The sequence below is a fragment of the Mytilus californianus genome, unplaced genomic scaffold, assembly GCF_021869535.1.
Source record: "Mytilus californianus isolate M0D057914Y unplaced genomic scaffold, xbMytCali1.0.p SCAF_12, whole genome shotgun sequence".
NCBI classification, from domain to species: domain Eukaryota; kingdom Metazoa; phylum Mollusca; class Bivalvia; order Mytilida; family Mytilidae; genus Mytilus; species Mytilus californianus.
Window position 1 is genome coordinate 33,245,432 of NW_026262604.1, and position 66,100 is coordinate 33,311,531.

Genomic DNA, 66,100 nt, shown 5'->3' on the forward strand with positions numbered 1-66,100 from the left:
GTGTACATGTACAACAAAGGTATCAAAAACAAACCTTATTTCCATTTTTAAAATTAATTGCATTGTTCATGCAGTTTTACTTTATACTTCGACAGACCAAAGTTGACATTTAATATCAATTTGATAAGTTGCTTAATGTGCATGTAAATGATTGTAGTTGTAACGTTGCAGAAAGTAACCTAATTGGTAAGTAAATAGAGATTCAAGTCTTTCTTAATATTATGCATGGGAGTTTTTTTGCCCCACCTAGGGGCATAATGTTTTTTCGGTTTGTGCGTCCGTTCGTTCGTCCGTCCGTTCGACCGTCTGTCCCGCTTCAGGTTAAAGTTTTTGGTCAATGTAGTTTTTGATGAAGTTGACTTCTAATCAACTTGAAAGTTAGTACACATGTTCCCTATGATATGATATGATCTTTTTAATTCTAATTCCAAATTAGAGTTTTGACCCCAATGTCACGGTCCACTGAACATAGAAATGATAGTGCGAGTGGGGCATCCGTGTACTATGGACACATTCTTGTTTATGTATACTTGCATCTTCAATGTTGACAGCATACTTATCGGCTGTAAAATTTGATATTACAATATGCGATGTCTAAATTTTTTTAAACACAATCTATTTATTTATAAAAAAAATCCCTCGCCGTCTTACTGTTAATTTACGCTGAAAAAGTGTCATTTCACTTTAATGACTTACTGTTTTTTCTAAAATTTCATCTTAAGAAATGACGTTATTTACGAATATCCTAAGATTACACAAATATAATATAATTTAAGAGGACGAAAACTAATTTTAATGAATTTTTGAACTGGTCAGTTTAGATATTCCTATTTTGAATCAATCACATGGTTAATCGCATACGCATTATAAGAGTCAATTTTTAAACCACAAGTATTTTTACACGGGTGAAACATATATATCTATATTCTCAATAAACCATATACATAAGTATAGAGAAGATATACGTATTAAGTTACTGTATAATCATCTTCATTTAATTCATTATACTTCACCTTTTTTGTAAAATCTATATAGTTTTACAATTATTCGTTAATAAGTATTGTCAATTTACTTGTATGCAAAATTCTAACTTTTTGAGGAGTCCTTATGTGACATGTTTTAAGGGATAAAATATTTCTGCACCTATCCAACATTGTTATATTTTTCAATGGCAGTTCATATTTCTTACTCTTCATCCCGGTCGACGCACTTTGCAAAGCATACTAAGTCATACTAAGTTGAATTATTGTATATTTGTTTTTCTCGTTTGTGTACGCGTTGAGAGCTAGTAGACCAAGGTGACATTCAAAACTCATTATTCGAAGAGAAACTTACAAAATCATTGGAAATTAAAGGAAAATGACAAAAAGAAATATCAGTCTACAAAACATTACGTAGAAAAACTAATTACTGACAACACGAACCGCACCAAACATCAGGGTGATCTCAAATACTGAGGAAAACCGTCGAATATCACAATCAATAAAGACTTACTGCGATTGTCTGTGCCAGCTCGAACGTATCATCACATTGATTTATTTCGTAATTCAAAAATGCATGCAAATTCTCGATGACTCCATATTGATACACCAAATTCTATTACTGACATTACAAGTAGGTCAAATATTTTTTGAATAAAACATATACCAAATTATATTACTGACATTAAAAGTAGGTCAAATATTTTTTGAATAAAACATATACCAAATTATATTACTGACATTACAAGTAGGCCAAATATTTATTGAATAAAACATATACCAAATTATATTACTGACATTACAAGTAGGCCAAATATTTGTGGAATAAAACATATACCAAATTATATTACTGACATTGCAAGTAGGCCAAATATTTGTGGAATAAAACATATACCAAATTATATTACTGACATTACAAGTAGGTCAAATATTTATTGAATACAACATATACCAATTATATTACTGACATTACAAGTAGGCCAAATATTTATTGAATAAAACATATACCAAATTATATTACTGACATTACAAGTAGGTCAAATATTTATTGAATAAAACATATACCAAATTATATTACTGACATTACAAGTAGGTCAAATATTTATTGAATAAAACATATACCAAATTATATTACTGACATTACAAGTAGGTCAAATATTTATTGAATAAAACATATACCAAATTATATTACTGACATTACAAGTAGGCCAAATATTTTTTGAATAAAACATATACCAAATTATATTACTGACATTACAAGTAGGTCAAATATTTTTTGAATAAAACATATACCAAATTATATTACTGACATTACAAGTAGGTCAAATATTTTTTGAATAAAACATATACCAAATTATATTACTGACATTACAAGTAGGTCAAATATTTTTTGAATAAAACATATACCAAATTATATTACTGACATTACAAGTAGGTCAAATATTTATTGAATAAAACATATACCAAATTATATTACTGACATTACAAGTAGGTCAAATATTTATTGAATAAAACATATACCAAATTATATTACTGACATTACAAGTAGGTCAAATATTTATTGAATAAAACATATACCAAATTATATTACTGACATTAAAAGTAGGCCAAATATTTTTTGAATAAAACATATACCAAATTATATTACTGACATTAAAAGTAGGTCAAATATTTATTGAATAAAACATATACCAAATTATATTACTGACATTACAAGTAGGTCAAATATTTTTTGAATAAAACATATACCAAATTATATTACTGACATTAAAAGTAGGTCAAATATTTTTTGAATAAAACATATACCAAATTATATTACTGACATTACAAGTAGGCCAAATATTTATTGAATAAAACATATACCAAATTATATTACTGACATTACAAGTAGGCCAAATATTTATTGAATAAAACATATACCAAATTATATTACTGACATTACAAGTAGGTCAAATATTTATTGAATAAAACATATACCAAATTATATTACTGACATTACAAGTAGGCCAAATATTTATTGAATAAAACATATACCAAATTATATTACTGACATTACAAGTAGGCCAAATATTTATTGAATAAAACATATACCAAATTATATTACTGACATTACAAGCAGGCCAAATATTTATTGAATAAAACATATACCAAATTATATTACTGACATTACAAGTAGGCCAAATATTTATTGAATAAAACATATACCAAATTATATTACTGACATTACAAGTAGGCCAAATATTTATTGAATAAAACATATACCAAATTATATTACTGACATTGAAAATAGGTGAAAAACTTTTGAAAAAAAATGAGTATTAAAACAATTCACCAAAGATACAAAGCCAACTTTTGGAGCTACCATTTGATTTTTATGGGGGGGGGGGGGGGGGGGGGGCTAGGATGAAAAATTTTGTCCTGCCTTTTTATTTTTCCCTCTTTTCGGTCCTGCCTTTTTATTTTTCACTCTATTCGGTCCTGCCTTTTTTTTTTTAGTTTATCCTGACTTTTTTATTTACATTAATTGTCATCCTGCCTTTTTTTTTGCAAATAATCTCATCCTGCCTTTTTTTTACTCAAAACTCCTGTCCTGCCTATTTTTTTTCAAATTTCATCCTAGCCCCCCCCCCCCCCATAAAAATCAAATGGTAGTTCCTTAGCTTGACATTTGTATATTTTGATGTCAACAATTCAAGCGATCTATATACTGGCAGATTTTTGCCACAGCCTTTACCGTATCATTGTAACTCAGAATTGTATTTGATACTAATCCACCATATATAATTATATCTTTTTACCATACCGATACTATTGCCATTGAACATAGACATTCTTATGGGCACATCTTGTGCCCCTTTAACGTTATACGCATCACAGTTTATAGTCAAACGCGACATTTAGGAGTAATATTGACTGGCCAGAAGTCAGCATAACGTGTCAGAGTAGGGTGACATGTATTCCCTGTGGATTGTTATTATGTGAACTAGCACGTTATAAAAAGCGTTTCAGTCTTGTTCGGCAGGTTTTATATTCATCTGACATGTAACATTATGATTGTAAATGTTTTTTTGTTGTTTTTTTTTTCAAATTAGCCTCCAAACCTTTCAGTCTAAGTTGTCATAAAAACGGAAAAAAAAGAAAAAGAAGAATTGCGTACAATTGTTTAAATTAAAAATAACGACTTTAGAAGAAAACAAAATATTTCCCTGATAGTGGTAGTCTCTTCTCATCTCAGTATTTGTTGATAAATAAGCATTACGTGGTAGATACCTTTTATAATCTATATATTATACTATTTAAAGTGCATTTTAACTGATGATTTATTCGATTTCGACAGTTCAAATTGAAATTAATTTATAAAAATTGACATCAACTACCAGTATGCTCATGCTATAATTAATTAAATAATATTAATAATTAAAGAAAACCAACATTGTTAATTTAAGGACTTTTAACATAATAAAATAATATGGAAAAGTCAGAACGTTCTATGTGGACCATCCCAACTTTTGCTGTGGGACCATCCCAACTTTTGATGTGGGACAATCAGAACTTTTAAAAAGTGGGGAAAAAATATAAATAACACATACAATGTAGCTTAGAGGGTGATATAGTAAATTGTTATCCCGAGAAAACATTATTAACCGAGGCGAAGCCAAAGGTTGACAATATTTTCCAACGGGTACATTATAACTATCAGCTCTATCATCCTCCATGTTATGTGTTATTTAATTGATTATACTGAATGTTCTGTCATTATTATTTTTTAAATTGTAAATTGAAAGTAATCAAATATGACTTTAGGTACATTACAGTAATTAGAAGAAAAAAAACAACAAAAGTGTACCTGCTTCAAAAGAACGATTTATTCTTGTATGTGTATAACAGTCCATGAAAAAGGCCTGGGGCCGCAACGTTAGAACTTATGCGTGGTCTTTAAAATTATTGATACAAATTCAATTTGTTGTTTTATAAATGTTCGACTTTGGTCTGCACGAGAAGGTGACATTCAAAAAATTGTCTCCCGCTGAGCCATGGGAAAGAGTAAATTGTCTGTGTTGTATTAACCAATCAAAATCTGGCATTTTAATGGAAGTATAATAATCAGGAATAAACCATCAGAAAAAATACATTGATTACGGTTTGAAATAGACTGAAACGTTATTCGAGTGTGTTCTTATTTGTCAGTATATATTATGAAATGTGGTATTTGTTTATTGCGTAATCGACAATAATGACTGTATGCTTCTTGAATCCGTAAAAAAGTTGGTCATCTGACTAAAATTATCAAGTACTGTGTGAAATCTGAAAGGTATTGTGATATGAACCAGTATTAAAAAGGATAGATTGATTTTCACCCGATTCATTTGTCACAAAGGCATTTTTAAAAGTGTTTTAATTAGTTTCACAGTTTTCTGTGTATTCGTTTAAACGTATCATATTCAGATCACTTGTTGGAAGATAAATAAGAAGGGCAGTCGTAAACAAAATATTATTCAATCCAAATCTTTATAGAAACTAGTCAATGTATTATCTTTCATAAACCACAAAATCATGTACAATATAAATCATTCTTTTGATGCAAATTTTAACAAAATAATAATTCATAAAACAACCTGATATATTATTAAAAGTCATCGAAGATATCATTGTTTTCCGTCTAAAACACTTATGGAACGTATGTTGCTGAATGACATTAGATTTAATATGTATGTATCTTTCTGTGTTGTGATGTTGCACTGTTGTTTCGGGTGGGTGAGGGTTGGCGCCTGTTGAAGCGTTTGGGCCCGCTGCGTTTGTTTGCGCCTGTCCTAAGTCAGGAACCTGATGTTCTGTGGTTGTCGTTTGTTGATGTGGTTCATAAGTGTTTCTCGTTTCTCGTTTTTTATATAGATTAGACCGTTGGTTTTCCCGTTTGAATGGTTTTACACTAGTAATTTTTGGGGCCCTTTATAGCTTGCTGTGCGGTGTGAGCCAAGGCTCCGTGTTGAAGACCGTACTTTGACCTATAATGGTTTACTTTTATAAATTGTGACTTGGATAGAGAATTGTCTCATTGACACTCATACCATATCTTCTTATATCTATGTATTTTACATTGTTGTTTAAGTAAATAAAGTACATTTGGGTGTTTTCCCATTATGTATCTTTGGGTTGCTCACCAAATTGTGTTACGGAATTATAAACTATCAACTGTCATACAAGTGGGAGGTTTAGCTATTTTCGTCATTAAATGCCTGTACCAAAACAGGAATATGACAGTTGTTTTAAATTCGTTCTGTTGGTTGATATAGTATAACGTTTGATTATTTCAGGTTTTATGAACTTCCCCCCTTTAAATTTACCTTTGAGTTCGATATTTTTGTTAATAATGTTTCCCTTGGAAATTGGTCATACTTCTTTAGAAATGTCGCACTGCATGCGTATATACCTTTCTAAACAAATTGTACACTCTGAAGCAATGCAAAAAGATAGCATATATTAAATACCCTTTAACATTTGCCTGTATCTAAATACATTAAGGAGCTTTCATCTGCTTCGTATTAGTTATGCAGACCCCTAAGTGACCGTTTAAATATTTTTCTTCATAATTTGTAATTAGCAAGAAAAAAATCTATATATTTTTAAAAGATTATTTTGTATCATTGAAAATATGTATGATGAATATTTTTCAAAAGAAATTGCCAAATATACAAAATTCTAAAATTTGAAGCTCAAACACGAATCTCACTGAGCAAATGCTGGGTCATTTAAATACTTAAAACATATATAATATCTACATAATAAAGTGTGATATTAGTTCGTACATCTCTTTTTTTTGTCGGACAATTCATAACTAAGTTTTTGCAATTTGATTTTAATTGCACTGTTCGTACGTTTGTAATTTCTATTTAAAATGAATATACTATTAAAGTGCACATTTCACACTGCGCACAGGATTTTATCTCAGCTTATAATGTCTCTCAGGTCAAGTTTTAAATAAGCCAGCAGAGTTGTGAAAATATCTAACACCAATACTACATTCGCTTTCAACCAAAAAAAAAAAAAAAAAAAACAAACAGCTACTGATTTAATTTTTGAAATGAAAAGGTCCATCTGAATTCCACACATAAGGATAATGATAAAGATAGATGTATATTTCTTTAGGAAAATATGGATAAGGAAACAAAACATGAAAACAAACATATGACTTCTAGAGTTCTATTTATTTACTGTCCATTTAGATCGAGTCTGAATAGTTTGAATATCAAATGTTATCGAATTTTCAATTGCTTTAAACTGTTTTTTAACTATCGTACATGATCAAGCATTTGAAAGAGTATTACAGAATAATTATAAAAGATTGGCTTACCAAGTGATTGTTGTCCATTGTCATAGACCCCAGGGTAGCCGTTAAATTTCTTTTTTAAAATACAAATTCATATTGATACTGGAGGGGTGGACAGGGAGGTACCCTTCTCCCACCTCCCGACGCTATCTCCCACCTCCCACTTTTAGAATCTTTTTTTCTCTCCCACCTATTTTTTGTAAGTTTTGGCAATGAAATTAAAGAAAGGATATTGTAAGAAAAGGAGGAATCAGGCCTCCTCACTTAACATTGTTAATGATGAGGAAGTAACTAAGTTGAAATTACACTTGAAATCAAACAACAAGTGAGAATTGTAATTTCAAAACAAAGCAACCATTTATTTTAAAATATTTAGGTAATTTTATTTTGAACACTGATAAACTGTTAAATGCGTAGATAAAGTATTGTATTTACGAAAATAACCGGCTCGGTAAGTAAGTTTTTTAATTAAATCGGTGAAAATATTGTGAATCTTTAAAATGATATGTTATAGTATACATGCGATTACATTGATGACCATTAAAATATTAAAGTAAAAATTTAAATTACAAGATGGTATGCATCTTTAATATTTTACAATAAAGTAATATAAATTAATTTAACGTGATACTTTTATCTTCTTTCCATATGTATTGATAACGACGGTTGTCATGTGGAAGAAAAAGTGTTTACCCTTCCGATGCACATGTGTAGCTCTTTTTTATCATTTTTATAGGGGATCGTGTTGCTCCATTCTTAGTTATATTTTGTTTTAGCTGTAAATCTTTTTGTCGTTTGCATGTTTTTTTGTCGTGGTTTTGTATGTTTTTATTAAACCTTGGACTTTTATTACCAGCCTGATACCTTCACTCTCTCTTCTCTGTCCAATTCATCAACCAAAAATAGACTGATTTCTATTTAAAAAAAAAATCATTTGAGACTATTTCGTTACCAAAAGTTATCTGCCATCTGTAAAACTAAAAGATACAAGATTTATTATGTAATGCACCAGACTATCTAATTAAAATAGTTGTTAGACAGCCAAATTAGTTACGAAATGAAAGAGCGTTAAAAACCAGAAATCTCCCCAAAACGTGTGAAAACTTTAGCTATGGTTATATATGACTGAGGTTGAAAAACGTAATATTTTGAATGATATTTTTAGTTTTAATAATAGTAAATTTACAAAATTGTATGACAGTTGTAAAATGTGTAAGATCAGTGTTAGACTTTTAAGATTAGTATAACTTAATATATACTGGCGGACTTTAGAAACGCAACACACATTTTGGTGATTTTTTTACCAAATCATGATTGATTCTCATATAACTACTATTCATGCTTACCATACTTCTTTTTGTTTAGAAAAAATCAATATCTGACTTACCTGAGGTTATTGAACATACCGGATTATTGAAGTTGCACGAATTTCTTGAAGCGAAATTTGAAACCCATAATTGATTTTCTTAAGGTTTTCTTTTCGTGAAACAATTCTTTCAATTCATACCCACACTTTAATCATTAAAAAAAATGTTGCATCTCCATAATGCCGAGATTAAGCAATGAATATCTAAATAAAGCCAGAAGAATATTGCAGGCAGGAATACGTGAACGTGCTGTTTCTAGACAATTTCACGTCAGAAACTCCTCTTACTGTCCTAACAACAACGGTACATGCAGACGAGTATTTGTTGATGACCGCCAATGACCAGATCAACATGTAGTGACAACGCAACTTCAATAAAATTTGATTATTAAACGTCATTTGCGAGACTATGTTTACGGCTGTAACGTCAACTGCTTATCTAGTCATCGAATGACATGGCAGACAGATTCATGCCAAAAATGTTTCCCATATACTGAAATGCCTTAGAATCGACTGCAGAAAAATATTTAAAGCCCTGAAGTTTAAGCCGCTTTATTGCCAAAACTCACTGTAATGCATGGGACAGAGGCAAAGTCAGAAGGTACAAAACAGAACTCAAAACATGCTCCAAACAACAAACGTTTAAACCCGCTAAAATTGTTTGCACCTGTCCTAAGTCAGGAATCTAATTTTCATTAGTTGTCGTTTGTTGATGTGGTTCATAAGTGTTTCTCGTTTTTTATATAGATTAGACAGTTGGTTTTCCCGTTTGAATGGTTTTGGTTTGGTAATTTTTGGAGCCCTTTATAGCTTGCTGTTCGGTGTGAGCCAAGGCTCCGTGTTGAAGACCGTACTTTGACCTATAATGGTTTACTTTTATAAATTTTGACTTGGATGAAGAGTTGTCTCATTGGCACTCTTACCACATCTTCTTATATCTACAAACAGAATTGGTTGACCTTTCTGACAATCATTTTGGCGTTGGTTACAGGCAGTCATTGCCTTCGACGGTGACACATCCTTTGAAAAGAGAAAAACCAGGGTGTCGGTGCATACCACATGATTTGAACATTCAAAATGACGTCATCAATTCATCTGTCTGTGACCAAGCTAAAAGTCGCTTCTCATATTATTTTGGACTTATACTAAAAATTTACAATTCTGACATTTTGGACTTAAATTCATTGCGTTTAATTATTCATTTGATATTTTGGTTACTTTTTACATTTCTTATCCATACCTTTTAATTGATAAGTTTTGTTGATTAATTTGAAATTCTCAGTTTGGACATTGAGAATAATTCAGCATGGATACTTTTATTACAGATGGACTGTGTTCAGTGTAAAGTCCTGAGTCCAAATCTTCCTTTTCAAAATTATAAACAAGTATTTAGTATATGTAAGAGAATGATAATCCCTTTCTTCATGATTAAGTACGAGCGATAGCGAGTACTTATCATGAAGTAAGGGATTATCATTCTTTTACAAACTTAGAATATTGTAAAGTGCTCCAGACTTAAATGATCTCTTGATTGGTTGTATTTAAGAATTAGTTTCATTGTCAGTACAATGTTTGTAATTAATGCATAACTTCCTTTTTTAGGCATGATTTCATTTATGGATTAGTTTTAGTGATATAAGGACCTTCTTATAATTTTGGAAAATATAATAAATTATGTATTAAACATTAGATGGCACAATAGTACAATGAAATGGTAAGAAATGTTTCCTGATTGTGAGTATGAGTGTAAATCATGTAATATTTTAGCCAGGAATTATCTTTTTGTTTATTTCCATTTCAAATCAATAAATTCAAAATTTGAGTTACAAATAAATTTTATTTTACAACCAATGTTTTAGTCCAGTCCTTTACATCAAATACTACTTCATTATGTCAGGGAAATGTTCAAATACAATGCCTTTAAAATAGTTTGAAATATATTCAAAAGTTAAACTAAATTCCCTTTTTTAGATTTTTATCAGAATATTGGAAATTACTATTCTCACCAACCGCGGATCCAGTAACCAATGTTACTGCACCAGTAAACTTCATCTAATTTTTATTTTATTTTTTGTTTGTTTCAAAATTCAACTTTTAGTCAGTTTTAATTACAAAATCTTTCAAGCTGATAAATGTGCTTCGGGGCATTTGTAACTCATTTATAGAAACTCTTTGTTTTGAACTGTAAGTAGGTGTTTTGAACTGTAAGTAGGCCTAAACAATAGGATAATCCCTTACTAAGAACACGATTTCATTCATTCTTCACAATTTAGAAACACCAAATCCTACAATTTCATTGGTCGAAAGCACTTTGCTATATTCTAATACACAATTGAAATGACAAGAATAAACATAACAAATAACAATTGATTTGAGCAATATTGTACACTGTCAAGGATTAAACTATTTTTAGAACTTGAAGAATAAAGTTAATTTACTAATCTGATTATGACAATTTAGAACATACTCACCCGTTCTCGTCCAATGAAAAGTCAGTTTTTTTCCCCTCTAATTTTCATAGTACATGGTTTTCCATGCACTATAAAATGCTATACATTAATGACTTTTCATTGTAGATTAATTATGAAAGTGAACTCTTAAGAACTACACTAACGAAGTGTTCAATCCCTTGAGGCATTTTCCTTGGTAAAATAGCCTACTGATTAAAGATGAAAGAGAAAAGAATAAACAAAAATAATTTGAATTTTGCAAATGTTTATACATTTTGTTATGGTACACATATAATTATATAATAAACAAAAATGAGATGGGGGTAAAGATGTAGGTAAAATAATATTTATTCAATTTATATTCCTGACATTCGAGTCAATTTTTTTTTTACTTTCAAGAAAACAATGTCAGACTGCTGATATATAAAGCACAGGATTTTTCTTCTTCGAAAAACACAATACATGTATATTTATCAATAAAAAGTAAGCATCTATTGTTGAATGGTCTGAATTCAAATAGTTATACAGTGAGTTTTATAATTATAAAAAAAAATCAAATTTCAAAAAGCGGATTTATATAACATTGTGTACTTTTTAAAATACAAAAATTGAAGATATATAAGTATTAAATTTTACCTGAAGCAGAAGAAAAACTCAAATGTTTGAACAATTTATTCTTTTTGTCCTCACAAACTATGTCAGTGCTATTTCATTCCATCCATTGAAATGATCATTACCTATGTTATACATTCACTTCATTATAAAAAGTGAACTCTTATTTAGGTTTGAATATTACAATGGGAAAGGATAATTTTGTAAGGTCACTAGAAAGTGTGAATATGTTCTTAATTGGTCAGACAATACTTGGTCATGTTTTATGAAGATTTAAAGCCCAAGGCGTACGCCTTGGGCTTTAAATCTTCATAAAACATGACCAAGTATTGTCTAACCTATAATAAGAACATACATTATGAATAAGGTAAATGGTCACTAATTAGGTAACAGATTAAAACAAGTCACTCAATGTCCAAACTGAGAATTTCAAATTAACACAACAAAACATGTCAATTAAAAGGTATGGATAAGAAATGTAAATAGAAACCAAAATATAAAATGAATAATTAAACGCAATGAATTGAAGTCCGAAAATGTCAGAACTGTAAATTTTTAGTACAAGTCCAAAATAATATGAGAAGCGAATTTTAGCTTGGTCACATATCGATCTGCAAACTTTTTTTAGACAATAAAGAAATGAATGAAACTTATGTTTATACATTTTCTTTTACAAAGATTGCATATTTGAAAATGGTAATAAAACAGAATAATCAAGTGTTGCGTTTTTAAAGCCTGTCAGTATATTAACATTGTATAATTGGCATTTAAAGTGAAATAACACGATCCTTATATAAAAGGCGATTGTATCTTAAAATGACATTTGACACGATGATAAGCTTATATTATAAGTTTCTATAGCACGACCGGTCAAATCCAAAAGAAATAATAGAGTTAAGATAAGAAGCAATAGTTAAAAGTGTCTCGTCTTCTAACACCTACGTAAAATATTTCCTGTTCAATTTTTTTTTAAACTGACGTGGATAAAGACGCATTGTATACCATTCAAAAGAGAACAAATATGAAACATGAAAAATATTATTCAAAATGTTTAAAAGAGCATTAAATCGTCGTACAATAATCACCAGCTGTTTTAAGATATCAAACGTAGAAGAATTTGACAGATTTTAAATTTAATTGTATAGGGATAGTAATGTACAATTTAGTACAACTTGTTTTCGTTTTGCAACTAGTCCTTTTTCCTATACAATGAGAGGTGTACTGATAAACGTACCCTGCGCAAAATGTATAAAGGATCATTTGAAATAATGTTACAAGTCTATGATGAGGATCTGGATAGTATTCACAGAATAGAGAATAATGGACCAATACTACAGAAAGTTGGACCAACAAAATAAAGAATAGAGAATAATGGACCATTACTACAGAAAAATGGGCCAACAAAATAAAGAATGGAGAATAATGGACCAATACTAAAGACAAATGGGCCAACAAAATAAAGAATTAAGAATAATGGACCATTACTACAGAAAAATGGGCCAACAAAATAAAGAATTAAGAATAATGGACCAATACTACAGACAAATGGGCCAACAAAATAAAGAATTAAGAATAATGGACCAATACTACAGACAAATGGGCCAACAAAATAAAGAATTAAGAATAATGGGGAGCTAAAATATAAAGAATGGAGAAAACTGGGGAGAATTTATAAAGAATAAAGAAAAATTGGCTTCAAAAATTAAGAATACAGAATTGAAGGACCCCAATCCAGACCCTCATGTTTAGGTCCATTTTTGTCATAGCTCCTAATGTTGCAGCGTATTTACGAATCACTTGCATTCAAATGTTTAGGTTTTAGCGTTCTAGATGAAGGTTAATCTAGACGCGCTTTGGACGCATGAAAAGTTTAAAGTGTTTATTCAACTTTTATTAATCATAAACCTAAAATCAGCAAATTTTATGATAAGAGACTGTAATCCTTTTCTCCAAAAATACTATTTTGGTTGATGAAAGTTCCCCCCATTTTCAGGTCATTTTTAGAAATGAAGTGAGAAATCTAAGAAGTCTTATCAATTATTATCCTTATTTTTTTCAGTATATGTTATTATTAGTACTTCATTGAGAAGGCGTTTGTTTGTGTGTGTGTGTGTGTGTATTTTTTTTTTTTTTTGTACGACTGATAGTTAACCAGCAGCGTTACTGATCGAATGGTAGTAAAACAAAAACCTGATTACAATTTGCACGGCACATGTTTTAATATGGACCTTAATTTAAGGCAACAGTAGTTTATCAATGTTCGTATATATATAAATTCATAAATAAGATAAAAATCAAGGTAAAACAAAAACTAAGAGAATCGCCTGAATTTCAAAATAGCGAGACAAGATTCAGCGCAAGCAATGCAATTTATTTCAGCGTGTAAACTGAGGAAATCGCATAAGTATAACAGGTGCGAGACCGGATGCGTGAGCGCTATCTCCTATGCATGCATCACCCGCCATGCAAATCTACACAGTCAAAATGACAAAATCGGTAATAAGATGCAATGGTTAAATAACTGACTAATTACCAAGAAGGATGCCTCGGTGGCCGAGTGGTCTAAGTAGTCGTACAACTGTATCACTAGCTATATAGCCTGTCAACACTGAGATTGTGAGTTGGAACCCAGCAAGTGGCAGGTGCGCTCTACTCCAATCTTAATTGACCAGGATTGTCAGTGTTCCTACCGAAGGACGGTGGTTCTCTGCGGGCACTCCGGTTTCCTCCGCCAATAAAAACTGACCGCTACGAAATAGCACAATAGTGTTGAAAGTGGCGTTAAACACCAAATAATAAATCAATCAATTATCAAGAGACAAACAGCAAAACAAAGCGTTGTTTCTTGCTACATGGATCACTTCATTTATCTTTTTTAATGAGGTTCCTCTCCAATATCATAATCGTGATGTCGTACTACGAATTAAATTACAAGGTCAGCCCATACTAGTAAATAGTTGAATAAGCAACTTAAAGTAGAAATAACAATATCGCGGTTTGTCAGTTACATAAAAGGGGTACGTTTTGTTTCTTTAAATTATTATTTGTCACGAATATTAACTTAATCTATCAATGAATAGCACGAGCAACCTAATTCGGTTGAGTAAAAACATAAGCGTCTTTGTTTTTTTCACCATTGAAAATGATAAAGAATAAATAATTGACAGTCTTACGTACGACTGCGTGACGTATATATATATATATATATATAATTATATATATAGAACAAAGTACTTTAAATATTGAATACGTAAAAAAGATCACCCATTATATAGATAGGATATACAATATACAAAAGAAGATTAAGTTCAATAAAAAAAAAGTTAGCGCAGCTGGTTTTTTTAAGTATTTAAGTAATTGCACGCATTTCACTAATTTTAGAATTAGCTGATCTTATGTATTTGTTTTTTAACTGTAGTTAGCCATTTTACTGTACAAATACAGGTGTCAAAGGATAGTTTTCTCATTGGAACTCATACCATAGCTCCTAATTTGTATATCATGTGGTATTAGAATAATATAGGAATAGTGATATCTGGTATCCAGCTTCCACTGTGAGCAAACGGTAATATTCAGTTTATTATTTCGTAACAGATTCTTTCTGTCTTGTTTTCGCGGTAAAGTCTAAACAATCTAGATTCTTTTAGAAAATCAAAGACAAGGTAGGAAAATAAAACAGATCATTGAATAGAGGCATCAATGTGAATTGCAGCATAAAAATAATATACGTACAATGTACAATATCGAAAATTTTAATATATATTTGTGCACGCTACAAAACAGGCGAATAGCTTTGTGTTTCCTTCTGTTTCTGGGGCGCATACTTATAAATTTTCTATTTTCCAGTCATGCACCTATTTTTATACTATCGGTTTGGCTTTACTTTTTGGTTATTATTGGTTATAACAACACTTTAAGGTTTTCATTAGGTTTTGATTTTTTCAAATAATTTTGTCTCAGGCATCACTGTAGAGTTATTGTCTATCGACATTCGGATTAGGAGCAGTAGAATTGGTACCGTTAATGTTATACATGTAAAATAACGCGGTTGGTTTTGAAAAAACAATAGATATGTTTTATATAGACTTTTTGAAGTTAAAGGTCATTTTTATTTAACGAAAATGCACTTGTTAAAAAAATCATGAGTCACCACTGCATGCGCTATGTTAAAAAAAATCTGCATAGCAACAGTACCGGAACGAGCTGTCCTTTTTTCTTCTTCTTTGTTTAGTAACACACTGCGAACACTCTAGAAATGAACATTATGTGAAGCAAATACGGAAATCCTCTATCAATTGAACTGCGTCAATCCCAAATTTCATCGTCGTAAAACTGAGTGATAAAACTCAATTACAGAATTTCCTTCGATATCTTCTTTTTTTTGCTGTTGTTAGTTTTTAAAATTCAAATTTTTAAATTTTTCTGAGTCAAATTCTATCTTTAAAAAAGTTTCGAAATTTTAGTTAAGTAGATCGAAAATTCGATTACAAATAGTCTGTTGCCCTGTCCGTTATATGCTTCCGGAGAAATGTTAAATTTATTTCCAATGTTATTATTTGCAAATTGAAGTACCTATTTATGTAACAAGTTTAACCTTTCTAAACAGGTAAGGAGTGTTCCGACATATTGAACCGATTTAATTTTAGAATAGCAAATATCATGTTGACATTTGATATTCCTTGAAGGTTTCTTTATTTGTTTCAAAGAAATCATTGAAATAATTGGTAAACAATTTGCAATTATTAAGATTATAACTAACCATCATAAAAAAAAGAAACTGAAGATACCTAAAAGGCCAATAAAAAATTATAATCAAGGAAAACCCAACAGCAGCATGGCAAAACAAAAATGAAAAAAGGAGAAAATGCTACATAGAGAATTATATTTGTTGAAAATCAAAGGAATTAAGTATATCTTAAAATTTATAGAGTTCCAAGAAGACATTTACACTTTAATTAATTTCATTCGGAAATACGTAAAAAACAATTATTATGACACCTATCAATTGAAACAATATGATCATATTCTATTTTCACTTGTTAAGATTCAAAGAAATATAGTATAATCTTTTAACATGTTAAACTTACAAAGTTTTTTCGAGAATATGTAAAAATGAAATGTTATTCTCACTATACAAACCCTTGTTATATAATATGATTTTTATCAATTAAAACAATATTATATTTCAATTTCATTTAATTGTTAAGATTCAATTGACTAATTCAATTCTGGTGAAGAGGAACCTTAGGGATCCTGTACTGGAAATCAACTATAAGTAATTGAATATATTTGTAAATGAAATGATTGCATGATAACACCTGTACTGCATATTGCATGTTGTGTAAATACCCGTATAATTATTGTCACATAATATAGCATGCATGATATCATTTGTAAGGCGGTATTTAAATTCTGATTAAGATCACAACAATCACTAAATCAATAAGACGTGGAAAAGAAACACAGTCTTAATTTTTTGGACTTTTTTTGAGATTTTTAGTATCACGGTAAGTTTCGTATTATCAGTTAATGTCTTCATAATAGAAACATTTGGGATATTCGACAACGAATGCCTCTTCAGTGATGCTCGAGGCAAAAATATTAGAAAGTTCAAAACCTTCAAAAAATACAAAAGTTGAAGAGTTATTAAAAAAAAAAAACCAAAGATAAAGCCAAACCCGTAAAAGGAATAAGAGCTATGCAAGAGGGAGATACATTCCTTAATTTAACGTAACATGTACGTAAATGAATGATCTTGCGGAATTTTATGAAACTTTGCATACAACTAGAGCACGAGGGACTGCACATAAACATCGAAACAGTTATATATCTATAAATTTTATACTTTCTGAGATATAGTAAATAAAATATTCGGAAAATAGTAGTACAAATGTATAGAATACACATAAATATCGTAAAAAAGTTCAGCAATTTTGACTTAAAATTAACTTTTCTCGAAATCCTGTCCTACGAATTTTCTTTAAAAATGATATGTTATTGCTACTGAAATTTCCGTATGCAGATCCACATGCTAACATTGCTTACAAAATTTCATTAAAAACCGTGAGTTTGCTCATTTATGTACCTGTTACCTTAAAATGATTTCGAAATTTTATGACAGTAACTTCATTTAAACAATATCCGTTAACATGGAGAAAATAAATAAAGAATAGAGAAAAAAAAGTAAAAAATTAAAGAATTAATAGTAAAACGCGCATGAAAAGAAAACTATCAGCATAACTTAACCAAAAATAAACACCATCGACAACGGGCAAATTGGCAAAAAATATGGAACTAAGAATTTGTTAGGATTTTCACCTTTTCTTTTTCTTTTAGCCCTTCAAAACATAATAGTATCTTGTTCCCGTGATGACATGCTTTCCGAGAGTCAGGAAGGTCGTGTGTTCGACCCCCAATTTAGTCAAACCAAAGGCTTGGAAAAGGGTGCATTGCATTTGCTGCTTTTCTGCTACGCTAACGGCATTACGGAGTAAAAGAGTAACGTGTCGGTGGTAGAATGACAGAACTTTCAGTGGACTGAAACCTTGTGAACTATCACATAATAAAGTATCGATCAAAGACAAAGCAGCGTTCCTATTCATTCCAAATAAACACATTCTAGTCCTGATATTCATGAAATATTTGCCACTGTACGTTAAACACCATTTGACCTTTATCCCCATCATTACTGTCACCCATTAAATTAGACAGTATCAGAACTATCAGTGACTTGCATACTGTCAAATTGAAGATAAGTCAGCTATAATAACATCAGGATACCAGGATTAAAATTGTGTACGCCAGACGCGCGTTTCGTATACAAAAGACTCATCAGTGACACTCGAATATAAAAAGTAAAAAAAAAAGCCAAATAAAGTACGGAGTGGAAGAGTATTGAAGACCCGGAATTCAGAAAGGTTTTGCCAAATACAGCTAAGGTAATTTATTCTTGGGATAAACGATCCTTAGTATTTAAAAAAAATTGAAAGTTTTATTAATAGTTAATTTATGATTATTGTGTCAGTGAAAAAATGGATAAAATTTGATATTGAGACTTTTCGGACATTTGTAACATAATTTCGTAAAATCATTATTTTTCTTGTTGATTAAATATTTCTCAGGGATTTTGTTAATTTGTATCGTGAAAGGTTTAAGTCAAGCTAATCTTATTTCATGTTTCAGTTTGTTTTTCAATTAGCTAGTTTGTTATGTAAATTGTTTTATCATTTCAATATGACAGATTGGATATACTATGTCACTGAGCAATTCCAATTGTACAATTGTATTCCATGCTGAACTACATTTTGTATTAAATCATATATCACAGAAACCAGAGTCGTCATTTGTTGCAAGAGTTAGTCCCAGAGTCAGAGTCGGTGCAGACTTCAGAGTCGGTGCAGACTAGTCGTATGTGTGTGTGGTTGAAGGTCAACACACATAACCCAGTCACAAGATTCAGATTCAGATTCAATATTTTATTAAAGTCTCACCGCATACAATTACATATATTATTTACACAATAAAATATCATACAGGTACATAAAACATACATTATATAACAACAAACTTTAAATTCACATTGTATGTGCCAATCTTAAAAGATATATGAGAGACTGTACAAGCAAGATACACCCAGTTTATATTTGTGTCATTATGACCATATCAATGATAATTGTAAACACAGAAGTGCTGACTAAAAGCTTGTGATACCCTCGGGGAGAAACCTCAACCAGTAGTTGTACAATGATAATTGTAAACACAGAAGTGCTGACTAATGGCTGGGGATACCCTCTGGGAGAAACCTCCACCAGTAGTTGTACAATGATAATTGTAAACACAGAAGTGCTGATTAATAGCTTGTGATACCCTCGGGGAGAAACCTCCACCAGTAGTTGTACAATGATAATTGTAAACACAGAAGTGCTGACTAATGGCTGGGGATACCCTCTGGGAGAAACCTCCACCAGTAGTTGTACAATTATAATTGTAAACACAGAAGTGCTGATTAATAGCTTGTGATACCCTCGGGGAGAAACCTCCACCAGTAGTTGTACAATGATAATAGTAAACACAGAAGTGCTGATTAATGGCTGGGGATACCCTCTAGGAGAAACCTCCACCAGTAGTTGTACAATGATAATTGTAAACACAGAAGTACTGATTAATGGCTGGCGATACCCTCGGGGAAAAACCTCCACCAGTAGTTGTACAATGATAATTGTAAACACAGAAGTGCTGACTAATAGCTGGTGATACCCTCGGGGAGAAACCTCCACCAGTAGTTGTACAATGATAATTGTAAACACAGAAGTGCTGACTAATGACTAGTGATACTCTCGGGGAGAAACCTCCACCAGTAGTTGTACAATGATAATTGTAAAGACAGAAGTGCTGACTAATGGCTGGGGATACCCTCTGGGAGAAACCTCCACCAGTAGTTGTACAATGATAATTGTAAACACAGAAGTGCTGATTAATAGCTTGTGATACCCTCGGGGAGAAACCTCCACCAGTAGTTGTACAATGATAATTGTAAACACAGAAGTGCTGATTGATAGCTGGTGTTACCCTCGGGGAGAAACCTCCACCAGGTGTTGTACAATGATAATTGTAAACACAGAAGTGCTGATTAATGGCTGGGAATACCCTCGGGGAGAAACCTCCACCAGTAGTTGTACAATGATAATTGTAAACACAGAAGTGCTGATTAATAGCTGGCGTTACCCTCGGAGAGAAACCTCCACCAGTAGTTGTACAATGATAATTGTAAACACAGAAGTGCTGACTAATAGCTGGTGATACCCTCGGGGAGAAACCTCCACCAGTAGTTGTACAATGATAATTGTAAACACGGAAGTGCTGAATAATGGCTGGTGATACCCTCGGGGAGAAACCTCCACCAGTAGTTGTACAATGATAATTGTAAACACAGAAGTGCTGACTAATGACTGGTGATACCCTCTGGGAGAAACCTCCAACAGTAGTTGTACAATGATAATTGTAAACACAGAAGTGCTGACTAATGGCTGGGGATACCCTCTGGGAGAAACCTCCACCAGTAGTTGTACAATGATAATTGAAAACACAGAAGTGCTGATTAATAGCTGGTGATACCCTCGGGGAGAAACCTCCACCAGTAGTTGTATAATGATAATTGTAAACACAGAAGTGCTGATTAATGGCTTGCGATACCCTCGGGGAGAAACCTCCACCAGTAGTTGTACAATGATAATTGTAAACACAGAAGTGCTGACTAATGACTGGTGATACCCTCTAGGAGAAACCTCCACCAGTAGTTGTACAATGATAATTGTAAACACAGAAGTGCTGACTAATGACTGGTGATACTCTCGGGGAGAAACCTCCACCAGTAGTTGTACAATGATAATTCTAACACAGAAGTGCTGACTAATGGCAGGGGATACCCTCTGGGAGAAACCTCCACCAGTAGTTGTACAATGATAATTGTAAACACAGAAGTGCTGATTAATAGCTGGTGATACCCTCGGGGAGAAACCTCCACCAGTAGTTGTACAATGATAATTGTAAACACAGAAGTGCTGATTAATGGCTGGCGATACCCTCGGGAAAAACCTACACCAGTAGTTGTACAATAATAATTGTAAACACAGAAGTGCTGATTAATGGCTGGTGTTACCCTCGAGGAAAAACCTCCACCAGTAGTTGTACAATGAAAATTGTAAACACAGAAGTGCTGACTAATAGCTGGTGATACCCTCGGGGAGAAACCTCCACCATTAGTTGTACAATGATAATTGTAAACACAGAAGTGCTGACTAATGGCGGGGGATACCCTCTGGGAGAAACCTCCACCAGTAGTTGTACAATGATAATTGTAAACACAGAAGTGCTGACTAATGACTGCTGATACCCCCTGGGAGAAACCTCCACCAGTAGTTGTACAATGATAATTGTAAACACAGAAGTGCTGACTAATAGCTGGTGATACCCTCGGGGAGAAACCTCCACCAGTAGTTGTACAATGATAATTGTAAACACAGAAGTGCTGACTAATGGCTGGCGATACCCTCGGGGAGAAACCTCCACTAGTAGTTGTACAATGATAATTGTAAACACAGAAGTGCTGACTAATGACTGGTGATACCCTCTGGGAGAAACCTCCACCAGTAGTTGTACAATGATAATTGTAAACACAGAAGTGCTGACTAATGACTGGTGATACTCTCGGGGAGAAACCTCCACCAGTAGTTGTACAATGATAATTGTAAACACAGAAGTGCTGACTAATGGCTGGGGATACCCTCTGAGAGAAACCTCCACCAGTAGTTGTACAATGATAATTGTAAACACAGAAGTGCTGATTAATAGCTGGTGATACCCTCGGGGAGAAACCTCCACCAGTAGTTGTAAATAAACTCATCATAGATACCGGGATTAAAATTGTGTATGCCAGACGCGATAATAGTATAAGGGAACGACCATTTAACTTCAAAGGAGGGGGTGGGGGTTATTTTTTTTCCTAAAAAAATATTCTGATCCCCAATTTAATGAAAAAAAAATTGTGGTCAAGCAGATGACAAAACAAAATATTCTGAATCCAGATTTTCCCATACCTTATAGTTTAAATTTGAAAAAAATAATTTGATTGATAGCGTCGAGAAACAAAACAAAAAAAATGATCGTGCTTTGCGAAAAAAATTTCTGACTCAGACGAAAAACCATACATCCCCCTTGAAGTTAAATGGTTGCTCCCTAAAAGAACCATACAGGATACTAGCACTTTATATGTGGATATCCTCTTGTATTGCATGTACGTTTTTTAAGGTTGTTTGATTTATATATAATGCTTGGTTCAGCTGACTTCTGCCCTATTTGAACATGCATATATCTACACGCACTATACGTAAACACAATAGTACTGTGTAAATGTAGATTTTGAATGATATTTGTTTCTTTTTCAATGCCCCCTATAGCCTTTAAAAGTCTATACTCGTATTACGTCACTTATTTTAACCTGACCCGGCATGGTCGTCTGAACAAAAGATAAATAATCACTAATATCATTGTAGATGTGATAATGACGCTGAACACGGATATATGATAATTTATTGTGGAACGGAGAATAATATGTTGTCTACCTCGATATTTTTCTACATAATTGCACGAATCAGGACAAAGAACGACCTAAAAAAAGCTACACAAAAAATATGCCTTTATCATCTTCTTTTATTTATCTCCCAAGTTACATTACCATACCATTCGATTACAAACGGAAGGACCTCTAGTCTATCTACAGTAGGGTCTGGATGGGGTTTTACATAAAAGAGGATTATGGACTAAAACTAAAGACAAAATATTCCCAAAATATATAGAACAGAGCGAAATAGGGGGAAATATAAAGAATAGAGACAATGGGGTGCTAAAATATAAAGAATAGAGACTATTAAATGGACAGCCTTATATAGAATATTGAAAAATAGTATAAAGAATTAAAGAATGAAAAAATTGAGAACCCTCACTGACCCTCCTACAGTGATAGGTATCATGTCTGTCCGTCAATTCGTAGGTTGCGAGTTCCAACCTTAGTGAGGCGTGCTCGATTCAGTCTCAATTGATAATTATTACCACATTTTCTATCGAATGCGGTACTGTCTCCGGGCAATTTTGTCTCCTCCACCAATAAAAACTGTCCATCATGAGATAGGGTCGCTGAGACTAGCATGTTAACTAGCAAATAAACATTACAAACAGATACAAGGATTAAAATTTTGTATACGAGACGGTCGTTTTGTCTACAAAAGACTCATCGGTGACGCTCGAACCAAAAGAGTTAAAAAGGCAAAATAAAGTGCGTAGTTGGAGAGCATCGAGAACCCATTGGTTTTGCCTGGGGGATATATCATTTGTTATTTCAGTAATTGATATTTTATAAGCATTTGTCATTCTAAACTATATACGTGTATTTTTTTTGTTTTAACATGTTAGTAAATAATTTAAATGATTCAATCTAACTTAAAATTAAAAAAAAAAGGTATTGAGATCAATTTCGATAAATACGAGAGAATAGGCTCTAGTTTAAAAGTACTGTTTTAATTAAAAGGCTACAATATTATAGAATTTCTTGATAGTGGTAATATAATCACAAGTGACGAGATACCGTGCTAACATCCTAAATGGCGAAGAAATAGCAAAATCTTGAGACCGGATGACGTCATAAATCTATGAGTAGAGGAACAATAAATTAATGTAATTCTTATTAAAAAAGTGCAGCTGTTACAATACACACTTTTACTGATAAATTATTAAATAATCCTTATTTCGTATGAAAATATTATTACTTTATTATAAATATTAACCGTTTAAGGAAGATCTGGTGTCTCCCCCTTCTTGGATTGTAGAAAATCCGAAAACAACTGGTCTAGATCTTTTTTTTAAATATGCAAATTTTGAGAGAGGAATGCAATTCATCTATAAGAACTTATTATCACGATCGGATTTATGTCGGTGTTATCAGCGTAAGAATTTTGGTGACTAACTGAAAAGAAAATTGAGTTACTAATAAAAGTATAAATTACATAATTTATTAAATTAATACCATTGGATCCTATAACATAAACTTTAACATCACAACTAAAATACGGATTTTGGCCGGATCTTATTCAGTTTGTTCTATTGTTTTGAATACTAGCTTTGTTTGTATTTTTTATTACTTTTTTTCCTTTACATTCTATCCTGAAGGGGGCGGGCGACAGTCGCTGTCTTTCCTTTTAACGTAAAACAGGTTGTTTTCTGTATTTGTTTGTAGTCTTTTATTTTGTTACGATTAGTTATTACCTTTATTTTTAAAATTTTAATATTACATTTGATCTAATTAAACATATCTACATTCAAGCATCGTTTTATATCGTTATGAAATTTTAAAACCGTTTTATTTAACTTCAATATGAAATAAGAAGAAGTGGTACATGTATGAATGACAATGAGACAACTCTCCACCAGAGACCAAATAACGGTAATGTAGAAGTTAACAACTGTAGGTCACCGTGCATCCTTCAACAATGAACAAACCCATATCGCATAGTAAGATATCAAAGGCCCCGGTTTGACTAATGTAAACAATTCAAAAGACTCCAATGTCTCATACTTATATTAAATTAAAATCATCTTTTTTATTTTAGAAAACTTTGTCAAAAATCAAAAACAACCTAGAGGTAAACACGTGGTTACAATCACCGTCGACAATACAACTGGTAGTCACATTAAAGGCTCTATACCTTTGAGGGAATTGTGTAACAAGTCTAAGGCACACCAACTGTCAAGCAGTACAAAACTATGGAAATCGCACGATGATATATATACAGCAACCCAAGATATTCCGAATGGTCTGAGTCTGGTACGATATCTTCCATCTAGTCCAAATGACAGTTCGTACCAACAGTTCTTAAAGTCTACGCCTAATATACGAAGTTATCTGATAGACGAAACAGGGTCCCAGCTTAAGATTAGTGAGATGAGCAAGTCGAAATACACAAGTCCAGCACTAGGTCTGGCATACATGAAAAGGGAAGATGTTGCGTACACGAACCCTGCTTTTATTGACTCTAAATCATCAGTTTCGAATGAATTCGATACAAAGAGCACAGTGGTCCAAGATATCAGTTCTAAAACCAACGGTCATCCACAAACTATTGGTTTTGAAGATGATTCAAAGAAAGAATTTAACGGTTCAATAAAGGGGGCCAATATTTTAGAAACAAATGGAAAATCTACGCCGACAGCTCAAGTAATGCCCAATGTCCATTTCAAGGTTGACAACTCTGATGAATATATTGACAGTGTCAAAATAGACATGATGGAAGATGTCGGAAATCAATCAAACGGAAGTGCCGAATTTCCCAGAAATGCACCGGATGCAGAAGTACCATCTAAAATTAGCCACGACAAGACCAATATTAATATAGTACCTGGAGATACTAATAATGCAGAGTAAGTATTGTAAAATGTACATTAAGTTTAAATATACCGTCTAATCATGGGAAGTGTAAGTACTTTTTTGTTCCAATCTCTTTGACAATTAAATATATAAGTTTGTTGGTATTATTGTTGAAAACATCAGCTAAGGTCAATATAGTGTCTTTAATTCTATAAGAACAAATGATTCGCCAACACCATCAAAAAATAAATTAATCGCCAAGAAAATATTTTAGTTAAATTCATTTGATGATCTTTAATTTAGTAGTACGCTTTTATGATATTCTTACGTTCAGTGTAAAATTTGCATTTTGATAAATGCATATAAATTTTTAAATTATTTATGTTATTTAAGGAATTATTGCATGAGAATGAAACACTTGATATTTTTTGTCATAGGAAACCAGACATTTCAAATTTAAAATCAAATTACAATGTTAGTCACAAACAATTATAAATCTATTTCTCACGAATAAAGAGGTGTTTTGTTTCACATAATATAACATTTGTTCTTCTTACAACAAATCTGACAAAACGCACTTTTTTTGTATTTTTATTGTCTACGTTCTAATTGATACCAAATATTTGTATAATTAGAATTAACGTTTTCTATCAAGATTTATTTATTAAGTGGTTCATTTATAACAAAATGCAGATATCGTATTAAAAATCAAGTACACGTTCTTGCATGTAATTTAGCACGTTTTTGTTTTAATGTAAATATACTGCATTATAGACCTATACAGAAAGGTGTCTTCTTTAAAAATAGGTAAAGCGATCAAGGGGGTCTCATTGGGAAAGGGGGGGATCTTATCCCGGGTCCCGCTTATCGTTTTTTTTTCAGAATCCCGTAGCCCGCTTATCGCTGTAATAATAGCGCTTGGAATTTCACGTGTCACGTCCGACTTCGTTTCCCGTTTTCACGCAAAATAATTTGACTTTTCAAGTGTCACACTTACAAAAAATCGGCCAATCCCGCAACACGCTTACACCCTAATGAGACCCACGATCAACATGTATACTAACATATATATACGTTTAACGTATTACTTGTCAATTGAACAACGTATAGCAAAATCCCTGGCATGGAATTCAATACTGTAAAATATACACGAACGTGGAGAATTTATAGTTTTAAAATAGTTAGTATGTTAGATAATTTGCAAAGTACTAACATAGTATAAATTTACTACACATGTTTTGTTTATATAACTTCAAACTGGACATATCTAAGTACTTCCTTATAGCAACAATATAATGATAGCCTACTAGAGAACTAGAGTCCTCCTTCGTAACTTCTCTGCCATTATTGTTACACCAAAAAGGGGAAGTGAGAACGGCCGAGAATTTATGATTGGTAGAGTTGTATTTCATTAAGTATCCTTCACTGTGCCGATTATAGATTTTTTGTAGAAATAATTTTACAAGCAGTTCTAAAACACCATTGACAGTCAATTTGAGTAAAGATGTTCGGGTATAGGAAATTCAATGCAGATCTACAAAAAAACTTTTTTCATTCGGTTAACCTCTGTAGATTTCGATATCCTACATCCAACTTGTCGAGGTATTCCGAATGTATTTTCTTTTTTTTTTTGTTTGTCTCGAGTTTCTGTTGTCCGTAATTGATTGACATAAAGCCTACCGAGCCGTTTAAGTCATGTATGCTGAAGCAGTATGTCATTTCTGAATTTAAAGAACTAATATTTGATAGTCCTGTCTGTAATTAATTGACAGAATTAAGGCAAAATCAGTCGCTTGAATCATTATTTTCAATTGTGTATACCAAAATGTTGTGAAAAGTTGACAAGGCCGTTCCTTATCCATGAAATTAAAACCAATGACAACACATTATTCTATTATAGTAAAGTTTTCTTTAAATTCTGAAAAGATGAATTGCGGACAAAATAATCGCGGGTTCTTATCGTTTATTTTAAAACGTACTGTATTTTTCTCTAGTAACTAATTTCAGATTATGCACTTTCAACGGTATATTATAAATTGCTTGTATTGTGTATTACAAACCTATATATATATATATTGAAATACAAATATAAATGGTTATTTTTAGTTATTTTGATAACAGGTGAGAGTACAGTAGCATGCTTCAGCGCCATAATAATAACACTTGTTTTGCCATTTCCCTCTACAGAATCTCAAGTTGTTCCCTCTCAAAACTTTTAACAGTAATATTTGCTAATTACATTTTCCAATCGTAAAATATCGGGAACTCAAGTATCTATTTCATTCTTATGGAATAATCGTCCAGCGGAATGAAAATTATTATATTAAAAATCATTAATATTTAATTATGGCCTTTTAACATACCTATCAATAATAATATTTCAACATAAACTTTCTTTAAGTCTATTTCTCTCTGTTGCTATTATATTGAATATGAGCTACCTCCTTAGCCACTCTTTAGGGCTACATTTTATCCGTTCAAAAAGTACACAAATAGTAAACAAATAGTAACCAAATTGATGAATATCATAAATATTAAAATGGATCTATGTACTATTAGTTTTCAAGATGGACTTTCGTTTTATAGTCTCAGTGCAATTTTTGTACATTTTCTCTTTTTGATAAGACAAGTCAGCATTAAAAACTTGAAAGTCTGCCATCAAATTCAGCATTGTTCATATTTGCAAAGTCCAGTCGTCTGCTTTCCGTTTTCCCGCCATTGAAATTAAAATAACAGCTTAATTCTGATTGACTGCATTACCCAACAATTTCCAATAAAACTGACTATTTAAAAGTATAATTTAAAATTTATTCGAGTGATTTTTGCCAATATATATCTGCTTGTAAAAATTCTAATTCAATAAATAGAGAATATCATATGGCTTTTTTCAATATCACATCCGTATCAACCCGAGACACCAATATAATCCCAAGAGCTCTGCTAGAGGGATTATATAGGGTTGAGGGTTGATACGATGTGTGATATTGGAAAAGCCATATCATATACACTTTATTATATACATATACCTCACGTATACGTAGATATTTTTTATGTGACATGATGTCATACCTGTAGGCAAGGAGGTTTGAAATGACGTCATACAGATTATAGGTTTGACATGACGTCATACAGATTAGGGGTTTGATAAAGCCTTTGAAACAGTGACTGCAATCGATGACGTGACGTTATACAGATTAAAGGTGTGATAAAGCCTTTGCAACCGTGCTGATATCGATATCATCACGGATGGCTGATACAGCACGCTTGCCAATGAATGTATTACACATACAATTTATCTGTATTTACTACTAAGTATATAATAAACGTTTTTAAAGCTAAAAGACGTGACATAAATTGACGGCTGTATGATATTACATTAATGAAAAATATGTATAGTGAAAATGAATCAGGTGCCGCCGAAACTAAAGTAAAAACAATATTCATACAAATTATATAATATCTACATAGTGAAACAAGGCTATTTTAAAAAAAAACATATTCTTTTTGAACTTTTAAATTACGAAAGGGAAGAAGAAGAAAGAAAAACAATCTGTATATTTTAACGTCTCTCACATTTGGTTATTTTTAGTTATTTTGCTAGCAGGTAAGAGTACAATAATATGCTTATCAGCCAGAATAATAACACAGACTGATTATTTTTGTTTTTAAATGTTGAAAATATGAAAAAAAGACAAAAAAAGTGTATGTAAACCATATCTGTTATGCTTAGATATACGCTACAATTTATGCTTTCATATATGCTACATGTATACGCAATAAACACTTAGCCTATTTTTCAGTATTTGAAAATATACTCTATGCTTAGTTACTCGTTCATATGGATTTTGGGTACACAGAGATTGCATAAGATATCATATGTATAAGGAACTGAACTCATCTACTACTAAATGTATTGTTTTAAACTAACAACCATAAATACTCTTTTTGTAAAATAAGTCCTATACTTTTCGAATTCTCCCATTCATAGTTTTTTCAAACAATCCAGGGAAAATTTTTATCCCGTCAAAATTCTTAATTTTTCATATATTTATCTAATAAAACTAGCACATTGATCAATCTCTATTTTTTCTTAATTTTTCTTTAAGACTTGACACCGACGACATTTATGAAAATTTTATTATTTCAATTGATTGATTGATTGTATTTAGCTAAACGTCCATGGGCAAATATTTCACAAATATTCAGGACGAGAACAAGTTCAATTAAACCAATAGGCAGGTTAATCACACTCGCTTGGTCCCGAGCATCACTGAACGGAAATTGATTATCGAAAAGCGCATATAATCATCTTGTGCAGTAAGGTTGATAATGTTAGTACATGACATGTCATTAAACTACTTTTAGATGCAAATCTAATCAATTATTCTTATGTCAAAATAGAAGGCGTGTTCAATTAATTCATTCATGTTTATTTTGTGTGATGTTAGTGTAATAGACAAGATAATCTTAAATTAAGATGAAGAATTACGGCAATGTTTTGAATACTATGTAAATTTATTTTAAAGATTGCAATGCAAACTCATTTTTGTGTTATTCGTTAAAACTGTAAACGATGTTTACATATCATTCATTCGTTTTTTTTTCCTAAACTTCTTAGCTTGCATAAAAGCACGAATATATGATTAAATAAATATCAATGTTGAGTTTATACGAATTCGTCTTTTATTAAAATTTATTAGGATAATGATTTGTCTACTAAAACGTTGATCTAAATAAATAAATATTTTTATTGTCATCTAAACATATACACATATTTTGACAAAAACAAAAACGGCTAATATGGCAAAGAAATAATGATTCTATAATAAATGAACACATGGGAAAAAATATAAGCCTTCTGCCCTATGTATATATGTCTATATTACGTCAACAAAGCTGTAAATCTTAATGTAAATATTTGAAATGAATCAAATAGAGACTATTGTTGAAAGATCTTTCCGAAAAAGCTTATCCTTAAAATGGCTATTTGAATCATCAAGATAAAAGGTACCAACCATTCATCATTCATTTTTAGGGGGGGAATGGGGGTAATAAGTTGTTTTATTTTAAATATCTTGTAAAAAAAGTAATTTGTTTGAGAAGGAAAGTGAAAATTTATTGAAATTTAAAAATAACATTGATTTAAAAAAAAATGTTCCTGTGTGCTATTGAAACGAATTGTGATTGTGTTTAACACTACAGGGAGATAACTCTGTAAAACCAGCTGAACATTTTAATCACGATCGATTGTTAAGAAAATATTTAGCTTCTCAATGATCAAAATTAGCGTTTGTCAAACTGCTCTATATCCAATGAATTTTTTCCGATAAAGTGTGTGGTTCAAGTTTATTGAATTTTTAATATTTTTGTCAAAGGGTCAAAATAAATATTTTGTCAAAATTTTATGAAAATTAAACGAATCAAATTAATTTAAGTCAAGGTGTTTGGTACCACCTTAATAAATGTAAACGTTGACAAGAAGTGATTGCATTGAGAGAGAAACCATGCCTCATACAAGTGACGAAGAGTCGGTGCCTTCTCTTTTCCATTTTAATCGCGGTGAAGGATGGGATAAAAAGAGGTACACAGAAGACCATAATTCAAACAAGTTTAGTAAAAACACTTAAAATAATAACAGTACTATAGCTTATATATAAAAAGAAAACACTTAAGTGGATCAAATTACACTGAAAACAAGCTAATAACATGCTAATACTAAAAATCATTCTTTTATATCGTTTGCTTCTACTCTGTATATAAACTCTTTCCTTGTATATATATATTTTTAATATTATTGCATGCGAACACCGTTCGATATATTTTCCCGTGTTCTTGCTTCTTTATTTGTTTATTTTATTTTTTCAGCTATTGTTCTTTGTGGTCTTACAAAATAAAACGATGTCATTCCGTTTTGAAATGATGCAATCATACAAAATCTCATAATTCTTAAACTGTGCAAATATAAAAAATATATTATAGCAATTAAAATTTTACATATTCATTCAATATTTTAATAATTCTTCGATCTGGTATTCTGCAAGTCTCAACATGAAGCCGAGCTCGAACTTGTTTGTCCTGATTTTGTTGTTGACATATTCATATCAAATATTGTTTACTAGCATATACAATGTATGCTGGTACAGCGCAAGGTCATTCCCTCATGTGTTTCAAGGATTGTATGTTATATGTTATTGAATGTTAATATTTGTAAATTAATATATAATTCAAAATAAAGCATTCATTTACGTGACAGCAAATATTCTAGGTTAATTTCCATAAATCAAGGTTATATCAAACTTGCTATAATATATACAACAGGTGCATATTAATGCGGGACGCCCCCGGCGCGCGCTTTCTCTAGAAGAGAAAAAAACCACATGTAATGAATTTAAAAGTTCAAATTACAGTCAATTTTGTGTCAAAATAAGGTCCTCTAATTCCTTATCCTCAAGAGCGTCCCTCAACATCAAATCTGGATCCGCACCTATACCACTGAATTGCACTACATGTAGCTTTCTCATTGGTAAAAGACCCAATGGCCAAAAAAAAAAATCTTAAGTCAAAGAAAAGACGACGACATCTCGAAAAAAACGTTAAAAAACTATGCCACGAAAAAACGTTAAAAAAACCATACCGCAGTCAACTTAACACTACATAAGTTGAGAATGGAAATGGGGAATGTTTTAAAGAGACAATAACCCGACCAAGGAGCAGAAAGCAACCGAAGGTCACTAATACAGACTATATAAGGAACAAGAACTCCACCTAAACTACGAGGTGTTCTCAGATGCTCCGGAATGAAAGACAATTATATATGAAATACATTACAACGGTCTCAATAACAGAAATTATGTAAGATAATATAAAAAATGAAATATAATTAAATAGTCGTCGAGACAATGCATGAAGTATTTGCCACTGGACGTTAAGCATCCGATAACCAACCTTATAAAGTAGTAAATGGTTAGAGACCACCGGCATGGAAATGTTAATTTCCTTTGCGGTACCTATTTTTACAGGAAAGTTTACCAAGGCCAGCCATCAACTAGCCAGGAGGGGTTGTATCTGGATTCATATAACAAAGAAGCGGAAGATATCGAGGGGGGAATTCAAAACTCTTTTAAGTCGAAGAGAAACTGTTTCTCGTTTCTCGATTTGTATATAGGTTAGTCCGTTGGTTTTCCTGTTTGAATTGTTTTACATTAGTCATTTTGGTGCCCTTTATAGCTTGCTTGCTGTTCGATGTGAGCCAAGGCTCCGTGTTGAAGGCCTTACTTTGACCTGTATTTGTTTACTTTTTATGCATTGTGACTTGGATGGAAAGTTGTCTCATTGACACTCTGACTCATACCACATCTTCTTATTTATAATAACGACAATAAAAAAAAAAACGAAAGACAACGAATAAGTCCATAAACACTACTATAGAAAACTAAAGACTAACCGCACCAAAAAATTGGGGTTGTGGTAAGGGAGGAGGAGGAAGGCAGGTGCTCCGGAAGTGTATGCAAATCCTGCTCCACGAACTGCGCACGTCATGTTACACATATAATAGATACAAATATGTTTTTCAAACGTCTCAATAAATCTTAACAGTAGTAATTTTTAAATGATCTGTGTTTTGATATTATTATGTTTGTTTGTTTCTAAAATAGAGATGAAGAGGTTAAATGGTTGGCATGGATGGAAGTACAGTTCAAAAAGATTGCAGGGGAAGATGGAGAGATAAGTTTGGAAGAGTTCAAAAATGCTTTGGGGGTGAAAAAGGTAAATTCTAAAGTCACTCAAAATCAAAATACAGATCATGTGTCAAATCTTTGCTTACAATGATCTGCAGTTATACTTTCTGTTTCGAAGAACTTTCGGTTCTCTCTGGTTTTGACTCATTAAGAAAAGCCTTTAAAAGGCTGAAATTTCATTGGCTGATGTAAAAATTATCATAACAGAAAGTAAACACAGTGTTGTGAGATTATCGTAAGCAAAGCTTAGACACAGAATCTGCTTTTAAATCAGATAAGGGCATTCTGTCTTTTATAAATCTTCGTACATGAGTTGTCAAAAAATTATAAGCCTAAATTCTTAGACAGCAACAAAACAATAGAATAAGTTATGTGTGCAATAATTCAAAAATGCATTGGTAGTGAAATTCAGTCTAAGGCAAAGGTTGTTTTCTTTTTTAATGACATTTAGTGAATATCTCAATAGGACACTCTCTCCCTATCTGTATAAAAGTCAATATGGCGGCTCCTTAGCGAAATGTCAACTGTGGATTTGACGGTAGCTTAATGTTAATAAAAATGACAAATGTTGGGGTTGAGATTTAAATAAATTTTTTTTTAGTGGTTATTTAAGAAATAATTCATGCAAGCTATAGATCTATTAAAATTCTTCAGCTTTATCTAACAGGGGGTAAAATAGAACAGCAACACATTAGGCATACCCACCCTCGCTGCAGTTTTTTAATAACCGAATTTGTCCTATTAGAATCGAAATAATTCATGGAACGCTCAGGATAAAATTCGAATATCACGGCCCAGCCCATGTGTAAATTTTCAACAAATCTATGGCTTCCATGAATTATTTCTTAAATGAACAACAGTCATCCCCCAGTAAATATAGCATGAGAGTCTGGATAGAATAGAGAATGATTGACAAAACCATAAAGAAAAACGGCTTAAATATCTAAATATACAGAGTTTAAGGACCTTCATCCAGACCCTCTAATATGAATAGCAATTATAATGTTAACTTCTCACTATACACCTAGAAGACAACATAGCTTATTAAAAATGTAATAAAACTACAATAGAACAAAGTTAAGATTCGAAGAATTCAAAAATGCATTTGTGAGTGAAAATGTTAGAGTCAGTCAAAATTAAGTTTCTCGCTGTGTTTTTAATTCTTTGGTCGGTTTGTTGTCTCTTTGACACATTCCCCATTTCCATTCTCAATTTTATTATAATCCTTAACAACAGGCAATTACTGTATATACAAGCTATACCGTATTTTGAAAGGTATCAATTGTCCTGAAATATTGGGTGCAGGACGCAAAACAGACTCCATTTAATCATTTCAAAGTATCAGACATGCATGAAATATTTGCCTCTCGATGTTCGCTCTTTTTTTGCCAAATATTCGGAATCCTCTGGTTTATTCCATGTAGTACCATTAACAAATTTTGCCCACTAACCCCTACTTTTCTTTCCATAATTTGATTACATATAGTTTTAAATGTCATCTTTGAAAATCTTATAAAATCCTTGTTATTTTTTCATCGTTTTTGAAAGAAAAAAGGGGCCAATAGTAAGTGTTTGAAAAATCAAGAGAGAATTACTTCCCGCCAAATTTTCAATGGCTTATCTCTCGAAAACAAGCACACGGACCTTTCATTTTTTTCTGCTATTTTAGTTTCTTTATTTATATACTATCAATTTATAACAGTCTTTTAAAAGGCTTGTTATTTTGAAACAGAGTAGCGAACATCCTTAAAACAGACAACATTAATTCAATTCAAGGTTACAATCATACTTAACATTTATGAAATATTTACTACTGGACGTAAATCAGTCATCATTTATTCAATTCAAGATATCAACTGTCCCGTTCCAAAACAAGTCTAGACAAAGTTATATTAAATAAATACAACAGAAATTTAAATTTAAAATAAGTTTGTTAAACAAAACATACGTCCAAATCAGGAACCTAATGTTCAGTGCTTGTCGTTTGTTGATGTGGTTTCTCGTTTCTCGTTTTTTTATATAGATTAAACCGTTGGTTTTCCCTTTTGAATGGTTATACACTAGTCATTTTCGGGGCCCTTTATAGCTTGTTGTTCGGTGTGAGCCAAGGCTCCATGTTGAAGACCGTACTTTGACCTATAATGGTTTACTTTTACAAATCAAGACTTGGATTGAGAGTTGTCTCATTGGCACTAATACCACATCTTATATCTATGAATTATTTAAAATTATACATATTTTCTTTCAGTCATTTTTTGCTGAACGTTTCTTTACCCTGTTCGATAGTGACAGAAGTGGTTCCATAGAATGTGACGAACTAATGGTTGGTCTCCGTAAACTGACCAAGGGGACGCCGGCAGAAAAACTCAAATTCCTCTTCGATGTTTATGATGCAAATGGTAGTTTACTAAATAAACTTATAATTTTATTTTCTTATTTATGACATAAACCATGTCCTAAATAAATATAAAAAAGAAGATGTGGTATGATTGCCAATGAGACAACTCTCCACAAGAGACCAAATGACACTGAAATTAACAGCTATAGGTCACCGGACGGCCTTCATCAATGAGCAAAGCCCATACCGCATAGTCAGCTATAAAAGGCCCCGAAATGCATGTTATATATGCATAATTAATATTTATATATGATATTTTTAAAAAGGCACATCGTGAATGATTTCATGTTCAAAAACCCTGTACTCACTACATAGCATTTGATTACCTTATATATAAGAATAAGAAAGTGTGGTATAATTGCAAAAGACACAACTCTCCACCAGAAACCAAATGACATAGAAGTTGACAACTATAGGTCACCGTACGATCTTCAACAATGAGCAAAAGCACATACGGCAGCTACACATGTACTACTCGTATTATAAGGAGAAGAGTTGCTGTTCGTCATCTTGCAATGTATAATTAAATACTGCAACAAACTTGCTATTATTCTGTTAGTAATCTCAAAACAATCAGATGTTATACCATTAGCTAAGATTTCTTCGGTGGTCTCATGGTAACGTGTTCGCCTCGAGTACGACAAGTGGTGGGTTCGAACCCTTTCTGTTGTAAATACGGTGCGAACACAACGCGGGAACGTCACTTGTTTCTTATATTGTAACGAAAAGACTTTGTGACGTGTCACTTGTATACTTGGGCATTTTATTGATCGATTACATTATTATAACATGCAACGTTTTCTTCCTTAACTCACGTATTCTCGACACTTTCCGGGTCAAAACAAAGACTTCACAATTGTTATTTGTTGCTTATCCGCTCTGCCAGTTGTATAATGAAAAAAAGAACAAAGACTGGTTAGTATGTGTCTGGTAAGATGAAATGTTTTCCTTTAGACTGTTACCTTTTGAACTAGCAAGTTAAAAACTCCGGCGCAGTGTGCATGTCTAGTACAAAGTAGGGTTAATATTCATATGACATTAACATGTTTGCGTCCTGAATATGCACTTAATTTGCCGCTGGATGTTAAATAGCCATATATTATGGCCATCACCAGTTGAGAGGAAAAATATTGCTCACAACTTATTGTTTAGAAATTTGATATTTCTTTCGTACCAGTTACAGCAATTTGTATGCCCCTGTCGCGGCGGAGGGGACATTAAGTGTTACCCTTGTCCGTCTGTACGTCCATCAAAGTTACTGTTCTCTAACTTTAGTTTGCCTCAACCTCATGTTATGAAACTTATACACAATTCGTATAACCACAAAAAAAAAAAGATTCCGAATTTGGGTGCCGTCACTTTTACCGTTCTAGAGTTATGCCCCTTTATTGCGTTACATGCAAGCGGAGGCATTATCTGTGTCCCATGGACACATTCTCCAATTATTTCAAAATGTCTCAAACCCAAACGAAATTGAAATTTCACGTAATTAAAAATTGAAATTTGGAATTTAAATTTTTGTCAAGATTATTCTATAACAATTAAGGGTTTTAAATTTCTAAAATCATCTAATAGTCTAAAAAAATTATTTAGATTTTTGTAACAAGGCATATCTTAACATCTTAATATTTTCCGAAAAGAAAGTGGTACTATTGATATCGATGAACTGAAGACAGTCTTGAGATCCTGCATGGAAGAAAGTTCCCTACAGCTGAGTGAGGAGGATTTAGACAGTTTGACTGCTTTGTTGTTTGAATCAGCCGATGAAGATGGTAGTGGTGAAATATCATTTGACGAACTGAAAGCTGAACTAGAGAAACATCCGGGTGTTATTGAAAATTTATCAATCAGGTAAAGCATTTACCTAAAAGGTCTACAGCGTATATGAATGAAACCTACATTCTACACTCTTTTATAAAATACCATTGAAATTTTCCGGGGTGTTATTGAAAATTAATTAATCAGGTAACGTTAACGTTAATAAAAAAATCTAAAATGTAGACTGTGTTATGAAATACCATTGAAAGTGTACTTCTTGTTTACAGATTTATTCAAATTGACAAACGTTTTACCGAAATGAAAATAAAGTGATATGATCGGTAGTGAGAAAAATATCCACCATGATAAATACTTTTAAACGTGATATGTTTACACAATTCTCAATATCTCTCATCTCCAAGCATATCTGATAAGCCTTAATACAGAAACACCTATCATGCACATCGAATTAAAGATAAACTAGTATTGAGTTTGCAGAATTGTCACCGTCAGTTGTGAATTTGACGGTCGCAAATACATTTTACTTTAGATATTCTAATCTACCTTCATTCAATAACATATATTGAAGGTGTTCGTCCTCAATATGGTATTATCGAAAGTGGAAAGTTGTATTCGATCTATTAAAGGAATGATTGTAATATTGTTTTCTGTCTATGAAGAAATAACATAAAGAATGTGGTGCACACTGAACAATCCGTGTAGCTGGTTATTTTAAAGTGTGCACCACATTTTTATGTTATTTCGAATAGACAGAAAAAATATTACAGTCATTCCTTATAATTTAATTCTAAATTCCATTTTAAGTCGGAGTAAATCGTGAAAAAACCTTGATGACGTCACGATCACATGACAAAATTATGTCTATGAGTTGATAGACAAAACACTGTCAGCCAATCAGAAGACGCGTTACATCTAAAATAAAATTATTTTAAATTATGTAGAATGATTGATACAAATAAATTTAGTAACTAGCAATTGAAACTGATTAAAACTAAACAAATAAATAAAATAGGGAGTGAAATCCCATTATGAAATAACAAAATCCAATCACCATCTGATCACCAACGTTTATTTTTTAGTGCCGCTCAGTGGATGAAGCCGCCAGTTAAGAAGAAACAAAAGGATGGTTTTTCGAGATATTTTACAAAAAGATATATTCTAAATAATTTACGAAAAGTTTTGTTCTTTTTATGGTATGTTCTGGCAAACATTGGATTTGGAATTTATGCTGGTTGGAACTATCGCACATCAAATGGATTTATTATTGCTGCCAGAATTTGTGGAATGAATTTGAATTTCAACTGTATGTTTATACTCGTTCTTATGCTCCGTAAATCATTGACGTATCTACGCATGACAAAAATAGGCAATTTGCTGCCGATTGATCAACATATTTTATTTCATAAAATGGTCGGAATCATGATAGCGTTTTACAGCGCTGTTCATACAATTGCTCATTTGGGGAATGCAAGTAAGTATAACATATGATTTTAAAATTTCTTCTCTTCTTGAAATACTTGAAACTGGCGTTACTCAATCAAATTTTAGCTCGAATAAATAGTCATGTGTATAACTGCAAAACACAACTATGTATTAGTTTAATTGTTTCAAGGTAGTTAGAGTAAACACAGATTGAAATAATGAAAAAGAAATTTTAAAACACACAGTTTTGAGGTTATTTTGAATAGACAGAAAAAATATTAGTCATTCCATATAATTTAATTCAAAATTCCATTTTTGAGGAGCAAATCATGAAGAAACGTTGATGGCGTCACGGTCACATGACAAAATTATGTCTATATGCTGATAGAAAAAATACTTTTAACCAATCATAAGACGTGTTACATCCAAAAAAATTATTCAATATTGCGCATTAATGTCAAACATCAGGCACTCGTGTTCTCTTACAAATAAATATATGTGTATGTCTCATTTATTTGTAGATGATGGTTTTAAAACAATGACCAAGGAAACCCCTCTCTAAAAAATAGATAAATAAAAATAGATACTATAAAAACAAACGTTACAAGTTATAATTTTTTAGAAATTAAAAAAATCACATACAAATACCTCAGAAATTAAACTTTTTATTAATATATTTATCGAATGTTCTGATACTGTTTGTTCTTCTCTTCTTTATACAATGTCTTCTTTCATAGTTTTACTGGATAGATCCAGAGACGACCTGAAACTTTGGGAGATTTTATTCACTACCAAGGCGGGCTTTGGTTGGGTTTACGACACAGCTATCCTGACTGGATGGGGATTAGATATCATAGTGGTCATAATGGTCATCTGTTCTATGCCATTTGTCCGGAGAAGTGGACACTTCCAGGTACGTACAACGTATGCATATATGCATGAGCGTTAAGATGTAATGGAAAATAAAGTAAAGTCTATAAATTTCAACCTGAAAATGTGTGATAAACTATGAATCAGCTTTGTCTTTATTTGCCATGATAAATAGCATGTAAAAAGGGAAAAGACTTGATGTTTTCGAAGGTTTTATCTAATCTAGATATAAAGAGACGTTAAAATGTATGCATTTAAACGATATACTTAATCAGTATGGTCACCTTGACATCTCCAATCCAGCAGTAAATCCCATCCCGAGGGATGTCCGTTTAGCTATACAGTGCACAGGGGCGGATCCAGTCATTTTAAAAAGGAGAGGGGTCCAAACCCAGGATTAAAAAAAAAGGAGGGGGGTCCAACGATATTTCCCTACTCAAATGCATTGATCGTCAAAAAAGGGGGTTCCAAACCCTGAACCACCCCTGGATCGAGCACTGCTTCATGAATTCGTAGACACGTACGGCTGGAATAAGAACGTTACATGCAATGTCTCACATTCACTCTAAGAAACTGCCACGCAGTCTGCACTTTTAACAGCCGTTGTACCTGCGCTCCTGAGATCACCCCCAGTTTTTGGTGGGGTTAGTGTTGCTCAGTCTTTGGTTTTCTATGTTGTGTTGTGTTTTGTTTGTCTTTTTCCTTTTTAGCCAATGCGTTGTCAGTTTGTTTTCAACTTATGAATTTGAATGTCCCTTTGGTATCTTTCGCATCTCTTGTAAGTGATTCGGATCATACAATATTTGTCCAATTGCAGTCCAAATGTCATGTATAGGCTCATGCCGACCAACCGTGTCAAATACTTGCCACTAGACACTTTGGATTGATATTTTTGTTAAGTTTAGTATTATGATAGTTCTTAGCTTTTTGGAAATGAAATGTAAAAATATACTCAAATAGGACAGCGTCATACAATTGTTTCTACAATTGTTAAGCGACTGGAACGGCCTATATTTGAGATATCTTTATAGGAATTATCTTAAACTTAAAAGGACTATCAATACAACTGTGATTTGACCAGTCAGAATGTACATTGTACGACAAAAGAAGAAGCTATATAATTATACTTGTATATTTTTCTTAGTTCGAAATTTTCAAATCATGCACTAAAATTAAGCAGATGAAAGTAGTCAGTCGTACATTGTTTAAGAATGTTCGCTCCTCTTGTTTTTGAATTTTGCCAGATTTTCGGAATCCTCTGGTTTTATCCACGTAGTACCATTAAAACCCCTCTAACCTCTACTTTTCTTTTCACAATTTATAACATATAGTTTACATAGGCTGGTCCTCTCCCTTGCAACATATCTGTCAGAGCCAAACAGATAAAGGACAGGGAACCAGTCTAATAGTTTACAAAGCCATTTTTGAAAATCCTATAAAATCCATGTTATTTTTTTCATAATTTTCGAAAGAAAAAGGTGCCAATGTTAAATGTATGAAAAGTCTAGAGAGAATTATTTCCCGCCAAATTTTCAATGGCTTATAACTTGAAAACAAGCACATGGTCCTTACATTTTTTCTGCTTTTTTAGTTCCTTATTTTCAATATACTATCAATTTAAGACAGTCTTTTTAAAAGCTTGTTATTTTGAAACAGAGTAGCGAACATCCTTAAAAGTGTTATATTCTACTTTACTGAATAACTGAATCAATATTTGTGAAGGTTCATCATTGGCAAAATAAAATGATATGATCCGTTTGTAGGCTTTTTGTTCGGCATATATGGTATACGTTTTATATTTATATACGTAATTGGATACATGTGTTCTACGCTCCCGTCCGAATCTTGTATTGCCGATTTGTTTTGTATATAGATATAAGAAGATGAGGTATGAGTGCCAATGAGACAACTCTCCATCCAAGTCATAATTTTTAAAAGAAAAAAAAATGTTCTTTTTGTAGGTGTTACTTAGAACACATGTACTATATGTTCCATTTGTAGTTTTTTAAAAGAAATAATGCAAATGTTCCGTATTTTAGGTTTATATTTGGCACATCTATATAAATGTGCTGTATTTTTATATTTGATATAGATTAAACACATATGTTCTTTTTGAAGGTTTTACTGAGAACACATGTATAACATGTTCCATATGTAGTTTTTATATTCGAAATATGCATACGTCACATATTTTAGATTAAAATTTGGCACACGTACATATGTATTAGTGTTGTATTTGAAGATATAATGGACACATATGTTCCTTTTGTAGGTGTTCTACTGGACACATATGTTATATGTACCGTTCTGGATTCTTGTAATCATCCATGGTTCCAACTTCTGGAAATGGTTTGTAGCTCCTGGGCTCCTATTTATCTTGGAAAAGCTTTCAAGATCAAAATTTATAAAGAGAGCTAGATATGGAAATACTTACATCGAAGAAATAACATTATTACCATCTGGGGTAAGTTAACATTGGATTTTAAAATACTTTGCTGAAAGGTGATAATTTCGCGGAATGATTTTACGGGTTGAAATTTTGTGCTTATAAATGCATACAATTTTCGCGCGGGGGTTGAATCCGCGTATTTCACGTTTACAGTATTGACATCTAACATTTTTCATAACTATAAAAATCCGTGGTTCTAAACGATGTTTTAGTAAATACATGTATCGTAAGTGCACTATATCCATTTAAATTGTACCTACATATACCATGTTTATGAATATAGATGAATCGTCAAAACAAGTTCATTAATTGATTGGCGAAAATGGAACTGAAAGTGCAGACTGGTACCATATAGTGTTTTTTTTTCAACGCCATTTAAAACGCATTTATCTTGACAAACGTCCAACAAACTACACTTGCATATTCACGTGCTCTCACCATGCACATATTATTATACATAACTTTCAAAACAATGAGAATAAATCGGGACTTTTCATCAAACTTAAATGGTTGAGTATGGGATGTACGTATATCTTTAGCTCCGTCGGTTAAAGAGCCGACTTCGAACGAAGATGATATGTTACTAGGTTGATTCTTGGATGTGGCCATGTTGTAATTTTCGAGAGCCTCAAAGAAAAAAGTACTAAAAACGAAAATATATTCATGCGCGAACATCCTTAAATGACATAAACAGACAAAACTCACTGAAATTTCCATTAACGATTTACTCTTTTATTTTAGGTCACACATTTAGAAATTTCAAGACCTGACAATTTCTCATACAAGGCAGGGGACTACTTGAATATACAAATTCCTGCCATTGCTGAACACGAATGGCATCCATTTACAATAAGTAGTGCACCGGAAATGGACGGTACGTATTAGTGAATACAGTAGTAAGCGGAGGGACCAGTTTTGCTGTTTTTATTTTTCAAAGAGAGTCTTTAAATAAATATTTTAGTATATTTCACATATATACAACAGCTTGTGATTCAAATAAATTAATAAGAACCATTTCGTTGGAGAATTCCCTTCTCGAGTCCGGGCGGAAGTGGGTTCGATCCCTGGCCAATACAAATTTAAATTGGTGTTTGCTTCGTCGCAATGCACGCGCAATTAAGGAGTAAGAGACTGGTCTCCTCGGAACCGGAAAAATGTGTTCGAATGGAGTGATATGTCCCCCTACTATTTATAACTGCCACTAGACTTTAAACAGCCATAATTGAATAAGTCAAAAGTATGGGAACTTAAAACTGCATATAGTATTCGTATTCTAATGGTATGCAACACTAGTTAGGTGTTCTGCTACAGATTTGTGTTTCTTTAATCAGGAAGGTTATGGCTTCATGTAAGATCAGCTGGACACTGGACAAAGAAGTTATACGAGCACTTTGAGAATTACGACCCCGGAGAATCCGAGGACATAGAAGATGACCATTGTCCAATGGATGACATTGAAAGACGGCGCAAGTCTGCTGTAGGTTCAAGGAGAAAATCAACAATTGGTATGTAACATTGAAAAAAAAAACTATTGATTGATTTATTTTGGTATAACGCCACTTTCATCGCTATCAGTTATGTCGTGGCTGCTAGTTGTTATTGGTGGAGGAAGCAGGAGTGCCAGGAGAGAAATCACCGACCTTCGACGGATGAAAAAACGAATACAAAACCTGCAAATTGCTGTAATAAGTATAACAACTGAAATCGAAACTACTTAAGTTGTTCGATAACAATCACGGATTGGTTGACCGACACGATGAAAATGTGTATGTTCCACAACTCACTAGCGCCATGTTTGTTCGCGGTTTTAAATCTTTAGATATCAGAATAGTTGTCTGAATAGCAAATCTACCGATAATGTGTTATTCCCGATTGTGACTTTTTAATTGGGTGTAGATTCACGTGTCGGGTAATGAATGCATCGCAGGAGATACACCCGTTCTTGCTCCGTTATGAATTCATGCAATTCTCCAATGTTTTTTTACCATGATTATCAGTTAAAGTTCAACGAGCCATAGATGTATGCAAAATTTTACCAACATCAGTGACATAACCCATACACTTTAACTTGTCCTTAAGCTTGATGTTTTCACTGTTCAGAATAGATTTACAGAAGTTCTATCTACCCGTATAACTGACAAACGGCATGCAAATCATACACATTTAAACGTTTATTGCATGGTAGTTTATAGATAGATATTTCAAAAATACACGTTGAAAAGCACAGTTTCAAGCGATATAGGAGAACAACTGCATGCAAAACGAAGTATATTCTAAAACACAGCATTTTAAGGTAGAAAATTAAGCACAATGTGCAATTCTGAAAAAAAAACAATACAAATCTAGCGCTTAATAAACTAAAAAAAACACTATATACATGCATTGCACCAGCGTGAGCTGTTACTTTGTATCCAATGTGGGTACCAGTAGTTTTAAATGCCCAAATGATGTTTACACGTGGCCTGAGAACACAGTTATTTCGTAGTGCATTTCTTTTAGATAATAAATGAAAATTAAAAAAATCCCACCTGCGCTTTCTCAATAATATTTTTACAGTGTGGTGTACTACTTTTGGGACAAATTATATCAAAATTATAGAAAACTTCATCAGCTCTACCTCAAAATATGGACAATTTTATCTTAAGGGGTTCTTGAATTCTTTTGGCAGCTCCCAAAATACTATTGTGTAATCTTTTTCAGCTGGACTAAATCACTACTTTACTTTAAAATTTATGACCCAAATTTTTTTACAGTGAAATTTCCTCCCCCTACTTGCTATATGAGGCATAACCAATGAAGAAATAAATTTGGAAAGGGTGTAAAAAAATTGCAAGTAACACACTGTCCACACTACGGACTATATTTGTAAAATCAAAGGACGATTACTGTGTTCCCGGACCACGTGACAATGGTTGGGCAGTTTATTCAAAACTTTGAGCAACATTAAGGATGACTTTTGTACTTAGGTGAAATTAAGAAAATCTAGAATTTAAAACTGATACTATAAGTCAGAAGAGTATTAGTAAAGGAACAAAATAAGCTTAACATATTGATAGATTATGGAGCTCCTTTTCGAGATATTTTGATTTTTTTTAAATGGCGGGAAAAGGCTGGCTCGGACTTTTACCTCATATTTGAATAGGTATTATTTGGGTCTCAAATCGAAAGAAAAGAAATCTAGAATCTGCTTAAATTTTGGTAGATGACCTTTTATGAGCTATTGAAGTCTTATAGGAAAAGAAAAATGGGTGTTATGGGGCAAAATATTTTACCCTGTATCGTAGGAAAAAGACCAAGAAGTCCGAACATCTGATAAAAATTCCCAAACCTGACCTAAGTACATCCTTAAAACGAATCGATTTCAAACCTGGTAGTTTGGGCTTTTCGGCGTACTGTTGTTTACTGTCATCTAAAATAAATTAAATCCTTAATTTCAATATCAATTAAATCATGTAAATAAATTGACCTTTTATTAATTATTTCAAATGTTACAATGACGTTACCAAATTTTTATTCTCTTAATTCTTAAAACAAATATAATCTAAATTTGTTTAGCGGTTCTTCATAAGAACAATCATATGAATCTAAGAGCTCTTTCTTAAAATTTTGTTATTTTAAAAGTGATCTTTATACTTGTGCTTAATTGCCAAACAAAAGTTAACACACGAAAGCATGTTTTTTTTCTATGCAAATACAAATTTTATGCATAAAACATATTTTCTACCAGAGGTATTAAATGCCATGCAGTTTGGTAAGAATATCTTTAAACATATAACGCTTGATACAGTAATAAGCTGTTTCAGAATTTAATGCATTCTGGGTAATATTTTCAAAAATGTCGTGATTGGTTAGAACTATGGAAATTCAACCAATAGCATGACGTTACTTTCATTTTGGGGTACGAACAATACAATTACCCATATTCTTTTAGATTCTGAATCGGTCAATTCTTGCTTTGTCTGACTAATACATCCAATATTTATGCCTGTCCTAACAATAACTTTCGTTTTGTGTTTCTTGCTTCCGTATATTTATGTATCATTGCATGCAGTATATAATGCTAGTTCTCTCCCTTGCAACATACGGGTATCTGAGTCAGAGCAAAACAGACAAAGGACAGGGAACCAGTATAGCTGTATTTTCGGACTTCTATATGTGTATCTAAACAGAAAAGTATTGTCATAACAATTTTGTTTTTAATGTGTAGAAAAAACAAATTGTCTCAATAACGAAGGCAATCAAATCAAGAGATACGAAGTTGGACAAAAATTGACCCTTGTACATGTATATGAATTCATTTCAAAATTTCCAGAATTGAGTTTTCATTTCTCTCCAAATGAATAGAGGATTAACTCTATCTTCCCCTTTGAATGATATTCAAAATTCTCTAATTTCTTGAGTTAATCTTGTAAAGATTTTGTTAAAATCAATAATTGAGACTGGTACAATTGCAAAACGTTAACTTGAAAATGGAACAGGTTTATCACACATTATATATAAAATGTGAGACGTGGACCAGTTTATCAAGAATAAGTATGATTGGACTAAGTTATGTCATCTCTTATGTTAAAGATGTAAATAAGAAGGCCTTGATGAGAATTCTACAAAAAAGTGATGAAACATATTTTTCAAAAGTTTCCTTCCCCCTCATATGCCAATTCCCTTACCATTTTCTATGGTCAGCTGTCCCCTGTTCAAATCACAATTTCATGAAATTGTGTGCATGTGGTAATATGCATTCAACCACTTACATTTACCGTTTTTTTGTGGTTTTGATTAATTATTATCTTCTCAATGGATAATACAAACTAAGTTCACAATGGCTGTTTCACTGCAATAAATGCCATGATTATGGCCTTTAGATATTGAGTAGTATTGCCTAGTTGTCAGTTGTTGTATGGTTTTAATACATTTGCCAAGACTTTACACTACAAATATAAACTAAATTTAATATATATTTTCTCCTGAATAAAACTAATATATGATTTATATCATAACATTATTAGTATACTCAATCAACAGTAAATGTACTCGTCAAAAATGATTGAAATACAGATCATGATTAAAATACAGATCATGATTGAAATACATATCATGATTAAAATACATATCATGATTAAAATACAGATCATGATTAAAACACATATCATGATTGCACACTTCTCTTACAATTAAGGATCTCATAACACTCCATCCTACTTTCTGTTCTGATACATTTATATATCAACCAATGAAATTCCTGCCTCCAAAGTTTTGAAGATTTGTATCATTACGACAAAATTTGAATATCCCTAAAGGTTGTTAAAACAGAAAGTAGGATGGAGTGTTTTCATATCCTTGTCAGCGAGCGTGGACTTAGGATCTGTATTTTAATCAGATTGTTATTCTAGTACAGTGCAATTAAAAGTACCGTGTTAGATATCGTGTTTCTGAATAAAGATTTGCACGTGGTGTGTTACACGCCTTTATTCCGACAGCCTATTAGTCCGACAGCTCATCAGTCGGACGCCCATTGGTCCGACAACCCATTAGTCCGACAACCCAATAATACGACAACCCAATAATCCGGCAACCCATTATTCCTACAACCCAATAATCCGACAGTCCAATATTAGTCTGACACTTAAAAATAATTATTGTGCGGTATCAGGGTTAAAAAAAAGATGTCTGTCTGTATTATAACGTATATATTGTTACATATGTACAGATATAACTTCGTATATATTATATAGGTAGTTCGCATACTTTTTATATACTTAATTCGAAATCTGTATAGGCGTAATTAAAATTTGTGTATAGAGGTATATCATTCAAATATGTATTTTCGCGCCTTTCCGTATATACAGAAATCGTTTATGTATTTACAGAATTCAAAAAAAGGGTATACAGAACTATTGGGGTACGAATAGACCTCGAATTCCGTATATACGGAATTATGACGTAACAACTCTTAGCATACGCAAATACAGACTATACAGACTTTTATTTTGGCTTTAATATTGATTCACTTATAGGGTCTTTGCATCGGAATTAAACATATTTATTCTAAAACCAGTTGTTGGCATGACACGGGTTATGTTCTTCTCATATATTTTATGATGGTATAATACTAAACCCCTAACAGGAGGGATTGTGCCTGATATTCATATGATGAAGACATAATCTTTCAATCAGTTTAATTGAGGTCTGGAGCTGGCATGTCAGTAACTGCTAGTAGTCTGTTGTTATTTATGCATTATTGTCATTTTGTTTATTTTCTTTTGTTTCCTATTCTGACATTGGACTCGGACTTCTCTTAAACTGAGTTTCACTGTGCGTACTGTTGTACGTTTGTTTTTTCTACATTGGCTAGAGGTATAGGAGAAGGGTTGAGATCTCAAAAAACATGTTTAACCCCGCCGCATTTCTGCGCCTGTCCCAAGTCAGGAGCCTATGGCCTTTGTTAGTCTTGTATTATTTTTAATTTTAGTTTCTTGTGTATAATTTGGAGTTTAGTATGACGTCCATTATCACTGAACTAGTATACATATTTGTTTAGGGGTCCGCTGAAGGACGTCTCCGGGTGCGGGAGTTTCTCGCTGCATTGAAGACCCATTGGTGGCTTTCGGCTGTTGTCTGCTCTATGGTCGGGTTGTTGTCTCTTTGACACATTCCCCATTTCCATTCTCAATTGTATTTTAATTACGTATACACATGCAGAATTCGAACTACATTATACAGGGAATTATGTATATAGATTCTCATTAAACTATTTCAAACAAATAAGGCCGGGTCAGAATATGATTTGCTTTATAAAATACAAAATCTTTTCTGTTCATTAGGTATTGTGTGGCTCCAATATGGCCAAATCCGACCCGCCACCTTAGGGATTAGGTGGGCGACTCTGCTTCTCATTTAAAACAACCTACGACTTACGTTTTTACCCGTCCTTACCCCCCCCCCCCCCTCCCCCCTTTGGGCCAACATTATAAATGTGGCATGTTTTTCTAGATTTTAAAATAAGCTCTGGATATAAAATTAGTACCCCTACATATATATTGTGTGTCATCTCTATGTCTGATCGACCGTTATTGGAAGTGCCGCGTACTGTCTCCGTATTTCGTGGATTCATGTACCCGAACATGACATTCATCAAACGCACAGTTAGTGTCTTTGTAGAAGCAGGAGTTGCTCTTCTTTTCGGAGCTCCTGGTTCTTCATATTTGTCATCTTTTTTCTGGGTCCTGGGTTTGTATATGTCTCATGATTTCCTCATTGTGACTGACGCTTCATTTGTCGCCATTTTCCGCGACAAAATTGAATAAAACTTAGTTGAGTGAGACAAGGGGTTAGGACTCAGCAGTTGCAATAATCATGTGTATCATCTCGAAGGCACTGAGACAAATATCCCGCATGAGAAGAATAATCGGAATCTAAACGGACAAATATCTTCGGGAACGGAGTTGGGTCTTTTTGAGAAAATTTACCCATACACTTATGACAGATGCATTCTCAAAATAATAAACTGTCGGAATAATGGGATGTCGGAGTGATGGGCTGTCGGAATAATGGGATGTCGGAATAATTGTTGTCGGACTAACCGTACTGGTTCGTCTGTACTTATCACCAATCGTTGCAATAATTAAACGAGTTTCCATTGGCTGTAAATTGTTTGTGAGCATTTAATTAAGCTTACTATTTCTTTGCAGTGTATCTTAATGTTTATCTATTTATTCGAAGAGTATTCTTTTTATCTCACGTTCGTTATGTTAATGTATCTATAGTAAGATAGATTTTTAATTTTACTTCCCGATTTTATTAAAAGAAAGACAATTCGAATTTGACTTCTAAGGGGTATTCAAGTTCTCAAATGTAATGTAAAAATTAATATTCGTTACTAGATATCACTTATTAAGTGTATTCGTAAATCACCACTTAAGTATGATGAATATTTGTGTTTTGTTTTTTTTTCTATTCTAGCTATGAAGGTTTATTAAGACATTGATTTGAATTAAGAAATATAAGTATGACTTTTATCTCTGCTCCTTGAAATGTTGCTTTCAAATTTCTATTCCATTAATATATGCATTGATTGTGGTTATTATTATTATGATCAAGGGTCAAGGATAAACAAAGAAACACTACGAATGTTATTATGATTTTGATTTTGATTTTCCAGTTCGCCAAAGAAGCAAATCAATGGGCTTCGTGAATCACTCCTTCAACACGGTAAGTCATAATTACGCACGAAGATATATTCCCTTTTAAACTATTTTGTCTTTATTAATAATTGTCTACAGACCAATCCTCGTCCTGAACATGCAAATAATATTTGCCACTGGACGCCAATAAAACACCTTTCATTTGGCCAATGTCTAAATGTCAATCATAACATATTTCCTCATTTGTATACATACAACGCGATTAAAAATACCATTGAAACCTTGATTTTTTTAATTTTTATCATGGTCAATTATTCTTACAAATCTATATTTGGCTGTAATCAAAGAACATCAGTATTTTTTTTTTATCAAAATACGCATATTTGAACTCGATAAATTAGGTATGGACAAACGAATATATTCTGTTCGTGGGACAAAAACACGCACCGATCTGTATTCAAACAATAACCTGTAAATGGTAATGTTGAAACCATTATTATTTCGGTAGTATCTTAATGATCGGAGTAATGCTAAAATTCATCTCGATAAGTGGTTAGGTACATGTACACATTTTGATAGACAAATCACAAGGTTGTTTTAACACAAGTTTTTTTTTAAATTGTCAACCTCTTATTGGTAGACAAATCTATTACATGTGTAGATCGACTTTTCTACATTTGAATGCACAAATCTGCAATTTTTATTCTTATAAAATTTCAGAGTACTGCTTTCTTTCCCTGTTTTTCAGTTTAATATCTTTCTTAATGAAAACGATTTTGATTCACAAATAGGGACTTTAGAATAATTGATTGATTATTGGTGTTTAACGCCACATGCACCCCTTAACTATGGCGTGAAAAAAAGCCGGAGGGCCAGGATAGAATTACCAAACTTCGGCAATTCAGGTCAATTAAGATTGGAGTCGAACGCACCTGCCACGTGTGTTGACGGGCTAGTGATCATAAGGGAACGATCATTAAACGTCAAGGGTTTGATCCCAAATTTGAAAAAAAAAATAATGTGGTCAAGCAGATGACAAAAAAAAAAGTATTCTGAATCCAGATTTTCCTCATACCTTATAGTATTAAATTAAAAAAAAAAATTGATTGATAGCGTCGAAAAACTAAAAAAAAAAATTCTGACTCAGACAAAAAACCATACCCCCCCCCCACCCTGATAGTTAATGGTTGCTCCCTAATAGATGAACTATTTATACCATTCGGCCATCGAGGTCCCACAAAATATTAGAATGAACGGGTCTTTTGTTGTCCCTGGCGACTTGACTGATACTTCCTAAGTTACTACTGCGATGCAATGACTTGCATAGCTTGCGAGATCCCATGTTAATAAATAATGTACAATTGACCATGCCATTTTCTATTTTGGTCCACCAGAACGTGATACCAAAGACGTTCCTGTTAAACTTGCGAGACCTCAAGTAATGAGGGTATAGGCTGGTTCTCTCGTTGCAACATACGGGTATCAGAGCCAAACAGATAAAGGACAGGGAACCTGTATATGTACAATGCTCCTTTTTGCTTTCGGTTCACCATAACGTGACATTATAGAAGTTCCCGTTAAGTTTATAAGACCTCATGTTAATCAATAATGTACAATACCCCTGTTTGCTTTAGTCAAAGACGTTTCTGTTAAGTTTTGATGTCACAAGAGAAAATGTCTGACAACACAAAGCATTTCTTTTTTAGGCAACATTTCTCGACGCATCCCACATAGCTTTCCGTTCTCCATTCCGGTCGATAAAATTATGTCTTCCTTTCAAAAAAGGTAATCTCAACTAATTTGACTGAATCATTGATAATTAGATCATAAAAAAAAACATACGTATAAACTCATCATATACATTGATATTGGTATATTAATATTTATTTATGTTTTTACAGAAAGAAGTGGAGAAGCAAAACAGAATAAAAAAGAAAAATAAGCATGTGAGAGTTAAGGTGCGTATGCCAGTCCGATATACAACAACTAAAGCACTATAATGGTTTAAAAAGAGTCTCATAGAGAAGATACCATTCCAAAATCAAAAGTCCAATGAAAACATACAACACCATGGTCAAAACGAAAAACGAACTATAACAAAACCCTACACAGAAAACAAACAATTGAGCAACACGAACCCAACTCAAAACCGGGGGTGAACTCAGGTTAACCGGAAGGGTAAGCAATTCCTGAATCACTAGTGGCACCTGTCTTGTTACTCATTAAAAGTAATACTACGTTGATGGCATAAGTCACTTTGGTAATATCACGATCGATGAAAAGAGGACGGCATTGTGGTTACGACAAGTTGAACATTATGTGGTCATCTATGACACAGATATTCAATATCGGTCAACCAAATCATGATTGCGTTTGCAAAACATTCGAAGTGATGACTTCAACTTTATCATTTGAAACCCTTGATGCAACAGCTTCCTTGTAAGCAGTCACACCACTACCAATAAATCATCATATGTAACGCAAGCGCTGGTATATCGTATTAACTAGGAAAAATATACTTCATATACACAATAAAATTGAGAATGGAATTGGGGAATATGTCAAAGACCAAATGGCAGACAACAGCCGAAGTCCAACAATGGGTCTTCAAAGCAGCGAGAAAATCCCACACCCGGAGGTGGTCCTCAGCTTGCCCCTAAATAAAATTGTGTATTAGTTCAGACATGTAAAATTATCTTACATTAATGCATTTATTAAACCAGAAACCCGGCTCGCTTAATCACCCTTTTAATTGTCCATTTAACCAATAAATAGGCTTCACTTTTTCTAAGAAATCGTTCCCGATGGTAACATTTCGCCCAGTTTTGCTTCGGTATAGAAATGATTTGAATGATTCATTTTTGTTTAAACATTTCCAATTTGTCAAATCAAAGACATGTTTTTATGCGAAAACTATCTCAGGAAAAGTTGACATTAGTTTACACGATTTTATTTGTTATAAGCCCATTTTGGTTTTTTTATGATCTCAAAAGTGTTTTGATGTCAGCCATCTAAACGCCGGTTTCCTGAAGCTGTTTTTTTTCAGATGCATTTTTTACGGCATGAAAATCATATCATTTGTTTTTACTTACCTACTTCGATAAGGAGGGCATTGTGTTTTCCAGTTCGTCCGTCCGTCCATTCGTTTGTCCCTTTTCAGTTTAACGTTTTGGTTTAAGATAGTTGATCATAAAACTGAGGTTGCATAAACTACAGTGCGCATGTTCTTTACAATGGTATCTGTTTAACATATTTTCTAAATTAAAGTAAAGTGTTGACACAGAGTTCGCAATTCATTGACGGTTTTTCTTGTTTTTTACAAAGTCTTTACACAATCTATGTTATTTTAGTGTTACCTTGATGGACCATATGGAACAGCTACTAGAGAAATTTTCCAAACAGAACATGCAATATTAGTTGGGGCAGGAATAGGAGTAACACCAATGGCGTCCATTCTACAAAGTATAATGTACAGATATAAAGAATCAAAACGTACCTGTCCTAAGTGTTCACATTCTTGGTTTGGATCAATAGCCCATACCGCAATGAAAACGAGGAAGGTAAGAATCAGTCATGTGTGTGCATGTTCCTGGTTTTGAATCCATAGCCCATACCACAATGAAAACAAGGAAGGTAAGAACCAGTTATGTGTGTGCATGTTCCTGGTTTTGGATCTATAGCCTATACCGCAATGAAAACAAGGAAGGTAAGTACCAGTTCTAAGTGTGCACATTCCTGGTTTGGATCAATAGCACATACCACAAGGAATACAAGAAAGGTAAGAACCACTTCTATGTGTGCACATTCCTGGTTTGGTTTTATAGCCCATACTGCAATGAAAACAAGAAAGATAAGTATTTAAAGATGGTGTCTCTGGTAAACCCCAAAGTGACATTTTGTTGTTGTCAAGTGAGCAGTACATAAGTTTAGAAAATTTACTGGTTGCAGGAAACTGGATAGTAATTTTTCCGCCGTTATTCATTGGTTGGATTGCCACTGCACAATGTAATGTTGAGTTCTCATTTAAACTTAAGACTATGTGCATTGAGTAATTGGCTAGATATAACAACAAGGTGATGTAGTACATGTATGAATGTTACCACAGGACGTAAATGTTAGCAACAATGAGTCGTCCACCGTAAGGCCTGTAACTATGAGCTACGTGTCAATCATAATATGAAGTACGCTATCAAATGCCCCTGAATAACAAATCAAACGGTAAAACAACCGATTTGATTAATTATAAAAAAAGAAAAACACGTTTCCTGACGTACATATAAATGTTTTAAATCAGGAACAATAAATCTTAATTTTTAGAAACACTAGAATTTAAAAAAAGTTGAAATATGTTTTTGATCATTTCAGGTTGATTTTGTGTGGATAAACAGAGATCAGAAATCATTCGAATGGTTCGTTAGTCTTCTAACAAACCTAGAAATCGAACAGTCCCTTGACAACGAAGACGAAGGAGATAGTAAGATTATAGACATGCACATGTTCATGACAGCAGCACAGAAAAAGACAGACATGAAAGGCATAGGATTACAAATTGCATTGGATCTCATGCATGAGAAATCAAACAAAGATTTAATAACGGGATTAAAAACTAAAACACAGCCTGGACGTCCTGACTGGAATAAAGTGAGTATACAAGTGTAATTCTTAGACAGAAATTGCATACTACTCAGTGAATTAAACGAGATGTAGGTATTAATCAAATAGCAAACCCAACAAGACAAAAATATCTATAAATAAAATTTTACTCCTTTTCTATTATTTTGTCGTGTGTAGAAAACATAAAACATTTATGTTTTTTCCCGACAATGTACCGATTGTAACCTTGATTTAACATATTGTATTTGATCTTTCTTGACCGAATACCAAAATGTTTTCCCTCTGAATATGAAACCTGTCGAAAAATCATAAATTCCTGAGTCAAAAGTCGGTATTATAGGAATAATCTATTCAGTTGCTTATATTAAAGTATCATCATATTTTAGACAATCAATATTCGTAGGATAAAAACACTTACGCAATGTGTATGCCTGCGCCGTAGGCGACGAGGGCATAAGGTATTATCCTTGACCTTCCATCTGTCAGTCCTTCTGTCCGTCCGTCATTTTTGAGCGGAGGCATTCGTGTCCTCAGACTACTTCTTTCATTTGTTTTTGTTTTAATTTTTCGTATAATGATAGTCAATCATTCAACTTATATTATTTTTTCAGTTGTTCAAATCATTTGAAGGAGAGAAGAAAGGAAAGATAAAGGTTTTCTTTTGCGGTGCACCACAGTTGGGCAAGATAATAAAAGAAGCTGCGGAAAGATTTTCATTTGCGTTTTCTAAGGAAAACTTTTAACATCGGAAAATGTGGATACAATGTAAAATTTTCAGTGAATCAGATGTTGTTAAGTATTCCTATTGACAATTAAGAGGTTCGTTAAGAGAACAGGCATCACAGATTAGACGTGTAATAAAGTTTATCTGTTTTGTCAGTTCAAGGTTGACAGCAGTGTATACATACTGTTTATCGATATTTATATCAATCCGGGGGGGGGGGGAAGTCACGTAGACAACTTCCTGGTTGTGTTAAGAGTCGCAAAAACCAAGGTCATCATTTATGAGCCGAGGACTGAATGTGAATGTTTTGAAAGTTTGATAGCTTATAATCCATTTTTTTATTACAAAATTAAAGCGATAAAAATGCTCTGAATATTTGAAGCGTTCACAATGATTTTAACATGTCTCCCTGAAAATTTGTGTGCACAATATATAGTTTAAACAAGGCCCCAGCTAGCTTCAACTGGTTTGTGACGTCATGAAAAAGTTGTGTAATTTCAGAACTTATCCGGATCGGAATAGATAGCATTACTATGGACACTCATTCTTGTGTACTTTACGTCATGTTGTTATTTTGTAATTTCTTTAAAGTTTCTATAGTACAGAAATCTACAAGTTATCTAAAAAGTTTGATACATTTGTAATAAATACAAAACCTATAACCTGTTGGCTTATCTTAAGCCTCGGATCATCAATGCGGTTATTTCGTTCTGCCGATGTGCATGTTCAGCTTACCCTTCTGGAGCACCTGAGATCATTCCCAGTTTTTGGTGCGGTTCGTATTGCTCAGTCTTTATTTTTCTATGTAGTGTATTTTATACTTTTTTATGTCTGTTTTTTTTTGTCTTTCTTTTAAGCCATTGCGTTGTCAGTTTTATTTCGAGTTATGAGTTTGAATGTCCCTTTAGATTCTTTCGCCTCTCTTTTATAAACATTATTATTAGACCTGATACGCACAGATACGGATTAACCTTCAATAACAGAGGCCGACTCTCCAAAATTTGACCTGCAGAAAAATGTAAAAACTCATAACACAATTAAGTCCATGATATTTTTTCACCCATTATTAAGGAATGACTGTAATATTTTTTCTGTCTATGAAGAAATAACATCAAAAATGTGGTGCACACTGAATAACCCGCGTAGCAGGTTATTTTAAAGTGTGCACCACATTTTTTATGTTATTTCGAATAGACAGAAAAAATATTACAGTCATTTCCTATAATTTAATTCTAAATTCCATTTTAAACCGGAGTAAACCATAAAAAACGTTGATGACGTCAGGGTCACATGACAAAATTATGTCTATGAGCTGATAAACATAACAACGTCAGCCAATCAGAAGAAGCATTACATCCAAAATTAAATTATTGATATATAATACTAAAAAAAATAGCATCCCAACTTCTTACTAAATATAAGTAAAGACAATTTAGATTTATCTTTCAAGTAAGTGTTCACTTTTCTTAATCTTCAATCATTTTTGTATTTTAAAGAACTAAAGTTATGTTGGTCAAATCTCAGTCAGCTACACTGTTTTGAAACTTTGAGTGAATGGGTCAAAATTGAAAGTCAATATTTTTTTGCAAATGGTCAGCTGAAAACATGAATACAACCACAAAATTGACGAATCTAATGGCGTAATTGATGGCATATGAACATAAATTTACAATCCAAACGAGAAATATCACAATTTAATGTACGAAATACAAATATGACAGACATGAACCAACGACATTGATTGACTTACAAAATATACAATACAGAGACTCGATTGTTAAAGCCGGTTAATCCTGATATTTTCACTAAATGCAGTACTTCAGTTCGTCTCATAAAAATCGACTGCAGAAATATATTTGCAATATACTGCCGGAATATATTTGTAATATAAAGGAATAATTTTGTAAAATTTTTGCTTTGAATTTCAGTTATGATATTAAAGTTTACATGAGCCAAACATTCAAAATTGATAATGACACGAATTGACGATTTCATTCCCGAGTCTATGACAAACGCAATTATATCAACTTTCCAAATGTCAACTTTTCATTTCTCAGCAGTAACGTCCATTCAGCCTCATGGTTTGGCGTTTACATATCATAATTGATACATATATAGTCACACTATATGGACTTCATAAAGAGGGATGTGCTCCTTTAACAAAAAGTGCTCCCACAGGGTTGTGAGGAAGTATTGTACAGTCCCCATCACGAATTGTTTGACGTGTTTCACTGTTTTAGATTTATAGATACCAGAATACTGTAAACCAACTTATCGGGAGCGACTTATTTTCGCTAATTTCGCTAGCATGAGAAAAAAAAAACGCGAAAATATGTCGCCGTGAATAGGTCTCTTAATTTTACTTGGGGATTTACCAAAATTGAAATGAGTATATGACAAACTTTATTACTGAAAGGAAATTGAAATGAACACAAAGCAACTCAAGATAGGATTATCTGGTAGGGTTGATCCGACTCAGATCACCCATGTTAGTAGTACGGTGACAAATAAGGTAAATTTGAAAAATTAATGGACCGAAATACCTCACGGCTAATTTTGGTCTTATTTTGTAGTCAAATATAATACCCTTTGATTAAAGCATGTCGTGGAGTGCCAAAGTGGTGCAGATTTTTGAGAACTGTGGTAAAATGTCAAAAGGGGGGATTTTTGACATTTTTGTCAATTTCTCGGTAGTCTTTCATGATGACTGAGAATTTTTTTCTATGGAAGCATGCTCTGGGAATGCACCACGAATTCAGCTAGTCATATGTATGTCTGATTGCCAGAGATTAGTAATAAATACCCTCGCTTGCAACATGAAAAAAAATGATCAAAATTATCTTTATCTACGGAAATTATCTACAAAGTTAACACCCGGTCCATGATTTAATGAAAAAAATGATGAAATTCTTGACTGATTATTTAAACCGAAAAGGATGTCGGAACTATAAAAAATAGTCTGCATGCATAATTGTCAGCATGGACACTATAGTATATGAAGTTTGTTTTTATGTAAATAGATAAATCAGAGAAATAGCATATTGAGAACCTGTGTCCCCCTTTTTTATAAAACAAGACAAACACTGGAAAATATAGCAGACTTGACTAAAACCGATTGAAAGCCCGATATATATGTGAACTACAAACAAACCCGATTCACAGAGATATTACGCTACATAAAAAGCTGTCTATGTATATAATACACTAACAATAGACATCAATATATTTGAAAAGGTAACGGAATACTAGAAAAACAAATGTGGATGTCATTGTATGGCGCCGACTTTACTCATGAGTTTAATCAAATCACCATGATCTACCATGTACTGATTGACCATTGCTTCTGGGGTCATATTGATCCGCGGTGATTTGATTTTTCACTGCAACAGATGTGTAATTATTAGAACCAGCTAGATTGATACAAATTTTGATATTTGCATGAGTTTTATTTCGACCCCTTGTAAATTGTCTTGTTTGCCAATTCCGATTAGAGAAGACTTGTCGCATCCTGTAAGAGCTTGAGCAGCCAGTGGTGTGCCAGACATCAGTGGTCCAATAACTAAAACAAAGTTGCAAATGTCGTGAACGGGTAAAAACTGTCTTGCGGCTTTGGTAGAAGAAACACGTCCAGTCTGAAACCTCAATTCATCATGTTTGACATCTGAGGAAAAGACCTTATTAGTAATAAAACATAAGTGCCTTGATTTTAATATGATGCAACCCCTGGAACAACTTTTTACCATCTGTTCATTAGTAAACAGAGGAAGGCGGCAGAATAATATTTATATCTGCCTCTTCAGTCACTTACACATCCTGCACAAAATTGCTTCACAGTCTACAGATTTTGAAAAGATCCCGCTAGGAATATTTCTTCATTCTCTTGCATATCAAAATCATTGTAGTGCGAAAGTGCATAATCACCTACAAATCTTATCAACCCCTGTTTATTTTCAGGTGCACACAGAAATTTCCTACAATCTCTAATTGATCTGCATTGAATGTCTTGAAGTCGGCCAAACACGTCCACGACACACCCGAAGTTTTCATAACAAGCTACGTTAGTTTTCTCGATTGAATTGTTTTACATTTGTCGTTTCGCGGCCTTGTATAGCTAACTATGCGGTATGGGATTTGCTCATTGTTGATAGGATGAAATTTGAAAAAAAACAGGACAGGATTTTTGAGTAAAAAAAAGGCAGGATGACAATTTATGTAAAAAAAAGTCAGGATAAAGTAATAAAAAAAAGGCAGGACCGAATAGAATGAAAAATAAAATGGCATGACAGAGATTACAACTAAAAAAAATTTGCAGGACCAAATTTTTCATCCTAGCCCCTCCCCACCCCCCCCCCCCCCCCCCCTCCCCCCATAAAAATCAAATGGTAGACCCTTAGAAGTCAACAATGCATGCTGAATGATGCATCACCTTGTCCTCGAAGTTATCTATGGAGAGTAAACTCACTGCTGGATACCCTGTCTGGTATTTTGCGTCATTTAAAACATATTCTGCACACTCAGATGACTCAACATGCCTTAATTACTTGGCTCGTTGTATGAATTTTGTTTGCAGAATAAACTGACATTTGGACCAGTCTAATGGTAATGCCATGGAGCGTGTTTTAACGAAAGGTGATTCATCATCACACGCATTGGTTTTTCCCTAATTCAAATGCATCAACATGCATTCTTCTTGTACATATAAAAGATTTATAACACGACCAAAGCCACTTTTCTTGTTCTTATTTAATGGAATAATCACCGACTATAATTTTCCGGATTAATTCGGATGTGTTCCAATGTGGTTTAAAATTACTCTATTCAAACAAAAATAAAAACACCTCAAAAGTTATTAAACCTTATCATCTGTACTTATTCAAATATCTAGACACAAACATTCATACAAATCTATAATTCAAATCTATAATGCATATTTGATTCATTGTGAAAAAAACACAGCAATTCATAATCAGGGGAAAATAGGAAAAGGGGGTGTTACATGACTTATTGAGGTGAATATTGAATAGTAAAACTGCTATATGATGAGTATTATAAAAAGGCTTGTAAAAGTTGATTTGAATGTTCTATCAAACTTTGATATATTAAAACTTCTTAAGTATTGGTTGTTCCACTTTATTTTGTCAAAATCACTACGGTTGACGTATGTTAGAAATTTAATCTACTTTGACAGACGGTAAGATTCACTCAATTTGTATTTTCAAATGAAATTTAATTTTAATATTAAATAAAAGCTGATACATTATTCCTTCATTTCATATCAGATATTTGCTGATATCTTCACTCAGGAATTAAAAACTAATGGAGAGTCTACATGATGATCTGTTTGTGAAAAATTTTTTGTTTGATAATGAAAAAGAAAAAAATCGGAAAATCACGCTTTACCGCGATTTTACAAAAAACTGCACCGTGGGAAAACTCTACGACAGGGCTAAAATTATAGTATAATATACACTCTATCATCAGGTAGATTTTCAGCCGTGAGGTATGTCGGTCCATAAAACTCTTAAAATAAGCGACATTTTCTTGATTTGTCACTCCACTATAGAACAATGGAGTTGGGATGTAACAATATGTAAACAAACAGATCAGACGACATAATTGTTCAGGTAAGCCATGCCCTGCAGGTTTGTATACAATCAATTATTTATCGACTTCAACATTCTTCTTTTCAACCAACCTTAACGGATTATACTTCTGTGATCTCATACAAGTGAGAGGTTTAGCTAGCTATAAAACAAGGTTTAATCCACCATTTTCTACATAAGAGAATGACTGTACCAAGTCAGGAATATGACAGTTGTTATCCATTCGTATGATGTTTTTGAGCTTTTGATTTTTCCATTTGCTTAGGGACTTTCCGTTTAGAATTTTCCTCGGAGTTCGGTATTTTGTTATTTTACTTTTCACCTTTTCAATTGCTTGAATAGTCCGATAAGCGTGTATTGGATTTATTTTTTGACAACTTTAAATTTATTTCAACGTTACTGACAGTTTTACCAGCTCCTAATTTTGTACCAACTTGTTTGCATACCATGCAAAGAAACACAATGTCACTTCCTCCTTAATCTGAGAAATATCAGATATACTCAAGGGGTTGGAGCACACAGGAACACCCTGATTAATTATTATGCCTGCTTTCTGCAACTTGTTATTGAAAGATTCAAAACGGTGAGCAGCATACACGTCAAATATTGCAAGAGCTGATTGTTTAAATGGGAAATTTAAACGGTCACATTGTTCGTGAATGTGAGACAAAAGAATAGTGACAAAAATTTCAAACATAGTTTTCTGGTTTGACCAGTGGTTTTCAGACAAATAAAAATCCAAACATTTGTGAAATTTCACCGGAGGATGACAATATTTAGTTTTTCCGTGATACAGTAGTTGAGCGGAAAGTAAATTTCCTGTCATGGTTTATGTCAAAAGAGTCGTGATCTGGCGTTTGTCCTCAATACCAGCAATTTCAACCTGCATAGCTTAATTCTTCACACCTTATATTTTTTTTATTTAATATTGCCGTAAAGACATCTTTAGAACTACCATCAAATGATACGATTAATTACATCGCAACTCCTGTGTTCTAACAGGGGTGATCTGAGTCGGATCACCCCTATCATATCACCTTATCTTGAGTTTATTTGTTTTTCATGCTTTCATTTGTTGTGTAATGTGTAATATTTGGAGTTTAGTATGACGTCCATTATCACTGAACTAGTATACATATTTGTTTAGGGGCCAGCTGAAGGACGCCTCCGGGTGCGGGAGTTTCTCGCTGTATTGAAGACCCATTGGTGGCCTTCGGCTGGTGTCTGCTCTATGGTCGGGTTGTTGTCTTTTTGACACATTCCACATTTCCATTCTCAATTTTAATAGTTACCTCATGAGAACGCGGTGTGTTAGTGAAAGATCACTCCGATGGCTCGAGGCCGGAGGGTGATCTTACACTGACACACCAAGTCCAAGAGGGATAACTATTTTACATCGTAGCTCTATAGACAATAGGAAAAAGAAAATTTACGCTTCATTACATCTAGTTCAGAATGACATACAATGATGATAATATACTTTATATATTACTATTTATTAACCAACTTACTACAATATGTATAGAAATGCCCATGCTTTATAAAAGGAAAATTTCGACAACTGGTCATTATGAACGGAGAAATTGCTACAGCCATGCATTACGAAATCTCAGTCATGCATTACGAAATCACACCCGTGCATTACGAAATCACAGCCATGCATTATGAACAAGATGAAACGGGACATCGATTAAATCAAAATGTCGTTTATTTCTTCAAATAAGTGACAACTTTTTTCAAATTTTTTTTAACTTAATATCATAAAAAAATAGTTTAAATGATGTTCAGTGTTTTGTAACGACTTGAAACGGAAATATTACACAGCCTTTTTCGAGTACGACTTTCGATTATTATCACTGTTTCATTCCCGTTGATCAATTATCAGAATGCAGACTACTCAGAGTAAGAATAGTTAAACTGTCTGATTTATTCTTCCCAGCTGCTTTATATTTGCTAGATGAAATGAATTGTAATAGCATAAAATAAAGTACTTGGATGAGAAATCAGAAATTACATCTGACAATGTTGACCAAAAATCCATCGTGAATGCGAAAAGACAAGTTCAGCTATGAATTTCTGTATCTTCTTCACGGTAAGATTCTTACTCTTTGTTTAATCGAAGAATTAACACCATTTACGGTAATAAAAGTGTTATGAACTGGCTTTTTTTTGTATTGGTCCTGTTATAGATTCGTGGTTAGCTGTATTTGGATCCGAGACTCGAAGACTGTTCTTGAATGAAGTTGCCTTAGTTGGTTAATAAAAGTATCAATATATGAACTTTTTCATATTGGCCCTGTAACATGCCCTTGGTATTAATAATGGCCTCGGACAGTTGTAATGGCCCTCGGCGCTGCCTCGGGGCCATTACAACCAACCTTGGTCATTATTAATACCTCGGGCATGTTACAGGGCCAATATGAAAAAGTCCATACATTAATACTATAATAGTATATATCCTTTATGTACCCCGGATACAATGTTTAAATATATAAAATTAACAGTAAACTTGTATCCAGTCCTCCTGGTGTATCGTTGTTTCATATGCTTATGGTCTTGAGTTCGATTCCCCGCATAGACACCGGAAATTTAGTGGATTTTTCTACATAAATTTTGAAGGTTAGTCTTTTTTCCGCATCAATAGTTCTATTGTTTTATTGTGAATTTGACATCCCTGCCAAAATGTTACATCACAAAAGAAAGCATGCAGAACAAAGAAACACAAGGTAGGGTGATCTTGTAGGGGTTATCCGACTCAGATCTTACCGTTGAGAACAAAGGAGTTAGAATGTAGTTACTAGTATCCGAAATCAAGACACCCTTCAAAATTGATGTAGAAACCCCCCCCCCCCCCCCCCCCACTAATTTCTATGCGGGGAACCTTAAGCATATGAAGCCATGATTCATACCCCTACACCAGTACGACTGGATACAAAATCTCCGTTACTTCAGCGTACTTAAACATTGTTTCCGGGCTTCATAAAGGGTATATAATATATATAGATTATAACATGGCATTTTTCATATCAGTCCCCTTATCAGCACCAGGTCATGATATCAGCCCGAGAGCCGACAGGCTCGAGGAATGATTTTGACCATGGGCTGATAAGGGGTCTGATATGAAAAATGATATGTTATGTTTTTTTCTCATATACTTCAGCAGAAGCCATACAGACATGAATTTTTTTTTAAAACTTTATAAAATTGATTTATTGTATTATTTCTTTTGCGTTTTTTAATAATATATTTTTCCTGTTTCCGAATATTCCTTCTGTTATTCTACTTAGCTATGTTTTTCACTTAAATGTACAACTGAGGTTTATTTTCCGGAATATGCAGAATGACGTCGAAATGCTTTGCGATTACGTTAAAGAAAGGCATGCGATAATAACCGGAAGCAGTTGATATAAACCGTAAACAGTTGATATATACCGGAAGCAGTTGATAACAAAAGTCACATCACATGGCTAAGACAATTCTTCAAATTTATTGAATAAATTTATGTAAAAATTAGTTTTATCAAGGGGTACAATTATACCATTATTTTCTACAAGTATATGATAAATAGTAATATATACAGTATATCATCATTATTGTATGGCATTCTGAACTAGATGTTATGAAGCCTAAATGTGTTGTTCATATAGAAGAACTAGGATGTACAAAAATTATCCCACTCGGCCATTGGGGTGATTTACACTGACACAACGCGTCCTCATGGGATAACTATTACATATTCTTGGAGTTGTACAGGTTCGTGAAATAAATTCACATTATATCACGTTTTAATTAGTGGCAATATAAGTGACGAGCTTTTATGGATATTATAAGATACACGTGAGAGAGAGTCTTAATCGCGATTTTGAATTGATTTCCTAAAAGGCGAAAATATGTATCTGCGAAAATAAGTTGGTTTTAGGCAATAGTCGTTTGATATGTAATTTTACTGATTGTGTCCATTTCTCGATTTTGACATTTTTATTGAGTGCCGATTTGCATGGCGGGTGATGTATACATATCAAGAGACGCTTACCCTGTCGACCCAGCCGATTTCGTCCTTTTTGGAGTTCATGAGATTTCCTCAGTCTTTGTTTTCTTACCTTGATTTTTGTCTTCTTAATGGATTGATGAGATCTGAACATCGGTTAACTACTGTTGTTTCGAATATAAAGCAATATCATTGTTTCCGTAAGTTTTAGACATTGTATCATTAACCTTTGAATGAACTGTACATTGATGGTGTATTTTAAATTGTTACACACGACCATTTGCTATCCAATAAAGCCAAGTATTGTCAATCTTTGTGAATCGACCTGATGACAGTTTACAAAACTAAATTCTGCAAGTAAATGCGTTTGCTTGTCCACATCGTATGAAATTGTCGTTTAAAAATAATAAGCCTTTTTTATTTTCATATCCGTTTAATATTCCATTTAATGTCTTATAGACTGTAAAAATCACACTTACTCGATTATATGCTTACACCATGCTTAAAATCATATTCAAACAAAAGGTTTATATTCATTTCCTATCTAATTGATAACCCAACCTCAAATGAAATACAAAACTTTGCAAAACACCTGTGTTAAAATAAAACGTTTTACATTCTTGCAGTTTGATTCAATGGTTATCAAAGAAAAAAAAGGGTATTAATACGATAAGAACTTACATATAGTTTTGATGATGTCTCGTGGGTTGCTATCTCATTGA

The 66,100-nt window shown here is 32.9% G+C and overlaps 2 protein-coding genes across 6 annotated transcripts; one reads left to right on the forward strand and one right to left on the reverse strand.

Moving 5' to 3' along the window:
• Positions 1-15,209: 15,209 nt before the first annotated feature.
• Positions 15,210-56,449, forward strand: LOC127721730 (NADPH oxidase 5-like). 5 transcript variants are annotated; one of them, XR_007991419.1, is made up of 18 exons: positions 17,097-17,243; positions 24,897-25,704; positions 29,241-29,255; positions 33,307-33,418; positions 35,639-35,789; positions 37,429-37,639; positions 38,647-39,038; positions 39,727-39,902; positions 42,132-42,323; positions 43,050-43,182; positions 43,640-43,813; positions 46,036-46,059; positions 50,467-50,516; positions 52,351-52,407; positions 53,800-54,009; positions 54,815-55,090; positions 55,675-55,904; positions 56,269-56,449. XR_007991419.1 is itself a non-coding variant. In XM_052228527.1 (17 exons), exons 2-17 carry the CDS (start codon positions 25,229-25,231, stop codon positions 55,804-55,806), a joined length of 2,781 nt encoding a protein of 926 aa, XP_052084487.1. In that variant the 5' UTR covers positions 15,210-15,301; positions 24,897-25,228; the 3' UTR covers positions 55,807-56,449. The 5 variants fall into 5 exon arrangements, 4 of the variants coding, with proteins under 4 accessions (XP_052084487.1, XP_052084486.1, XP_052084490.1 ...); XM_052228527.1 differs by lacking the exon at positions 17,097-17,243 and adding an exon at positions 15,210-15,301 and having other exon boundaries at positions 55,675-56,449; XM_052228526.1 differs by having other exon boundaries at positions 55,675-56,449.
• On the reverse strand, positions 18,681-22,138 carry LOC127722400 (zinc finger protein 239-like). The gene is made up of 3 exons (XM_052229274.1): positions 22,097-22,138; positions 20,475-21,009; positions 18,681-19,694 (listed from the first exon to the last, which is right to left on the reverse strand). Exons 1-3 carry the CDS (start codon positions 22,136-22,138, stop codon positions 19,462-19,464), a joined length of 810 nt encoding a protein of 269 aa, XP_052085234.1. The 3' UTR covers positions 18,681-19,461.
• Positions 56,450-66,100: the final 9,651 nt, after the last annotated feature.

What these genes read in the sequence shown, in the direction of transcription:
- LOC127722400 (XM_052229274.1), bottom strand. Translation starts at nt 22,138, where the DNA reads ATGAGTTTATTTACAACTACTGGTGGAGGTTTCTCCCCGAGG. An exon ending in GTGGAGGTTTCTCCCCGAGG is followed by an intron (nt 21,010 to 22,096) that starts GTATCACCAGCT and finishes GGTTTCTCCTAG; the next exon opens with AGGGTATCACCAGTCATTAG. An exon ending in TTGTACAACTACTGGTGGAG is followed by an intron (nt 19,695 to 20,474) that starts GTTTCTCTCCGA and finishes CTACTGGTGGAG; the next exon opens with GTTTCTCCCAGAGGGTATCC.
- LOC127721730 (XM_052228527.1), top strand. Translation starts at nt 25,229, where the DNA reads ATGAGCAAGTCGAAATACACAAGTCCAGCACTAGGTCTGGCATACATG. An exon ending in CGATGTTTATGATGCAAATG is followed by an intron (nt 35,790 to 37,428) that starts GTAGTTTACTAA and finishes TTTTCCGAAAAG; the next exon opens with AAAGTGGTACTATTGATATC. An exon ending in TAACATTATTACCATCTGGG is followed by an intron (nt 42,324 to 43,049) that starts GTAAGTTAACAT and finishes CTTTTATTTTAG; the next exon opens with GTCACACATTTAGAAATTTC.